The 58,833-nt window shown below is 45.9% G+C and overlaps 1 long non-coding RNA gene across 1 annotated transcript; it reads right to left on the reverse strand.

Annotated features, from left to right (window-relative positions):
• Nucleotides 1-45,874: 45,874 nt before the first annotated feature.
• LOC125552660 lies at nucleotides 45,875-56,731 on the reverse strand. The gene is made up of 2 exons (XR_007303718.1): nucleotides 53,517-56,731; nucleotides 45,875-51,416 (listed from the first exon to the last, which is right to left on the reverse strand). It is a non-coding gene; the product is annotated as an uncharacterized LOC125552660 (long non-coding RNA).
• Nucleotides 56,732-58,833: the final 2,102 nt, after the last annotated feature.

Here is a 58,833-nt window from a genome sequence, read left to right on the forward strand (position 1 = left end):
AAATTCTATCAACGTTCCTATCCAAATCATCAAGTTTAAGCAATTTCTCTTCAAGCAAAGCATTAAAATTCTTTTGTGAATTCATAAACTCTTTAACACTATTCTCAAATTCAGAGGGCATCTTATTATAATTTCCATAAGAGTTGTTGTAGGAATTCCTATAATTATTAGAAGGATTACTAGGATATGACCTAGGATTAAAATTCCCTCTATAAGCGTTGTTACCAAAATTATTCCTACCAACAAAATTCACATCCATAGATTCATTGTTATTCTCAATCAAAGTAGACAAAGGCATATCATTAGGATCAGAAGAAACACTCTTAGTAGCAAATAATTTGATAAGTTCATCCATCTTTCCACTCAAAACATTGATTTCTTCTATCGCATGCACTTTTTTATTAGAAGATCTTTCAGTATGCCATTGAGAATAATTAACCATAATATTATCTAGGAGTTTAGTAGCATCTCCTAAAGTGATTTCCATGTGCCTCCCGCGGCCGAATCTAAAAGATTTCTAGAAGCAAAATTCAATCCGGCATAAAATTTTTGTATAATCATCCACAGATTCAAACAATGAGTAGGGCAATTACGTATCATTAATTTCATTCTCTCCCAAGCTTGTGCAACATGTTCATGATCAAGTTGCTTAAAGTTCATAATATCGTTTCTAAGAGAGATGATCTTAGAGGGAGGGAAATACTTAGAGATAAAAGCATCTTTGCACTTGTTCCAAGAATCAATACTATTTTTAGGAAAAGACGAAAACCAAGCTTTAGCACGATCTCTAAGAGAAAAAGGAAATAGCTTCAATTTAACGACATCATTATCGACATCTTTTTTCTTTTGCATATCACATAAATCAACAAAGCTATTCAGATGAGTAGCGACATCTTCACTAGGAAGGCCGGCGAATTGATCTTTCATAACAAGATTCAACAAAGTAGTATTGATTTCACAAGATTCAGTATTGGCAACAGGAGCAATCAGAGTGCTAAGGAAATCATTATTATTGGTATTGGTGAAGTCACACAATTTGGTAGTATCTTGAGCCATTGCGACAAACAAGCAATCCAACACACGAGCAAACAAAAGGCAAGCGGGCAAAAAGAGGCAAATAGAGAGGGAGGATAGAGAGAGAGAGAGGGCGAATAAAACAGCAAGGGTGAAGTGGGGGAGAGGAAAACGAGAGGCAAATGGCAAATAATGTAATGCGAGAGATAGGGATTGTGATGGGTGCTTGGTATGTTGACTTTTTGCGTAGACTCCCCGGCAACGGCGCCAGAAATTCTTCTTGCTACCTCTTGAGCTTGCGTTGGATTTCTCCGAAGAGGAAAGGATGATGCAGTAGAGTAGCGTAAGTATTTCCCTCAGTTTTTGAGAACCAAGGTATCAATCCAGTAGGAGGCCACGCTCAAGTCCCTCGTACCTGCACAAAACGATAGCTACTCGCAACCAACACGATTAGGGGTTGTCAATCCCTTCACGGTCACTTACGAGAGTGAGATATGATAGATATAATATTTTTGGTATTTTTGGTATAGAGATGCAAAGTGAAAAGTAAAAGGAAAAGTAAAAAGCAAAGCAAGATTAAAGTGATGGAGATTAATATGATGAGAATAGACCCGGGGGCCATAGGTTTCACTAGTGGCTTCTCTCAAGAGCATAAGTATTCTACGGTGGGTGAACAAATTACTGTTGAGCAATTGACAGAATTGAGCATAGTTATGAGAATATCTAGGCATGATCATGTATATAGGCATCACGTCCGTGACAAGTAGACCGAAACGATTCTGCATCTACTACCATTACTCCACTCATCGACCGCTATCCAGCATGCATCTAGAGTATTAAGTTAAAAACAGAGTAACGCTTTAAGCAAGATGGCGTGATGTAGAGAGATAAATTCATGCAATATGAAATAAACCCCATCTTGTTATCCTCGATGGCAACAATGCAATACGTGCCTTGCTGCCCCTTCTGTCACTGGGAAAGGACACCGCAAGATCGAACCCAAAGCTAAGCACTTCTCCCATGGCAAGAACTACCAATCTAGTTGGCCAAACCAAACGGATAATTCGAAGAGACTTGCAAAGATAACCAATCATACATAAAAGAATTTTGAAAAGATTCAAATATTATTCATAGATAGACTTGATCATAAACCCACAATTCATCGGTCTCAACAAACACACCGCAAAAGAAGAAGATTACATCGAATAGATCTCCACAAGAGAGGGGGAGAACTTTGTATTGAGATCCAAAAAGAGAGAAGAAGCCATCTAGCTACTGTTGGAAATATGCCCTAGAGGCAATAATAAATTAGTTATTATTATATTTCATTGTTCATGATAATCGTTTATTATCCATGCTAGAATTGTATTGATAGGAAACTCAGATACATGTGTGGATACATAGACAACACCATGTCCCTAGTAAGCCTCTAGTTGACTAGCTCGTTGATCAATAGATGGTTATGGTTTCCTGACCATGGACATTGGATGTCGTTGATAACGGGATCACGTCATTAGGAGAATGATGTGATGGACAAGACCCAATCCTAAGCCTAGCACAAGATCGTGTAGTTTGATCATGTTCTTGTAATAGGAATCACGACTTGCATGTCGATGAGTATGACAACCGGCAGGAGCCACAGGAGTTGTATTAATTTATTTATGACCTGCATGTCAACTTAAACGTCATGTAATTACTTTACTTTATTGCTAAACCGTTAGCCATAGTAGTAGAAGTAATAGTTGATGAGACGACTTCATGAAGACACGATGATGGAGATCATGGTGTCATGCCGGTGACGATGATGATCATGGCGCCCCGAAGATGGAGATCAAAAGGAGCAAAATGATATTGGCCATATCATGTCACTATTTGACTGCATGTGATGTTTATCGTGTTTTACATCTTATTTGCTTAGAACGACGGTAGCTTAAATAAGATGATCCCTCGCAATAATTTCAAGAAAGTGTTCCCCCTAACTGTGCACCGTTGCGAAGGTTCGTTGTTTTGAAGCACCACGTGATGATCGGGTGTGATAGATTCTAACGTTCGAATACAACGGGTGTAAGCCAGATTTACACACGCAATACACTTAGGTTGACTTGACGAGCCTAGCATGTACAGACATGGCCTCGGAACACGGAAGACCGAAAGGTCGAACATGAGTCGTATAGAAGATACAATCAACATGAAGATGTTCACCGATGATGACTAGTCCGTCTCACGTGATGATCGGACACGGCCTAGTCGACTCGGATCATGTATCACTTAGATGACTAGAGGGATGTCTATCTGAGTGGGAGTTCATTGAATAATTTGATTAGATGAACTTAATTATCATGAACATAGTCTAAATTGTCTTTGCAAATATGTTGTAGATAAATAGCTCACGTTATAGCTCCATGTTTCAATACGTTCCTAGAGAAAGATTAAGTTGAAAGATATTGTAAGCAATGATGCGGACTGGGTCCCTAGTCCGAGGAGTGTCCTCACTGCTACACAGAAGGCTTACGTCCTTGATGCACCGCTCGATGTGCAAACCCCTACAACGTCGTCTGTGGATGTTGTGAACACCTGACAGACATATCCTGATGACTACTTGATAGTTTAGTGCACCATACTTTACGTCTTAGAATCGGGATTCCAATGACGTTTTTAACGCCATAAGACATATGAGATGTTCCAAGAGCTGAAATTGGGATTTCAGGCTCATGCCCGTGTTGAGAGGTATGAGACCTTTGACAAGTTCTTTTGCCAACAAGATGGAGGAGAATAGCTCAGCTAGTGAGCATGTGCTTAGAATGTCTGGGTGCTACAATCACTTAAATCAAGTGGGAGTTAAACTTCCAGATAAGATAGTGATTGATAGAGTTCTCTAGCCACTATCACTAAGCTACTAGATCTTCATGATGAACTATGACATGCAAGGGATGGAGTTGATCCCGGAGCTGTTCGCGGTGCTTAAGACCACAAAAGGTAGAAATCAAGAAGGAGCATCATGTGTTGATGGTTTAACAAGACCACTGGTTTCAAGAAGGGCAAGGGCTAGAAGGGAAACTTCATGGATGGCAAACCAGTTGCCGCTCCAGTGAAGGAACCCAAGGTTGAACCCAAACCTGAGACTAAGTGCTTCTATTGTAAGGGGAACGGTCACTGGTAGCGGAATTACCCCAAATGCATGGTAGATAAGAAGGCTGGCAACTTCAACAAAGTATATACGTGTTATTAATGTGTACCTCACTAGTACTCCTGGTAGCACCTGGGTATTGGATACCGGTTCAGTTGCTATTATTGGTGACTTGAAGCAAAAGCTACGGACTAAATGGAGACTGGCTAAGGGCGAGGTGACGATGTGTGTTGGAAGTGTTTCCAAAGTTGATGAGATCACCATCGCACGCTCCATCTGCCTTCGGGATTAGTATTGAACCTAGATAAATGTTATCAGCTGTCTACGTTGAGCATGAATATGATTAGATCATGTTCACTGCAATACGGTTATTCATTTAAGTTAGAGAATAATGGTTATTCTATTTACATGAATAATACCTTTCATGGTCATGCACCCTATGTGAATGGTTCATTGAATCTCGATCGTGGTAATACGCATGTTCGCGCCAAAAGATGTAGAGTTAATAATGATAGTACCACTTTCTTGTGGCACTGGCGCTTAGGTCATATTGGCGTAAGATGCATGAAGAAACTCCATGTCAATGGATGTTTGGAGTCACTTGAGTTTGAATCGCTTGACGCATGCGAGCCATGCCTCATGGGCAGGATGACTAAGACCCCGTTTTCAGGTACAATGAAACGGGCAAGTGACTTGTTGGAGATCATACATGCTGATGCATGTGATCCAATGAGAATTGAAGCGTGGGGTGGATATCGCTATTTTCTCATCTTCACCGACGATTTGAGTAGATATAGGTATATTTACTTAATGAAGCACAAGTCTGAAATGTTTGAAAAGTTCAAGCGATTTCAGAGTGAAGTTAGGAATCATCATAACAAATAAGATCATGTTCCTACGATCTGATCAAAGGGGGATTTTCTGAGTTATGAGTTTGGCAATCACTTAAGACATTGTGGAATTGTTTCACAGTTGAAGCCACCTGGAACACCACAGCGTAATGGTGTGTCCGAACGTCATACTCGAACCTTATGAGATATGGTGCGATCTATGATGTCTCTTACCGATCTACCGCTATTATTGAGGTTATGCATTAGAGACATCTGCATTCACTTTAGATAGGACACCATATAAGTCCGTTGAGACGATGTCGTATGAACATTGGTTTGGCAAGAAACCAAAGTTGTCGTTTCTTAATGTTTGGGGCTGCGATACTTAAGGCTTCAGCCGGAAAGGCTCGAACCCAAAAGCGGACAAACACATCTTCATAGGATACCCAAAGGTGACAGTTGGGTATACCTTCTATCTCAAATCCGAGGGCAAATTGTTTGTCGCTAAGAACGGGTCCTTTCTCGAGAAGGAGTTTCTCTCGAAAGAATTGAGTGGGAGGAAGATAGAACTTGATGAGGTTGTCGAACCTTTACTTCAACCAGAGAGTGATGCAACACAGAAAGATGTTTTCTGTGGCGCCCACGTCTGTTGAATAGGAAGTTAATGATAGTGATCATGAAGCTTCAGATCAAGTTGCTATCGAACCTTGTAGGTCGACAAGTATATGTACTACTCCTGAGTGGTACGGTAATCCTGTCTTAGATATCATGTTGTTAGACAACAATGAACCTACGAGCTATGGAGAAGCAATGGTGGGCCCGTATTCCGACAAATGGTTAGAAGCCATGAAATCCGAGATAGGATCCATGTATCAGAACAAAGTATGGACTTTGGTGGACTTGCCCAATGATCGGCAAGCCATTAAGATAAATGGATCTTTAAGAAGAAGATGGACGTGGGCGGTAATGTTACCGTCTATGAAGCTTGACTTGTGGGAAAGAGTCTTTTCACAAGTTCAAGGAGTTAACTACGATGAGAATTTCTCACCCGTAGCGATGCTTAAGTCCGTCGGAACCATGTTAGCATTAGTTGTATTTTTCGATTATGAAATCTGACAGATGGATGTCAAAAATAAGTTTTCTTACCAGTTTTCGTAAGAAAGAGTTGTATGTGATACAATCAAAGTTTTGTCGATCCTAAGGATGCTAAAAGGTATGCTGGCTCCAGCGATCCTTCTATGGACTAGAGCAAGCATCTCGGAGTCAGAATATATGCTTTGATGGAGTGATCAAAGCTTTTAGGTTTATACAATGTTTGCTAGAAACTTGTATTTACAAGAAAGTGAGTGGGAGCACTACAACATTTCTGATAAGTATATGTGGATGACATATTGTTGATTTAAAATAATGTAGAATTTCTGGAAAGCATAAACGGTTGTTTGAAGAGTGATCTTCAAAGGAAGACCTGGATAAAGTTGCTTACATATTGGGCATCAAGATCTATAGAGATAGATCAAGACGCCTGATGATACTTTCAAAGAACGCACACCTTGACATGATTTTGAAGGAGTTCAAAATAGATCAATCAAAGAAGGGATTCTTACCTGAGTTGTAAGGTGTGAAGTTGAGTAAGACTCAAAGCTTGACCACGGCAGAAGAAAGAGTAAGGACGAAGGTCGTCCCCTATGCTTTTGTCATATGCTCTATACGGTATGCCATGCTGAGTACCGCACCTGATGTGTGCCTTGCCACAAGTCTGGCAAGAGGGTACAAAGGTGATCTAGGAGCGGATCACCAGATAGCGGTCAAAATTATCCTTAGAGGAATAAGGAAATGTTTCTCGGTTATGGAGGTGATAAAGAGTTCGACGTAAAGAGTTACGTCGATGCAAGCTTAACACCTATCCGGATAGCTCTGAGTAGAGACACCAGATACGTATAATGGAGCAACAATTTGGAATAGCTCCAAGTGGAACGTGGTAGCAGCATCTACGATATGACATAAAGTTTTGCGAAATACATAGGGATCTGAATATTGCAGACCCGTTGACTACAACCTCTCTCACAAGCATAACGTGATCAAACCCAGAACTCATTGAGTGTCAATCACATAGTGATGTGAACTAGATTATTGAGTCTAGTAAACTCTTTGGATGTTGGTCACATGGGGATGTGACCTGTGAGTGTTAATTACATGGCGATGTGAACTAGATTATTGACTCTAGTGCAAGTGGGAGACTGTTGGAAATATGCCCTAGAGGCAATAATAAATTAGTTATTATTATATTTCATTGTTCATGATAATTGTTTATTATCCATGCTAGAATTGTATTGATAGGAAACTCAGATACATGTGTGGATACATAGACAACACCATGTCCCTAGTAAGCCTCTAGTTGAGTAGCTCGTTGATCAATAGATGGTTATGGTTTCCTGACCATGGACATTGGATGTCGTTGATAACGGGATCACATCATTAGGAGAATGATGTGATGGACAAGACCCAATCCTAAGCCTAGCACAAGATCGTGTAGTTCGTATGCTAAAGCTTCTAATGTCAAGTATCATTTCCTTAGACCATGAGATTGTGCAACTCCTGGATACCGTAGGAGTGCTTTGGGTGTGCCAAACGTCACAACGTAACTGGGTGGCTATAAAGGTGCACTACGGGTATCTCCAAAAGTGTCTGTTGGGTTGGCACGAATCGAGACTGGGATTTGTCACTCCGTGTAACGGAGAGGTATCTCTGGGCCCACTCGGTAGGACATCATCATAATGTGCACAATGTGACCAAGGATTTGATCACGGGATGATGTGTTACGGAATGAGTAAAGAGACTTGCCGGTAACGAGATTGAACAAGGTATCGGGATACCGACGATCGAATCTCGGGCAAGTATCGTACCGATAGACAAAGGGAATTGTATACGGGATTGATTGAATCCTTGACATCGTGGTTCATCCGATGAGATCATCGTGGAGCATGTGGGAGCCAACATGGGTATCCAGACCCCACTATTGGTTATTGACCGGAGAGTTGTCTCGGCCATGTCTGCATGACTCCCGAGCCCGCAGGGTCTACACACTTACGGTTCGATGACGCTAGGGTTATAGGGAATAGATGTACGTGGTCACCGAATGTTGTTCGGAGTCCCATATGAGATCCCGGACATCACGAGGAGTTCCGGAATGGTCCGGAGGTAAAGATTTTTATATGGGAAGTCATCATACGGTCACCGGAATAATTCAGGGGGTTACCGGTATTGTACCGGGACCACCGAAGGGGTTCCGGGGGTCCACCGGGAGGGTCCACCTACCCCAGAGGGCCCTATGGGTTGTGTGTGGAGAGGGACCAGCCCCTTAGTGGGCTGGGCGCCTTCCCCCTAGGGCCCATGCGCCTAGGGTTTGGGGGAACCCTAAAGGGGGGCGCCCCCCTTGCCTTGGGGGGCAAGGCAACCCCCCTGGCCGCCGCCCCCTCCTCAGATTGGATCTGAGGGGCCGCCCCCCTCTCCCTTGCCCCTATATATATGTGGGGGGTGGGAGGACAGCCGCACCCAAGTTCTGGCGCAGCCCTCCCCCTCTCCCAAGTCCTCCTCCTCTCCCGCGGTGCTTGGCGAAGCCCTGCAGGATTGCCACGCTCCTCCTTCACCACCACGCCGTCGTGCTGCTGCTGGACGGAGTCTTCCCCAACCTCTCCTTCTCCCCTTGTTGGATCAAGGCGTGGGAGACATCACCGGGCTGCACGTGTGTTGAACGCGGAGGCTCCATTGTTCGGCGCTTAGATCGGAATCAACCGCGATCTGAATTGCTGCGAGTACGACTCCTTCATCCGCGTTCTTGCAACGCTTCCGCTTAGCGATCTACAAGGGTATGTAGATGCACTCCCCTTCCCCTCGTTGCTAGATTACTCCATAGATTGATCTTGGTGATGCGTAGAAAATTTTAAATTTCTGCTACGATCCCCAACAGCTACTAACTATGGACCCGAAGGTCTGAGGTAAACTACTCACACTTCATTGGAGAGGCTATGATGATGTAGAAGCCCTCCGTGATGACGGCCCTCTCCAGCGGAGCTCCGGAACAGGCCCCAAGATGGGATCTCGTGGATACAGAAAGTTGCAGCGGTGGAATTAGGTTTTTGGCTCCTGTTCTGATCATTTGGGGGTACGTAGGTATATATTGTTGGAAATATGCCCTAGAGGCAATAATAAATTGGTTATTATTATATTTCCTTGTTCATGATAATTGTTTATTATCCATGCTAGAATTGTATTGATAGGAAACTCAGTTACATGTGTGGATACATAGACAACACCATGTCCCTAGTAAGCCTCTAGTTGACTAGCTCGTTGATCAATAGATGGTTACGGTTTCCTGACCATGGACATTGGATGTCGTTGATAACGGGATCACATCATTAGGAGAATGATGTGATGGACAAGACCCAATCCTAAGCCTAGCACAAGATCATGTAGTTAGAACTGGAGCAGTGATCAATTTCTCTTTCAAAGTGTTGAAAGCAATATCACACTCCGGAGACCAAACGTACTTGACGTGCTTCTGGAGAAGATTAGAGAGAGGCTTCGCGATCTTAGAAAAGTTTTCAACGAATCTTCGACAATAGCTTGCGAGACCGAGGAAACTGCGGAGTTGCTTCACGTTCTGAGGAGGTTCCCAATTCACAATTGCAGACACCTTCTCAGGATTCACGGCAATGCCCTTGGCAGAGATGATATGACCAAGATAAAGAACCTCATCGAGCCAAAATTCGCACTTGGAGAACTTGGCGTAGAACTGGTGTTCTCTGAGCTTATCGAGCACCAAACGCAAGTGTTTGGCATGATCTTCCTTGTTCTTCGAGAAAACCAGAATGTCGTCGAGATAGACCAAAACGAAGTCATTGGTGTAGGCGTTGAAGATGAAGTTCATCATGCGAGAGAAAGTCGGGGGAGCGTTGACGAGGCCAAAAGACATGACAGTGTATTCATATGAACCATAGCTTGTCCTGAAAGCCGTCTTGGGAATATCTTGCTCACGGATTCGAATCTGATGATAACCCATACGGAGATCAAGCTTGGAGAATACTTGGGCACCTTTGAGTTGTTCGAACAGCTCATTGATGTTGGGAAGTGGGTATTTGTTCTTGATGGTCTTCTTATTCAATGGACGGTAATCAACACAAAGTCGGTCCGTTCCATCCTTCTTCTTCACAAAAAGAACACCACAACCCCACGGAGAAGAACTAGGCCGGAAGAGGCCCATTCTCTCTTGGATATCGAGTTGTTTCTTCAGCTCCTTCAACTCTTCAGGTCCGAGCTTGTAAGGACGCTTGCACACAGGTTCCGTACCAGGCTCAAGATCAATAACGAATTCAACTGGCCGGTGCGGAGGCATTCCTGGAAGCTCTTCTAGAAAGACGTCTTGATATTCGCAAACGACTGGAATTTGTGAGATAGCATCGAGTTCACCCCTCTCATTGAGAGAAAACAGATGGATGGTATCATCACGAGCGGCAAAGACAATTACATCCTCAGACGAATGAGTCAATTGAATCTGCCTGGCTGCACAATCAAGATGTGCCTTGTGCTTAGAAAGCCAATCCATTCCGAGAATAAGATCAATATCCGAGTTACCAAGAACCATTGGGGAAGAAAGGAACTTGTAGTCGCCCAATGTGATAGTAACATCTGGCACCTCCAGACTTGCACTCAAACGTTTGCCAGGAGAAACGATATCCATTTGTTTACCCAAATGAGAAGAAACGAACTCATGCTTGGTAAAAAATGGCTTTGACATGAAACAATGTGATGCACCAGTGTCAAAAAGAACTCTTGCAGGAATATCATTAATAGGAAGGTTACCCATGATGACATCTGATGAATCCTCTGCCTGAGCTGCATTCATCAAGTTGACCTTGGCATGCTTGGGGTTATGCTTGACCACAGCTGTACTTGCCGATCTGACAGGGGGAGGAGGAGGAAGACGCCTCTGGTTGAGACACTTGTTGGCATAGTGACCCTTCAGTTGGCACTTGTTGCACGTGACCTTTGAAAGCGGACGGTGATACGGAGCACTTGATCTTGGAGCTTGATACGAAGTCTTGTTCTGAAAGTCAGGGTTGGGTGGGTGGGAAGAACCACTGCCACCTTTGCTCTTCTGCTGATACGGCTGACGGAACGGAGGAGGAAGCCAATACTTCTGCTGCTTGGCCACTTGAGTAGAGGAAGAAGGCGTAGTGTCTCTGACTTGCTTCTTGGAAGCATCACACCTCAGTTGAGCGGCCTCTTGCTTCAACGCCATGTTGTAGAACTCATCGTACCTCAAGGGCTCAAAGAGAACAAGAGCTAGCTGAATTTCTTCTCCGAGACCACCCCTGAACTGGTATATCATGCTCTTCTCATCTGGCACGTCCTGCTTGGCAAAGCGAGCGAGCTTCTGGAACAACTTGTTGTAGTCATAGACAGACAAAAAACCTTGCTTCAGGTTGCGGAATTCCTCACGCTTACTTTCAACCACGCTCTGAGGGATGTGATGAGCTCGGAAATCTTGACGGAATTCATCCCAAGTGATCACACGTCCACCTCTGGAATCCTTGTACTGCTGGAACCATTCTGCAGCTTGATCTTTGAGTTGGAAGGAAACGAACTTGACGAAATCTTCAGGCTTGACGTTACTGCACTCAAAATGCTTACACAGATCCACAAGCCAATCGTCAGCATCGGTTGCCTCAACACAATTGCTGAAAGTCTTTGGCCCATTAGCAAGGAACTGGTTGAGTGTAGCAAAGTGATTCTGATTGTTGCCTTGGTTCCCTTGGTTGCCTTGATTGCGCTCTTGGAGAATTTGCATGATCAACTGTGTGTTTGCATTGGTTGTGGCCATCACAGCTTGCCATGCCTCCGGAGGAGGTGGAGGTGGTGGCGGATCTTGATTCTGATTCTGACTGGTGCTCTTAGCGGGAGCCATCCTGAAGAGGTTGACCACCGTTAGCACAAAGACAGACAAAATGGAGCTGAATCCAACGGAATGAAAATTGCAACATAAAGTCTTCACATCCGAACAAAATGAACGAATGCATTCCTCTTGAAATGGTCACATATCCATAAATTGAGAAGCCACATAGAATTAAGGTAGAGAAATAAATCAACAAGGTACGGATCAAGAACGAATAATCGGTAAGAAATCCCAATCTCAAACCAATATCCGTGGAAGAAGAACTAGAGCTACGAGAATTCCCACCTATGAAACTCCCGAACCTTTCCGGTTATGCAATCAGGTGTTGGGGATACAGGGGAAGCATAATATCTCACCCAAATCTAGCAAACCCTACATCCAGCTGTATCCATCCTTCAACACATAACCAAGAAACCTTCGGAAACCATCTACCTCAACCTTCGAAAAGCATCCGTTATACAAGTTATGGCGATACTCCCCTCCCGAACTCCCGCCCCAGTACTGGGTGGCGTCGAGGTTATCTCACCAACGAACTGCATCAAAGAGATTTTCGATGTCGGCGTACTAAACTCAGGTATTCCAGAATTGCAACGATAAAATTATGATGACAACACCTCAGAGCTCAACTCCCCGGGACACTTCCACTAAACCCCTGACAGGAGGCACCAAGACAATGTTCTCATCATAAACCCATCGGAACGATTCCAAGATACCCGCGTGATCCTAAATTTTTTTTAGTGAAATTTGAGAAGAGAAGAGTCAAAACTCTACGTCAGGATGCCTTACCAGAGCGATGAGGAGACTGGGAAGTAAAAAGAATTCCTAACTCTCCGATGTATAATTCCTAAATGACTCAAAACATTTTTCTAGACACAACTCGGCTGCTAAAAACGATCAAGCAATGGGGCTCCTAAGGTCGGGGAAGGCTCTGATACCAACTTGTAACACCCTCGATGCGACTATATCTCCCACGTGTCGAGGCACGACTTAGAGGCATAATCGCATTGAAGGCATATGTCGCAAGTCAGGTAATCATCACAAACATCCCATGTAATATAGATAATAAAAGGGATAACATAGTTGGCTTACACTCGCCACGTCAATCAAGTACATAAATAACATACATCATCCAAACACTCATGGCCCGACTACGGCGCCAAAATGAAAGATAACCCAACAAGCGACATGGTCCCGATCACCCCCAACAGGGCACCACTACTGATCATCAGGAAAGGAAACATAGTAACGTTGAGAGTCCTCGTCGAACTCCCACTTGAGCTCGAGCGCGTCACCTGGAGCGGAATCACCTGGACCTGCATCTGGTGTAATAGTAATCTGTGAGCCACAGGGACTCAGCAATCTCGCACCCTCGTGATCAAGACTATTTAAGCTTAATAGGTAGGATAAGATGAATATATGTGGAGCTGCAGCAAGCGACTAGCATATGAGGTGGCTAACCTATTCGCAAAAGAGAGCGAGAAGAGGAGGCAAAGCGCGAGCGAGAAACTAGAGAGTAACCTGCGCAAGCATTACTCCAACACCGTGTCCACTTCCCGGACTCCGCCGAGAAGAGGCCATCACGGTAACACACTCGGTTGATTCATTTTAATTAAGTTAAGGTTCAAGTTATCTACAACCGGACATTAACAAATTCCCATCTGCCCATAACCACGGGCACGGCTTTCGAAAGTTCAAATCCCTGCAGGGGAGTCCCAACTTAGCCCATGACAAGCTCTCACGGTCAACGAAGGAATAGACCTCCTCCCGAGACGTTCCGATCAGACTCGGTACCTCGGTTCTTCAAGACATTTCGACAGGTTAAAACTAATCCAGCAACACCGCCCGAATGTGCCGACAAATCCCGATAGGAGCTGCACATATCTCGTTCTCAGGGCACACTCAGATAGGTCAAGCTACGAGTAAAACCAACCCTCGAGTTTCCCCGAGGTGGCCCCGCAGGCTGCCTGGTTCGGACCAACACTCAGAGGAGCACTGGCCCGGGGGGTTTAAATAAGATGACCCTCGGGCTCCGGAAACCCAAGGGAAAAGAGGCTAGGTGGAAAATGGTAAAACCAAGGTTGGGCATTGCTGGAAAAGCTTTAATCAAGGCGAACTATCAAGGGGTTCCCATTATAACCCAACCGCGTAAGGAACGCAAAATCCGGGAACATAACACCGATATGACGGAAACTAGGGCGACAAGAGTGGAACAAAACACTAGGCGAGAGGCCGAGCCTTCCACCCTTTACCAAGTATATAGATGCATTAAGATAACATGGCAATATAATGATATCCCAACAAGTAAATAAATGTTCCAACAAGGAACGGCCTCCAATCTTCACCTGCAACTAGCAACGCTATAAGAGGGGCTGAGCAAAGCGGTAACATAGCCAATCAACGGTTTGCTAGGACAAGTTGGGTTAGAGGTTTGACTAGGCAATTTTGGGAGGTTGATAAGCAAATGGTAGGCATCGTAGCATTGGCATAGCAAAAGAGCGAGCAAACTAGCATAGCAAAGATAGTAGTGATTTCGAGGGTATGATCATCTTGCCTGCAAAGCTGTCAGAGTTGACTGGATCCTCGAAAGCAAACTCAACGGGCTCCTCGTTAGCGAACTCGTCTCCCGGCTCTACCCAAACAAGACAAACAAGCAACAAGGACACAATCAACCATGTGCAAGGATCAAGCAATATGATGCAATGATGATATGCTATGCGGGATGCGATGCGGGATGCGATGCGGGATGCATATGCAAGATTTGACAGGAAATACATGAAACTGGCCTCAACTTGGGAAACCAAGTGTGCCACTGGAAAGATGAGATGAAATCCCTTGAAAACGATATAAAGAACGCCGGAATCGGAGTTACGGTTTGGAAATGGCAAGCGATTCAAATATGACACCGGTCTGCGATTTACAGCAAGTAGCCATCTAAATGCAATGAGATGAACATGCTACAGCACCCAAACATGACAACAAAATACATGACAGGGATGCATTCAAGATGCTTAACAAAAGTCTAGCATTAAGCCACGGCCAATTCATCCATTAACAGGTTCAAACAAGTATGGGAAAAATGCATATGGCAAACAGATCTCAGACTTAGTGAAATTAACACTTGTCTGAAATTTCAGACCAAGTGGCACTCTTCGGAGCAACAAAACTACATGCTACAGGATCTGAACATGGCAAAGTAAAACATGGCATGGAGCTACTCAAATAGCTTAACAAAAGTCCCTTAGTGACCTTGAGCCAAAAGGGATCAGAAAATATACTAACAAGCATGGCAACATAGCAAAAGCATAATCAGTTTTCAGACTTAGTGAAAACTGGCACATGCTGAAATATAACTCAAGTAGGCATGTTTACGAGCTCGATGCACTCACCACGGTGCAAGTCATGACAAGATAAGCATACATCTATCAAGAACACATAAAATTCAAGCTAGACATGGCAAGAACAATGGCATAGCATGCACGGATCAACTACAACATCATCGGCAAAATTGCAAACAAGTTGACAATCTGCCCAGATTCACAAAGTAGCAAAAGTAGAGCTCGATTGACTCAAGCTAGGGTGCTCCATAATTGCAAACAAAGACATGGATGGATAGAGCACTACAAGATTAATAAAACATCCTTACTGATCATCCTCAAAAGAGGCACGGATCACTCGGAAACAACATGAACATATGACAACATGAGATAAACAGCTCAAGGACTTAGTGGAAATGCTAAGTCCCTGAAAACAGAATTACCAAGTGCCTCACTTTGCAAGCTTGCACTAGTCACCACACACATCACAAAAATACATGGGTTGCACCTCTGGAAAGATGACAAAACCCTTAACAAAACATATGTAGAGCATCAGGGCATATCATGCACACAATAATCATGGCAAAAATGACAAATGTCTAAGATGGAGTAGCAGATCTGACAATTAACTCAAGCAGCCTCTTTCTAACAGCATTTCGGGCATCAAGATGAACTCAAATGAAAATGATGCAATGGAATGAAATTATGTACTCTCAGAGATGAACATTTTTATATGCTATATGCATGAATCGGAGCTACGGATGCAAAGTTACAAGGCCATGAACAGGGGCACTTGGATCTGAGAATTTCGGGACTTAGAAGAAAAACAACCTCTCAGATCTAGGGTTTACTATTCATGGCACGCGAACCGAGGCGGAATCCGGCGAGTACTGTTCACCGGTGACGACGAGGACGGCGGCGGCCGGAGGAGGAGATGGCCGGGGTGGTGGAGACGGCCGGGCGGCGGTAGAGGAGGCGGCGGGGCCGGAGATGGCGAGGCGGCGATGGTGCCGCGGGGCGGCCGGAGAGGTGCCGACGTCGGGCGACGCAAGGAGGCGGCGAGGCGGCGCCCTCACCGGAGATGGCGCGCGGCGGCGGGGCGGCCGGCGACGGGGAAGGCGGCTGGGTGGCGGCGCGCGCGATGGAGAGGAGCGGCGCGGGGCGGGGCGCGGCTGGATGGGCCTCGGGAGGGCCCGGCCTGGGCTCTCCGGGCCGGCGATGTGGGCGCGGGGAGCGGGCGAGTAGGACGGCGACACGTGGCGGCGGTGGGGAGCAGCGGACACGTCCGTCGGTGGCAAATTTTGTCCGGCGGCGCGTGGAGACGAAGAAGACTAGGGTTTCGGGGGAAGGAGAAGGGGAATTTCGGGGTGGTCTATTTATAGACATAGAGGGAGTTAGGAGAGTCCAAATGAGGTGCGGTTTTCGGCCACGTGATCGTGATCGAACGCTCTAGATGATGGAGCAGAGTTAGGTGGATTTTGGGCCAAATTGGAGGGGTGTTGGGCTGCAACACACATGAGGCCTTTTCGGTCCCTCGGTTAACCGTTGGAGTATCAAACGAAGTCCAAATGGTACGAAACTTGACAGGCGGTCTACCGGTAGTAAGCCAAGGCCGCTTGGCAAGTCTCGGTCCAATCCGGAAATGTTTAATCCCCACACACAAAAGAAAGGTAGAAATGACCACCGGAGGAGAACGAAGCACCGGAATGCAAAACGGACAACGGGGAAAATGCTCGAATGCATGAGATGAACACGTATGCAAATGCAATGCACATGATGACATGATATGAGATGCATGACAACGATAACAACACACGGAGACAAAAACCCGAACTCGAGAAAATAAAATAACTTAATGCCGGAAACGGCAAGAGTTGGAATACATATTGGGAAAGTTACATCCGGGGTGTTACAATCCCTCATTAAAATTTCAAGAAAGTGTTCTCCCTAACTATGCACCGTTGCGACAGTTCGTCGTTTCGAAGCACCACGTGATGATCGGGTGTGATAGATTCTAACGTTCATATACAACGGGTGTAAGACAGATTTACACACGCGAAACACTTAGGTTGACTTGACGAGCCTAGCATGTACAGACATGGCCTCGGAACACAAGAGACCGAAATGTTGAGCATGAGTCATATGGTAGATACGATCAACATGAAGATGTTCACCGATGATGACTAGTCCGTCTCACGTGATGATCGGACACGGCCTAGTTGACTCGGATCATGTAATCACTTAGATGACTAGAGGGATGTCTATCTGAGTGGGAGTTCATAAGATGAACTTAATTATCCTGAACATAGTCAAAAGGTCTTCGCAAATTATGTTGTAGCTCGCGCTTCAGTTCTACTGTTTAGATATGTTCCTAGAGAAAATTTAGTTGAGAGATGATAGTAGCAATTATGCGGACTAAGTCCGTAAACTGAGGATTGTCCTTATTGCTTCATAGAAGGCTTATGTCCTTAATGCACCGCTCAGTGTGCTGAACCTCGAACATCGTCTGTGGATGATGCGAACATCTGACATACACGTTTTGATAACTACGTGATAGTTCAGTTAAACGGTTTAGAGTTGAGGCACCGAAGACATTTTGAAACGTCGCGAAACATATGAGATGTTTCGAGGGCTGAAATTGGGATTTCAGGCTCGTGCCCATGTCAAGAGGTATAAGACCTCCGACGATTTTCTTAGCCCGCAAACTAAGGGAGAAAAGCTCAATTGTTGAGCTTGTGCTCAGATTTTCTGAGTACAACAATCATTTGAATCGAGTGGGAGTTGATCTTCCAGATGAGATAGTGATGTTTCTCCGAAGTCATTACCACCAGGCTGCTAGAGCTTCGTGATGAACTATAATATATCAGGGACATATATGATGATCCTTGAGCTATTCGCGTTTGACACCACAAAAGTAGAAATCAAGAAGGAGCATCAATTGTTGATGGTTGGTGAAACCACTAGTTTCAAGAAGGGCAAGGGCAAAAAGGGATACTTCATGAAACGGCAAATCAGCTGCTGCTCTAATAAAGAAACTCAAGGTTGAACCCCAAACCCGAGACTAAGTGCTTCTGTAATAAGGGGAACAGCCACTGAAGCAGAATTACCCTAGATACTTGGTAGATGAGAAGGCTGGCAAGGTCGATAGAAGTATATTGGATATACATTGTGTTAATGTGTACTTTACTAGTACTTCTAGTAGCACCATGGTATTAGATACCGGTTCGGTTGCTAAATGTTAGTAAACTCGAAATAAAAGGCTGCGGAGTAAACGGAGACTAGCTAAAGGTGAGCTGGCAATATGTGTTGGAAGTTTTTCCAAGCTTGATGTAATCAAGCATCGCACACTCCCTCTACCATCGAGATTGGTGTTTGCGTTGAGCATAGACATGATTGGATTATGTCTATCGCAATACGGTTATTCATTTAAGGAGAATAATGGTTACTCTGTTTATTTGAATAATACCTTCAATGGTCTTGCACCTAAAATGAATGGTTTATTGAATCTCGATCGTAGTGATACACATGTTCATGCCAAAAGATATAAGATAGTAATGATAGTACCACCTACTTGTGGCACTACCACATAAGTCATATCGGTATAAAACGCATGAAGAAGCTCCATGTTGATGGATCCTTGGGCTCACTCGTTTTTTGAAAAGTTTGAGACATGCGAACCATGTCTATTGGTGTATATGCATGAAGAAACTCCATGCAAATGGACCGTTTGGACTCACTTGATTTTGAATCACTTGAGACATGCAAATCATACCACATGGGCAAGATGACTGAAAGCCTCGTTTTCAGTAAAATGGAACTAGAAAGCAACTTGTTGGAAGTAATACATTTTGATGTCTGCAGTCCAATAAGTGCTGAGGCGTGTAGTGGATATCGTTGTGTTCTTACTTCACAGATGATTTGAGTAGATGTTGAGTATATTTACTTGATGAATCACGAGTCTGAATTATTGAAAGGTTCAAGTAATTTCAGGGTGAAGTTGAAAGATCGTCGTGACAAGAGGATAAAAGATCTATGATATGATCATAGAGATGAATATCTGAATTACGAGTTTGGCACAGAATTAAGACATTGTGGAAATTGTTTCACAACTAATACAGCCTGAAACACCATAGTGTGATGGTGTGTCCGAACATCATAACTGCACCCTATTGGATATGATGCATACCATGATGTCTCTTATCGAATTACCACGATAGTTTATGGGTTAGGCATTAGAGACAACCACATTCACTTTAAATAGGGCACCACGTAATTCCGATGAGATGACACCGTATGAACTATGGTTTAGAGAAACCTAAGCTGTCATTTCTTAAAAGTTCGGGGCTGCGACGCTTATGTGAAAAAGTTTCAGGCTGATAAGCTCGAACCCAAAGCGGATAAATGCATCTTCATAGGACACCCAAGACAGTTGGGTATACCTCCTGTCTCAGATCCGAAAGCAATAAGGGATTGTTTCTAGAATCGGGTCCTTTCTCGAGGAAAAGTTTCTCTCGAAAGAATTGAGTGGGAGGACGGTGGAGACTTGATGAGGTTATTGAACCGTCTCTTCAACTAGTGTGTGGCAGGGCACAGGGAGTTGTTCCTATGGCACCTACACCAATTGAAGTGGAAACTTATGGTAGAGATCATGAAACTTCAGATCAAGTCACTACCAAACCTTGTGGGATGACAAGGATGCGTACTACTTCAGAGTGGTACGTAATCCTGTCTTGGAAGTCATGTTGCTAGACAACAATGAACCTACGAGCTATGGAGAAGCGATGGTGGGCCTGGATTCCAAAATGGCTCGAGGCCATATAATTCGAGAGAGGATCCATATATGAAAACAAAGTGTAGACTTTGGAAGAACTATTTGATGGTCATAAGGCTGTTAGGTACATATGGATTTTAAAAGGAAGACAGACAATGATGGTAAGTATTACCATTAAGAACGCTCGACTTGTCGTTAAGATGTTTTCCGACAAGTTCAAGGAGTTGACTACCATGAGACTTTCTCACTCGTAGCGATGCTAAGAGTCTGTTGGAATTATATTAGCAATTACTGCATTATTTATGAAATCTTGCAGATAAGATGTCAAAACATTGTTTCCTCGACGAGTTTTTGAGGAAAGGTTGTATGTGATACAACCAGAAGTTTTTGTCAATCCTGAAAGATGCTAATAAGTATGCAAAGCTCCAGCAATCCTTCTAAGGACTGGAGTAAGCATCTCAGAGTTGGAATGTATGCTTTGATGAGATGATCAAAGATTTTGGGTGTATACAAAGTTTATGAGAAACTTGTATTTCCAAAGAAGTGAGTGGGAGCACTATAGAATTTCTGATGAATATATGTTGTTGACATATTGTTGATCAGAAATGACGTAGAATTTCTGGAAAGCATATAGGGTTATTTGGAAAGTGTTTTTCAATGGAAAGCCTGTATTAAGCTACTTGAACATTGAGCATCAAGATCTATAAGGATAGATCAAAACGCTTAGTGGTACTTTCAAATGAGCACATACCTTGACATGATCTTGAAGGTGTTCAAAATGGATCAGTCAAAGAAGGAGTTCTTGCCTGAGTTGTAAGGTATGAAGTTAAGACTTAAAGCTCGACCACGGCAGAAGAAAGAGGAAGGACGAAGGTCGTCCCCTATGCTTTTGTCATAGGCTCTATACGGTGTGCCATGCTGAGTACCACACCTGATGTGTGCCTTGCCACATATCTGGCAAGTGGGTACAAAGGTAATCTAGGAGTAGATCACCAGATAGAGGTCTAAATTATCCTTAGAGGAATAAGGATATGTTTCTCGGTTATGGAGGTGATAAAGAGTTCGACGTAAAGAGTTACGTCGATGCAAGCTTAACACCTATCCGGATAGCTCTGAGTAGAGATACCGGATACGTATAATGGAGCAACAATTTAGAATAGCTCCAAGTAGAACAGTTATTTGAAATGGCTCCAAATGTAGCATAGTAGTTGCATCTACAAGATGACATAGAAATTTGCGAAGTACATACGGATCTGAATGTTGCAGACCCGTTGACTGAAACCTCTCTCACAAGCATAACATGATCAAACCCAGAACCCTTTGGGTGTTAGTCACATGGGGATGTGTCCTGTGAGTGTTAATCACATATCGATGTGAACTGTATTATTGACTAGTGCAAGTGGGAGACTATTGGAAATATGCCCTAGAGGCAATAATAAATTGGTTATTATTATATTTCCTTATTCATGATAATTGTTTATTATCCATGCTAGAATTGTATTGATAGGAAACTCAGATACATGTGTGGATACATAGACAACACCATGTCCCTAGTAAGCCTCTAGTTGACTAGCTCGTTGATCAATAGATGGTTACGGTTTCCTGACCATGGACATTGGATGTCGTTGATAACGGGATCACATCATTAGGAGAATGATGTGATGGACAAGACCCAATCCTAAGCCTAGCACAAGATCATGTAGTTTGTATGCTGAAGCTTTTCTAATGTCAAGTATCATTTCCTTAGACCATGAGATTGTGCAACTCCCGGATATCGTAGGAGTGCTTTGGGTGTGCCAAACGTTACAACGTAACTGGGTGGTTATAAAGGTAGAGAGAATTCCTTATTTAACACTATCTTAAATTTCGTTTTCTTATTTGACACTGAAAAACTTTTTCTTCCCTATCTAACAACGAATCTAAATTTTATGCCTTTTATGACATTTTCGTCCATTTTAAGCCTAAATGATACCTGCAAAGACCCTTTTGTCCCTCATCTGGTATATGTGTGTGGAGGCCAGTGGCACACACACGCAACATTAGTGTGAGGGCAGTAGCACACACACATCAGCACATAAACACGCAGCAACACATGTACGCGCACACACAGCAGCACACACGCATGCAACACTGTTAGGATTAAACCCGACGTCCGGTTACACATTTGTGTACGTGTCCGTGTAGTACTGGAGTCCAGAACCGACTAGGTTTAGCTGTAGGGTAGCTGGATCAAGATATATACGTGCATACCCCCTTTAATTAAACCAGACCAGACCAGATACATCAACGAAAAAGTAATAAAGAAGTATTCAACAGGTGTGACAGGCACATGTGGCCATCAAATTGATTCAGCTTTTTGCGTCGTGAGTTCCCGGCGAGAGAGAGCCAAGTCGCTGTGTTCCGTTGAGATCGATCCGATCCAATCCGAAGAGAAGCTAGCCATCCCAGGGCGTATACATACATGGCCAACGTGCACTGCTGTTCACCAATCAAGCAGCTTGCTTGCTTGCATAGCTTTGTACTTATACGTGCTGCTTTTGGGAGGATACATCTAGCGCACTAAAACCAACAAACACACTCACAGGTAGCAGCACACACTCACGTAGCGCACACACGCAGCAGCACACACAGCAGAATGGACGCACACAGCACATTGGCACGCAACAGCAGACACACACATACGTACATACAAATGCCCTAGCAAACACACACGCAGCAGCACACGCACACGCACACACACAGCAGTAGCACACGGGTACGCGCGCACACACACGTGCAACATCACACACACACACACACAAACATACCACATGAGGGTAAAAGTGTCTTTTCAGGTGTCATTTAGGCTCAAAATAGACAAAAGTGTTATAAAAGGCATAATATTTAGAATTGTTGTTAGATAGGGAAGAAATTATTTGTCGATGTCAAATAGGGCATAATATTTAAACACGGTGTTAAATAAGGAATTCTCTCATAAATGTACACTACAGGTATCTCTGAAAGTGTCTGTTGGGTTGGCACGAATCGAGACTGGAATTTGTCACTTCGTGTAAACGAAGAGGTATCTCTGGGCCCACTCGGTAGGACATCATCATAATGTGCACAATGTGACCAAGGAGTTGATCACGGGATGATGTGTTACGGAACGAGTAAAGAGACTTGCCAGTAACGAGATTGAACAAGGTATCGGGATACCGACGATCAAATCTCGGGCAAGTATCATACCGCTAGACAAAGGGAATTGTATACGGGATTGATTAAGTCCTTGACATCGTGGTTCATTCGATGAGATCATCGTGGAACATATGGGAGCCAACATGGGTATCGATATCCCGTTGTTGGTTATTGACCGGAGAGTTATCTCGGTCATGTCTGCATGGTTCCCGAACCCGTAGGGTCTACACACTTAAGGTTCGATGACGCTAGGGTTATAGGGAATAGATATACATGGTTACCGAATGTTGTTCGGAGTCCCGGATGAGATCCCGGATGTCACACTGAGTTCTGGAATGGTCCAGAGGTAAAGATTTATATATGGAAAGTCCTGTTTTGGTCGCCGGAAAAGTTTCGGGTTTTATCGATAATGTACCGGGACCACCGGGAGGGTCCCGGTGGTCCACCAAGTGGGGCCACCAGCCCCGGAGGGCTGCATGGGCCAAGTGGGAGGGGACCAGCCCCAGGTGGGATGGTGCGCCCCCCCACCAAGGCCCAAGGCGCAAGGGAGAGTGGAAGGGGGCAAACCCTAGGCTCAGATGGGCCTAAGGCCCACCTAGTGGTGTGCCCCCCTCTCTCCCCCTTGGCCGCCCCCTAGATGGGATCTAGGGCTCGCCGCCACCCCTATGGGTGGAAACCTAGATGGGGGCGCAGCCCCTCCCCTCCCCCTATATATACTTGAGATTTTGGGCTGCCAGAGAGACGATTCAATCTCCTTCTTGGCGCAGCCCTACCCCTCTCCCTCCTTGTCACTTGCGGTGCTTGGCGAAGCCCTGCTGGAGTACCACGCTCCTCCACCACCACCACGCCGTCGTGCTGCTGCTGGATGGAGTCTTCCCCAACCTCCCCTTCTCCCCTTGCTGGATCAAGGCGTAGGAGACATCACCGGGCTGTACGTGTGTTGAACACGGAGGTGCCGTCCGTTGGGCACTAGGATCATCGGTGATTTGGATCACGACGAGTACGACTCCATCAACCCCGTTCACTTGAACGCTTCCGCTTAGCGATCTACAAGGGTATGTAGATGCACTCTCCTTCCCCTCGTTGCTAGATTGATCTTGGTTATGCGTAGAAAATTTTGAATTTCTGCTACGTTCCCCAACATATATAGGAGGAAGGAGTACGTCGGTGGAGCACCGAGGGGCCCACGAGGCAGGGGGCGCACCCCCACCCTCGTGACCGCCTCTTTGACTCCTTGGAGTAGGGTCCAAGTCTCCTGGATCACGTTCGGTGAGAAAATCACGTTCCCGAAGGTTTTATTCCGTTTGGACTCCGTTTGATATTCTGTTTCTCCGAAATACTGAAATATGCAAAAAAACAACAATTCTGGGTTGGGCCTCTGGTTAATAGGTTAGTCCCAAAAATAATATAAAAGTGGAAAATAAATCCCAATATAGTCCAAAACAGTAGATAATATAGCATGGAGCAATCAAAAAATATAGATTTGTTGGAGACGTATCACAAGACAGAAAGGCACAAACACGATGGCAAGCACCAACACGAACTAGGTCGGCCCTCTGCATGCATGCCGCTGATCACCATCCTCCACCACACTCCAGATCCATGCAGCCCGCCGGAAGTCCGCCACAACCCTGGATCAACCGCCGCCAACCAAGGCAGCAGCCCGCCCCACTGCCACCCGGGAGGCCCCGAGTCGCGCCACTGCGGCAGGCGCACACTGCTCCATCGGATCCGCGCTGACAACATGCACACACCGCCCCCAAACCCCTGTCCCTACACCCTCTGCCAATCCCATGCCAAATCTGGCCGGGACATGGCCAACCCGCCACCACCGAAGTTGCAGCCACCACACCACACAGACACAAAAACATGAAGGCACCGCTGCCGGACTCCGTCGCCGGTCGCCGCCGTCTCCACCCCACGTGCCCGCTGTTGTGCCATCGATCCCCGCAGCAGCTCGGCGCCCCCAACGACAGGTTAGCGCCCTTCTCGGGCTCGGCTGCGTCTTTTCTCTAAAAAAAGTCATGCTGTTGTGAGAGTTGTTAGAATGGGAAGATGGATGTGTTAGGAGCTAGGGTTCGGGCTCCTCTGGGTCGTAGGTGGTAGGGAAAAGAGGGAGCTGGGCGTGGGCTAGAATGCGGCGGCCGGCGGTGAGGCGCCGTCCTTGCGGCTGGCGACGGCGGCGCAGGAGAGAGAGGGCTAGGGTTTTAGGGTTCCGGCTCCTCTAGGAGCCGGGCAATAGAATAGTCTTATTGCTTAATCCTCAAAATAGTCTTACAACTTGTATATATAACCATAATCTAAAAATAAAATAAGATAACTTGGGCCTTAAGCCTGCCTAGTGGGCCCCCGACGGCCATAGACCTGGTCGGTCATAACATCTCTTCCCGCCTGCGCAAACAGCTCGTCCTCGAGCTGAAAGTCGGGGTAGTGCTGGCGGAACTCCTCGCGTTGCTCCCAAGTAGCGTCCTCCTCTGGTAGTCCAGCCCACCGAATCAACACGTACCAGGAGCCTCGGCGCAGCTGAGCCTTCAGCGCCTTCTCCGGTGCAGGAAGGAGACGCCCGTCCGTGAGCGCCTGCCGGAAGCTGAAGACGGTATGCCACTTTGCCAATGCGTTCCAGGATAGCAAAGGGACCGGCATAGAGAGGACCGAGCTTCTTCCTCGCGCGTGGGTCCAACGACTGCGTAGAGCGGTGAATTAGACGCAGCCAGACCCAATCACCCACCGCGAACTCCGCCTCGCGATGGTGGCAATCATAGTATCGTTTGGCCAACTGCTGGGCCTGGAGGAGTCGTTGCTGGACCTCCGCGAGCATCTCATCACGGCTCCTCAAAAGAGCCCCGGCTGCCTCGGTCCGCGCCGAGGCCGGATCAACCGGCAGAATCGGTGGGGGCGGCCGGCCATACACCACCTCAAAGGGCGTAGCACGGAGGGCGGAGTGGTAAGAGGTGTTGTAGCAGTACTCCGCCCACGAGAGCCAGTCCACCCATGCGCGAGGGCGATCACCTGTAACACAACGCAAATACATGGCAATCACCTTGTTAACGATCTCAGACTGGCCGTCTGTCTGAGGGTGGAAGGCGGTACTCAGGAGGAGTTTCACACCCGCCAGTCGGAAGAGGTCGCGCCATACATGGCCCGTGAACACAGGATCCCGATCACTGACGATCGAAGAAGGGAACCCGTGGAGACGGACAATGCCATCAAAGAAGGCCCGCGCGACAGATGCCGCTGAATATGGATGGCCAAGGGCGATGAAATGAGCATACTTGGAGAAGCGGTCGACCACCGTGAGAATGACGGATTTGCCGCCCACCTTGGGAAGGCCCTCGATGAAGTCCATGGAGATGTCCGCCCAAACCTGAGACGGGACCTCCAAGGGCTGAAGCATACCAGCTGGTCGCAGTGTCTCCGTTTTGTTGCGCTGGCACGTCACACAAGACCGTACCCAGTCACGGACCAGGGCACGATCACCGGGAATGTAGAAGTCGGCGCGGAGGCGATGGAGCGTCTTCTGCACGCCCTCATGGCCCGCCGAATGGGCGAGACGCAGCACCTGTTGACGACGATCGTCGTGTGCCGGAACGAAGACGCGGCGCCCGTGGAGACGCAGGCCGTCGGCTAGACGCCACGGCTCCTCCAGCTCGCCCGCCGCCAGCTGCTGCTGCAGGAGGAGGGCGTCGGCCGCGGCAGCGGTCGCCCGGTGGATGTCGGCGTAGAGGGCGAAAGAGGGCCCGGTGATGATGCAGAAGGCAGCCCCTTCCGCCGCACCGTCGTCCACATCGGCGTCACGCAGAGACAGGGCGTCGGCGACGGTGTTGAGGCGACCCGGCCGGTACTCGACGGTGAAATCAAAGCCAAAGAGTTTACTGATCCACTGGTGCTGGGGAACCGTCGAGAGCCTCCGATCCAGCATGAACTTGAGGCTGTAGTGGTCCGTGCGGATCCGGAAGGAACGGCCCCAAAGATAGGGCTGCCAATGGCGTACTGCCTGCACCAACCCAATGAGCTCACGCTCATACGCCGCCAATTTAAGATGGCGAGCAGCAAAGGGGCGGCTGAAGAAGGCGAGGGGTCCATCGCCCTGGTGCAGGACCGCACCAAACCCCGCATCGGAAGCGTCGCAGTCGACGGTGAAGGAGAGGTCGAAGTCCGGCATCTGCAGTACGGGTCCCGTCGTGAGGGCCCCCTTGAGGGCCTCGAATGCTGAAGTGGCCTCCGCATCCCAAGAGAAGGCGTCACGATGGAGGAGACGCATGAGCGGGGCCGCGATAAGGCCAAACTCCCGGATGAACTTCCGGTAGTACCCAGTAAGACCAAGGAACCCGCGAAGATCCCGCGGAGACTGCGGAATGAGCCAGGCGGCGACGGCCGCCACCTTGTCGGCGTCCATGGCCACACCCTCGGCCGAGATGACGTGGCCAAGGTAAGCGACCGAAGGTGTCCCGAACGAGCACTTCGAGCGCTTAAGATGAAGATGATGTACCCGAAGCTCGTTGAAGACGATGGCCACATGCTGGAGGTGCTCTGCCCAAGAGGCACTGTAGATAAGAATGTCATCAAAGAAAACGAGCACAAACCGACGTAAGTAGGGCCGGAGGACATCTTTTATCAAGGCCTGAAATGTCGCCGGGGCATTGGAGAGGCCAAAGGGCATCACCAAGAACTCGAAGTGGCCGTGATGGGTCCGGAACGTCGTCTTGGCGATGTCGTCGGGATGCATGCGCACCTGATGATACCCCGACCGGAGGTCCAGTTTGGTGAAGAAGCGCGCCCCATGTAGCTCATCCAGGAGTTCATCGACCACCGGAATAGGAAACTTATACTTAAGTGTGAGAGCATTAAGGGCGCGGTAGTTGATGCAGAAGCGCCAAGTGCCGTCCGACTTACGTACGAGGAGGACCGGCGCCGTAAAGGGTGATGTAGAGATACGGATAATGCCCGCAGCAAGCATGATGGCACACTGCCGCTCCAACTCGTCCTTCTGCAACTGAGGGTACCGGTAGGGCCGTACTGCCACTGGAGCCGAGCCCGACAGGAGATGAATACGGTGGTCGTAGACCCGGGCCGGCGGAAGGCCCTGGGGTTCCGCAAAAAGATCACCGTGCTACTGCAGGAGGTGATCCAGCAGCGGATGCTCGGCCTCCGTGGTGGCCGCGGATAGCTGGAGTGGGGGCGACGCCGGGGTGCCGCCAACGCCCTCCCATCGGATGCGGCGGCCGAGGCGCCAGAAGGTCATCGTCAGGGCGTCGAAGTCCCAAAGGATGGGACCGAGAGTCCGCAAAAAGTCAACATCGAGGATGAAGTCGAAGCAGCCCAAGTCGATGCCGGCACACGTGATGGTGAAGTGCTCGTCGCCGATAGTAATGGGAACGTCCCGAGCGAGCCCATGGCATCGGAGGCGGTCGCCATTAGCGACGGTGACCCGCAGCTGCTCCCCTCTCGTCGGCTGTAGTGCAAGGCGCCGCATAGTAGCCTCCGGAAGGAAGTTATGTGTAGAGCCCGTGTCTAAGAGAGCCACCAGAGTCTCACCGTGGATCGTGACCGGGATAAGCATAGTCCGCTCATTGCGGATGCCGGCCAACGCGTGGAGGGAGCCGACAAGGGCCGTAGCCGGCGCGGGTGCCGGCACGACCTCGGCGGCGGCTGGGTCGCCGAGTCCATCGTCGGTGGCATCGTCCTCTGTCTCGTCGACTGTCTCAAAGTAGAAGAGGCGCGGGCAGACATGGCCTGGGGCATAGGGCGCATCACAGTTAAAGCACAGCCCCAGGCGGCGGCGCTCGAGCTGCTCGGCCTGCGAGAGGCGCCGGAAGGGCCGCGTCGCGGCCGGAGTGGCCGTCAGTGAGGCGGCTGAAGAAGCTGGCGTGGCCGGCGGTGGTCGTGGAGGCACTCGGCTCCCCCGAGGTGGTGCGGGCCGTGTTAAGGCCTGGGCGCGCTGCTCGAACGCCCGAGCGTAGTACATGGCCGTCTGCAGGTCCTGGGGTCCCTTCATCTCGACGTCCACGCGGATGTGGTCGGGAAGGCCGCCGACGAAGAGCTCAGCCCGGTGTAGTGCCGTCACCCCTGGTGCGTGACACGCCAGAGCCTGGAAGCGGTCGGTGAAATCCTGGACCGTGGAGGTGAAGGGTAGGCGGCCCAGCTCGGACAAGCGGCTGCCGCGCCGTGGTGGTCCGAAGCGAAGGAGACACAGCTCGTGGAAACGATCCCAGGGGGCATGCCGCCCTCGTCCTGCTCGAGGGCGTAGTACCATGTCTGGGCGGCACCCCGGAGGTGGTATGACGCGAGCCAAGTGCGCTCGGACGCAGGTGTGCGCTGCCCCCGGAAGAACTGATCACACTGGTTTAACCAGTTAAGAGGGTCCTCCGAGCCATCATACGTGGCAAAGTCGATCCGAGCGAAGCGAGGTGGTGTCGGGGTCGATGCGCCAGTGCCCACCGGTTCGTCGATGCGAAGGGCCGAGGACGGCGCGCCAAACTGTAGCGTGGGCACCGCCGGGTCGCCGGCCTCCGTGTAGACCGGCGGTGGCGACGTTCCGGTGAGCCAAGCCGGAATCGGAGAGGGCGACGGTGGAAACCGCACCTGTTGGATCGGAAGCCCCCCAGAAGGGCCCTGACTCAGGCCGGCGCTACGCGGTGGAGACAGCGTGGGGGCCGGTGCAGCCGGCGCGGAGGGGGCCGGGGCAGACCAGACCGCCCACGGGGTTGGGGCGGACGCGGCCGATGCCGCGGGTGCTGGCGCGGGCCAGTGTGGCCAGGCCGACGCTGGAGCGGCCGGCTGCTGTAGCGCCGGGTAGCCGCCGGCGAGCGCGACGGGCACCGAGTACCACGGGAGCGCCGGCGGCCCGGAGGGCGCAGGCGGCGGGGGCGGCTGGGGCGGTCCGTACGGGCTGGCCAGGAAGAGCCGGATGCCCTGGACCGCGACGACCAAGTCGTTGAGGACCCTCGCCATGGCCTCCGGGGTGTAGTGGGCCGGTAGGGTTGATGGCGACGGCGGCGTAGCGGTGATGGGGGCCGGCGGATGGCCGGTTGACGCGCCGGGGATGAGGTCCAGCGGCGCGGACGGGAGGACCAGCGACCCCGTGGCGAGGGGCGCTGACGCGGCGGTGGTGGTCACGGGCAGCGACGACGATGGTGGTGAGGATGACATGGTCGAACCAGAGCTGGCTGATACCAAGGTGTTAGGAACTAGGGTTCGGGCTCCTCTGGGTCGTAGGTGGTAGGGAAAAGAGGGAGTTGGGCGTGGGCTAGAATGCGGCGGCCGGCGGCGAGGCGCCGTCCTTGCGGCTGGCGGCGGCAGCGCAGGAGAGAGAGGGCTAGGGTTTTAGGGTTCCGGCTCCTCTGAGAGCCGGGCAATAGAATAGTCTTATTGCTTAATCCTTAAAATAGTCTTACAACTTGTATATATAACCATAATCTGAAAATAAACTAAGATAACTTGGGCCTTAAGCCTGCCCAATGGCCCCCCGGCGGCCATAGACCTGGCCGGTCATAACAGGATGGATGATGTAGAAGTGGTACGTATGGCCATGCACTTCCGTATGCCATCACTATTGTTATACGCAATGAAACATGATGAGCAATAAGTACAAGTGTTGGTGGACATATAGAGTATTACACATCATAAACATGGACATAGGACTGCTTGACAAGCAAGCAGCACATACAGTTGTCTACCAAAGCTACTAGATATATAGCATTGTTCAAACAACAGGACAAACTTATCCCCAATATCGTAGTTCGGAAGAAGATAATATAAAATTATGCATAGCTGCTCATAATGTTATAACGCAGTCTCAATATCTTCTACGCACAAACGGCCACAAGACTTATCACCTCTTCTTGTTTCCTGCAATATGCTCGATAAGCTTAAAGTCTTGCTCATCAATTTTGGAAACTAAAAACTCTATGAAACTGCAGTCAAAAGATTCTTTAAAAAAACTGGAGTGAAGGCCAAATAATGTAGACTTGTCTATTTAGCTCGGGTGTGGTAATTAATATTTGTTTGTGGCATTGGCAAAAATAATTGTTATCTGTCTGAGGCAGAATTAATAACCATGGGCCAACAACTACGGTACAACACATACATCAACAGTTGTATGTGTTCAGAAAATACCAGGGAATTATTAATATCCATCTTGAGTGTGACCATGTTCAGAAAATACCCAGGGCACAGGCTCCAGCCCTGGCTCATTATCATTGTTCTGTTCAAAGTAAAAATGTAATGCAGCTGTAAGCAGGTTATCATCAAGGAACAAACTGAACCAGTAAACGTTTCTGAAGAATGTAAGCTAGCTAATTGCAGCAATAAAGAAGCATACCGTGGCATCCTGGATTCGAGTAGTATCATTCATGTTCTGGATCGGCATCTCAGCAGCATGAAAATATTGTTCTGGATCAAACTGCAAACAAAGGGAATATGTAAATTTCAATATATATGGCAATTAAAACATGCTAACCGTGGGTTAATTACTGAAGTATGGCTATGATGTACAAACTGTTATTCTTATTTGGCTAGGATAGTAGCAATATCAAGATGCTAGAAGGCTACAAAATTAAGGTTGTATACTTCATTTGGTTCAATTAATCTAGGTCATACTCCCTCCGTTTCTAAATATAAGACCTTTTAGAGATTTCAATAAGGGCTACATACGGATGTATATAGACGTATTTTATAGTATTTTATAGTGTAGATTCACACATTTTGCTCTGTATGTAGTCCGCATTGGAATATCAAAAAAGGCTTATATTTAGGAATGGAGGGAGTATATACAATAGTAACACTTCAAGACTCAATCAATATCAGACAACTATGTCTAGGAAGTCAAATATAGTTAGGACTGTAGGAATTCCAGAACAACTTATATATGAATTAATGCCTAGCTAGGCAGTTTAGGACTGCACCAAGTTGTGAATTGATATTTTCAAAAACGAAGATTGCATCCATTTGCAACCGGAACTAGGCAGGGAGTACTGTACATACCATGTCACTTTCCCAGAACATGCTGCTATCCATGGGGTAAGTGTTGTATGATAAATTCATCTGTTTTTCTGTTTCGGCAAGGGGGTGGTATCCAGAGCTCTGCAAATAAAGGGCAGTGGCCAGGATTACTTCATAAAGTTTCAATATATATGCTCACTACCATACAGTAAGCATAAAAATGAAGGGGGTCAAGCATGACTAGTGGGCATACAGTTACATACTGCACGGCATAAGTTTTCTTTACTGGAAAAGGGCATGCATTGCTGGTTTGGTCCTTGACCTAGCAAGATTTGTAGTGGAGTATTGCTTATGCATGGGGTTGAGGTATATAAATTAACAATATTTTCAGCAATCTTATAACATGGTATGAACATAATGCACAATATCTCATAAAACTGTAGGCTAGTCCTGCGTGCTAATAGCTTAATGCTCCATTCTCACTCGTATTGCATGTTTGTTTACCTCAGTACACCTACAACATCAAAATATTCGATGCCTTAGTTTTCAACATGATTTCTTAATTAAATATCCCCCATCTCTCAACTCCACAAGCCGTAAGCATGTAAGAACCAAAACTGACTTACTAAGACATCTTTATCACTTAATACTAGATAATACAGCTTAGAGTTCTCACATTTAGGCAAAGATAGTGGTTACAAAAGAAATTCAACTCTAGGGGTAACTTGTTCTAGTTTGTGAACGGAAAATTTAATTACCTCACTGTTGGGAGCTAGATTAGTGGTGTAACCAAACTGTGAATTATACATGGATCCAGCAGTGTTGCGAGCTGCAAACAGGGTAATTGAAGTAAATAATTATCCAGTTTAAGACAATATAATTTAATATGCCCAAACACAGGGTATTGAAACTATTATATATAGCACAACTACTGCCAAAATGTATAGCCCAAATTAATTCACGATAGAGCAAAGCAAAAGATACCAATAGTTGTATATCATGACTAACCACCTCTCATGGGTTGATCGCTTAATTATGGTCATTATCATTCTGTAGTGATTAAGCTTGATAATGACATATAAACACATACACACATGCACACATATATATGGATCGATTTTGCTTAGATTCTAATGTCTTTCTATTATCAAGATGTCTGGACTCTTGATCAACTTACTATTGTGTTAACAAATATTATGTTGGATAAATGTGGATAGCAGATAAGTATCAGTTGTGAAGTACCCCCTCCGTATCAAAATATAAGACGTTTTTGTAGGGTAGTTTAGCCTACAAAAACGTCTTATATTTTGGTATAGAGGTAGTATTTTATATTGTGTACAAATGTGAAACGTCCTAGTACAAATAATAGTTATAATAATACAAGAATACAACAACAACAAAGACTTTAGTCCCAAACAGTAAGAGAATCTAAAAGAATTATACGGGATTGGCCTTTTTTTCATATTGCATGATTAGGTAATATAGACCAAATCAGCACTTTTGTGTGCCAGAAAGATTAGTATCTAGAGTTCTAGACTAATGAGTTTTTACCATATTAACTTTATCAAATATTGTATATATCCCAGATAATGTGAGCCATGGGGGTTTTAATTTGTCTGCAGAAATTAACTGTACCAGTACAGAAATACTAAGTACTAAAATCAAATTACAGATCAATCTACCACTTTTTTTCAAATTGGATGAATAAGGTAAAGACATATGTATATAAAATGAGGGATTTCTATGTACCTAGATCGAAGGCATAATTATTCCAATAAACATATAGTTGGTGCCTAATTCAGTGAAACTGTTAATTATGATTTACTGATACCTGGATAAATTGATGGTGCCAAAGGTTGCACCGTCGGCAGGTTTGTTAGGTTAGGAAACCATCCCTGAAAGAAGAGAGTAGATTCAGCATTGACTATGCTTGCAATCTTATTCAGCGGTGTTCCGAATTAAATTAAGAATCATAGTAATGCTGTTCGCCTCATTTCTAGCAAAACAAAGTGGAATCAACTTAGAAGTATAATAAGTAGGTATGTATATATGTAGTCAAACATACAGGTTACCCAATAAACTGAACTATGGTCAGGGGCAACTTGTACTGGCATGAAAGGACCATTACCTCACTGTTAAAAGCTAGAGTTGAATTAGCATTTGCATCATTCATCACCCCGGCAGCATTGTAGGGATCTGCAAACAAAGTTATAAAGCATGTAAATTTTGTGCCAGTGCAAGACCATGCAATTTAATATGCCACAATGCAAAGAGATAGAGCTACCTTATGACTGATAAACTGTTTAGTTCAAGGTTTAAAAAAACTGTTTAGTTCAATATCATTCTGCAGTGAACGACTTACATTCAATCATGTATTAAGATAGTAAATGTCTCTACTATACCTTATTAAATTTATCAAATATTATATATATTGTGGATAATATCAGCCATGTGGTTTAAAATTTGTCTGCAGCAATTAAATGTAACAGTACAGAAATACTAGATATATAAAAGCAGGGATTTCTATGTACCTAGATCGAAGATCATTATATTCCAATATGCATACAATTGGTGCCTATTTCAGTAAACTATCAATTCTAATTTATGGATACCTGGACAAATTGATGGCCACAAAGGTTGCACCGTCGGAAGGTTTGTTTGGTTTCCTTCCAGAAACCACCCCTGAAAGAAGAGAGTAGATTCGACGTTGACTATGCATGCAGTTTTATTCAGCGGTGTTTTGTACTACCTCTGTGTATAATCCTCCCTCCATTTTTATATACAAGGCCACAAACTCAAATTAGAGGTATCAATGTAAAATTTAATGTCTTCTTTGCAATTCAGCTTTTCTTTTCGTATAATGGGGTCATTAATACCCCACATGCATGCAAAAAAACTGAGTGGAGAAGTAGCTGACTGTCATTATGACTGCATGCATGCAACTATTAAACAGGTTGCTAGTACGAGAAAATATCATTAATTTTGCCTCGATTACTGTTGGTGGCCTTGTATAGATACAAAACGTATATTTCATAGTGGCCTTGTATATAAAAATGGAGGGAGTCTTACAAGTTACACATGAAAAAGAACTATAGGCAGAAGTAACTTCCACTAGTGTCAGTGTGGAAGGACCAGTTACCTCACTGTTAGAAGCTGGATTAGTGGTGGAATAAGGATGTAGATCATTCATCAACCCAGCAACATTGTAGGGACCTGCAAACAAGGTTATAAACCATGTAAATGTTTTGCCAGTGTTAGACCATACAATTTAATATGCCACAATGCAGAGAACTGGAGATATGTATATAGACCAGATCAGATTAAATTCCACGATGCAGGAGGCGGATAGATAAAAAAAATATGGCTATCTTATGACTGATAAAGCGCTTAGTTCAAGATCATTCTGCAGTCAACGATTTATGTTCAATCATGTACTCCCTCCGTTCCTAAATATAAGTCTTCTTAGAGATTCCAATATGGACTGCACATGGATGTATATAGAATTATAGACATAGTTTAGAGTGTAGATTTATTCATTTTGCTCTGTATGTAGTTCATATTGAAATCTCTAAAAAGACTTATATTTAGGAATGGAGGGAGTATTAAGATAGTAATGTCTCTACTATAACTTATTAACTTTATCAAATATTATATATATTGTGGATAGTGTCAATCATGGGATTTTAAATTTGTCTGCAGCAATTAAGTATACCAGTACAGAAATACTAGTAGATATATAAAGTCAGGACTTTCTATGTACCTAGATCGAAGATCATTACTTATAAACATACAGTTAGTGCCTATTTCAGTTAAACTGTCAAATACAGTATGATTTAATACCTGTATGTGGTGGTAGCAAAGGTTGCACCATCTGCAGGTTTGCTTGATTTCCTGCTAGAGGCCATCCCTGAAAGAAGAGTGTACATTCAACACTGACTATGCATGCAATCTCATTTCAGCAGTGTTTTGAATTAAATTATGAATCATAGTAATGTTGTTAAGCTCAGTTCTAGCAAACAAAACAGAGTGGAATTAATTGAGTTTTTCTTTTTGAAAAGTAGAGAAGATACGTACCTCACGAACATACTCCCTCAGATCGTGAATAACATGCTTATGGTTTGCTGGATGTAGCACGCAGATAGCAACCCGAGGCTGATAAAACAAACACGAAAGCATTAGTGGATTTTAGTGGATTGGCGTAAAAAGAAAGCCGCATTGCTGAATTAGTTTTATGAAAATTAAGTTTACACAATTTGAATGAAAATTGGCCAAAAGACACAGTGTTTTGAGCAGATTTATAACAGGGGACAGGCATGTGGAGAAAATTAATAACTGCGTCAGAAACAAAGTCCGCGCGGAGGCGAATTTTGCCAAAGGGTCGCATCTTCCGGAGTCTGAAAACCGCCGCATTTCGCTGTATCCACAGGTGCCAGAAGCAGCGCAGCAGGAGGGTAGGAGCCGTGGCGACGGGAAGCTGCGGGGGCGGCTTGACAAGGTGAAGATCAGCCAACCGCCGACCAGAACGAGCGGGCGACGGGAGGACAACCGAAGATGAGTAGGTGATTCGCCGGCGCCGGCGTCTCGACGGGCAGGACGTCGCACGTCAGGATCCGCGACTTGCGCATCAGTCAGCAGAAGAACCGCACGACCGAAGGCGCAGCATTCGGCCGGCGATGAGGGGTTTGGGGGTGGTTGGTGGAAGATTTTTTTTATTTCTTATTTTCTGAGGGGGCGGTGGAAAATTTTGGTGGCGGCGGTGACAACGACCCTGCCGCGAGGCGTGGACTGGTTGGGCCTGGGTTCTGATGGCTGGGCTATGGTGCGCACTTTGAGCGCATGAACTTTAAGCAGTGGTAGTGGCAGTCCGAAAACAGTTTTTCTCAACAACAACAAAAATAGTAGCATAGGAGTATGAAAGCACAAAGCAGAGAGGATAGTGAAATTTGATCTTCGTCAAAGTAGAGAGGATAGTGAAATTTGACGTGAACAGTGGAGCAGGCGAGTTACCTGGAGCTCCCTTTTGAGGCGGAACTCCAAGGCCGTGAATCCGCCGCTGGAGCCGTCCTTTTTGAGGTAGACTTTGCTGAGGACTACACCATCTCCTATGGTTTTTCTAGCACCAGTGCTCCTCCACCAACCACCCCCCAAAGCCCCACGTCTAATGGTGTCGCCCTCCTGCGTGGCGACGAGCGTGAAGAACACCCGGGCTCCCTCCGTCGCAGCATGTGCATGCCTGTGCCACGGCTCGTTCAGAAGACCGCCTGCATGCATAGCCCGCCCAAGAGATATGCATGCATGCATGCATGTGAGATGAGAGCGACCCGCAAATCAGGCGTTATATAGAGTTTATAAGTTTTCTTACTTCGCTCTTGCCAGGCGGGGAGTTCGTGGTACATGCGCGCCCAGGGGATCACTCCTCGGCCGAGGAAGCAGTCCAGGAAGTCTGCGAGCGCTCCGACGAGCGTGTCGTGGACAGCGCGGCCGCCGCGCGGGAACCCAGTGATGGACGCTGCCACCCTCTCTATCTCAGCAAACACGGCCGGCAAGGGGTCGATGTCGACGGCGGTGTCGTGGTGCCTCGCCATCTCAACCTCTCTCAGCTCCCGCAGAGTCTACGTAGCCGGCTAGCTCATGGGCGGGCATATATAGGCATGGAGGGTCGGAGCCTCGGAGGTGACCGGAGAGGCGCATGCATGCGTATGAGACAAGGCGTCCGACGCCGGGGCGGAGGAGGAGGCTGTACTGTACGTAAAGACAGAGAGGCAGCACGAGGGAGGAGGGGAGAGCGAGGAAACAGTACAAGACTTGAATCCATCGAGCTCGATCGATCGTCTTGCAACTGATCAATGGATATGGGCATGTGAGGACAAGGACGACGGAGAGAGAAAGTGGGACCTGGCGGGGGCGGACTGACACATCATCGGAGATCATTTTTCTGCCCCGTGTGTTGTTGATCGCGGGTATGCCTCTCCTCTCTCCGTCGTCTTCTATGCATGGCAGGGAACGGTGCAAAGGTGGCATGCTGACTTCACTTGCCCGCCCGCGAACTTCAGGATCCCCTTCCGACCGGGAAAATCTGCCGGACAGGATGCAATGCATGGCACCGCTCGCACCCAGAAGCCAGTATACGGCCGGCCGTTGCGTATGTGCAATGACTGACTACGTACGTGTGTGTTCCGGTATGCATGAGAGCATGACGTATGGCATGGCCGCGCATGTGTTTGCATGCAACGTGCGCGTGGTGACCAGCATGCATCCATCTTCAAGTGATGTCCATCAGTTCATCACGTCACCTTGCATGCATGGTCTGGTGGCGAGATTGCGTACGATTCAGCATCAGGCTAGCTATGTCGGTCTTCCGGGCCGGTCCACCCCCTAGCTCTTCTCTCATGGGGCTGGGACTGGGAGTATGAATACCGTAGGCAGCTAGGAGTATCTCATCTCATTCTCATGGTGCATGTCTGCAACACCTCAGCTAGAATGTGTGTGTGTGTGCGCGCGCGCGTGTGCGTGTGCCGGTGTGCGTGCCCTCATGTCCGGCTCGCTGCCGCACCAATTTCAGTCAGAAAAGGCACTACTCCTGCCATGCCCGAGGGTGTGCGTGGCCGAGAAGAGAGTAGTATACAAGACGGTGCATGCATGCATCATGCATGTGTCTTTTTCTGACTAATGAAAGGCATAATTGCTCCCAGCAACCTGATGTAAATACACTTGTTGCATCTCATGCCACAAGCAAGTACGCTCGTCTTAACAAGAGTCATCAGGCTGGAATTTCATTCAAAATATTGTCATGTGATTAGCACTCAAATGGTACATATGTTTTTAATGTGATTTGGTGGAGTCTTATGGACAACCTCTGTATGTGATGGTATCTATAACTTTAGTAATGGGTGTGGCTAGGTCTCAGTCCACTAAGATTTAACCAAATCTCAGCCAAGTGACATAACATGTACTTCCTTCGTAAAAAAATATAAGAGCGTTTAGATCATTACTTTAGTGATCGAAACACTCTTATATTATTTATTTTTTACAAAGGAAGTAAGAAATAAAAAAAATACACGGATCCAGTGTAAGATCTCACGATGAGATTTAGCAAGACTGTTTAGTAGTTCGTTTTCATCCATTGTGAAAACGAGTTTCATTCTTAGCTAGTTAAGCACCTTCAACCTGTATTGAAGCTTATAGGTGCTACTAAAACAATTAGCTAAATAGGGCTCGGACAATAGTTACCTTACCAATTACTTCCTTAGGCCCTGTACAATGCAAGGTGCTTGGGGTAGGTGTTTAAAAAAATAAACCAGTTTTTCTTTAAGCACCGACATTTATTTGTAGAGCATAGACGGTTAATTAAACGTCCGTCCTGTAGAAATAAGCACCGATGCTTAAGAAGAACTCGGTTTATTTTACAAAGCGTCTCTCTAAGCACCTTTCATTGTACAAGGCCTTAAGGTCTGAAGTAAGAATCCCGCAAAAAAAAAGGTCTGAAGTAAGAGCTAGCTCCTTGTAAAAGGACATAACTTCTCCTGCCAGTTTGCAAACGACAGCAACAGTACTACTCACTCATGTATGTGCTGATGCTAGCGCTTGCCGGTCCAGTCAGTTTTGACACACACATAACATCATTTTGAAACCACTTATGAGTCGTGAGCACACAATTTTGAAGATGGTAGACAGACTTTTTTATGTTGCAGAACACACACTTTATACTGTACTACTCCCTCCGCTCAATAATGTAACACACTTTTTGACACAAGTAGATAGCAAGGCTTGACATTGCTCCCTCTGAAAGATACTACTAAGCATAAATTATCTGAAGTCTCGTTCTTCACTTACCAAGAGATTGGTTGGTGGCAGTACGAACAAATCTGCAGTAGGATTTTGACAAGAGAAAGAAAATATAACTGCATAAGAGACCGAGAGTGCCCATTAATTACACGTGAACTTAACCTGCCTGCATTTCCAGTTCGCTGGCAATGTGCAGAACGTGTAGTGGCCCGTGAACAAAGCGGGAGACTACGGTAGCAATGGGAGAGGAGGTGCACCGGGTGGGCAGTAGGAGCTGCACCCACTGCGACGCGCTAGAAATAGGAGTCCTACACCGAGCTTCCGAGAAACCCAGAGTTCTTTTTTTTTAAGGTTTTTTTAGCTGATTGCACTGAGAGTAATATCATGGGCCCACACACAAAGCCTTGAGAAACGACAAAAGATGACGCCGTTAACTGCGCCGGCAGGACGACGAAGGTCACACGGTAAAAAATCATGCGGTTGCGGTTGCGGTTGCGAATCGTTCATAACGCCGACCAAAACGCAGCGGATCCACACCCAATGATTTGCTGAAGTGACACGATTTTCGCTCCTGTGTGAAGTGTGATGCTCTGAACATAGACCGTATGCCAATATCACTGTATGTCATGTCGCGCCGAAGGTTCAGTCTTCATGCTTTTGTGAAACTGAATTTTGTAGTACTGTCGCGCCGAAGGTTCGGTCTTCATGCTTTTGTGAAACTGAATTTTGTAGTACTGTCGTGCCAAAGGTTCAGTCTACAAGACGGATCAATAACAATAGTTAGAGATTGGAGTACATGATACATCCGCATCCGCAAATCCGTCATTTGTTTGACACGCCCGCGGACACCTCGATTAACATACTTCAAATCCATACAAATTCATGCAACTATGTAAACGACGCATTACACATATCGTCCGGCTACTACATCAAGACATTACCATCGGACTACCAAAAAATGCATGTTTAACCTACATGCTAGCTATGAAGAAGCTCATCCACGGCTGCCCTTGCCCTTCCCGGCTTCCTTGCCGTCCCGCTCGCGGAAGTAGCGGCCAAAGACGCGGTATTGATCGAGCCAGATCTGCTCATCGCCGGAGCTATCCGACCTGCCGTTGTCCTCCTTCTTCTTTTGGGGGGCAGTCCGGCCATGGCACGAATCACCCAATTCCGCTCTCGGACAAGGGCACGCGCGTTCCTCCGTTGCCGCTTTTTTAGAATGTGTGCGCGGATGGCTTCCTCCTCTACGGCAGCTCGCGCCGCCGCATCAGTCGCCGCCACATCAGCCGCCTCCGCCGCCACCATCTCGGCAACTAGTCCGGCCTCGGCGACCCTCATCCTATCCTTCCCATGGCAGGCACACCGGTCCTAGTAGGACTCATACTCCGGCGGACCGGTGATGGGGAAGGGATATTGGAAGGCTCCCGAGAGGACCGCGATGATCCAGCTTCAGAGGATCCGAGCGCCCGATGCGTCGATGCAATGGACTTGCGCTGGACAGATCCCGCCTCGGTCGGTTGATGTCCTCCTAGGAGCACTGGAGTGCAATGCAGACGACAATTGCCTCCTCCAGACCACACAGACGACCCCCCACCCCCCCCACCCCCAGTCGACGATCTGTACTGGTCGTCAGGATCCACTCCCCACCATGCAGGAAAGGCCGGAGATCATCGGAAGGGAGCTTGGGTGGCGGAGGGGAGTGGAGTGAAGTGGCTAGGTTTTCGTCCGGGGAGCGGATCAAAAGGAACCGGGTGGGCCAGTGTGGGGCGGGTCCGATATGGTGGACGCGCTCTGGTCTCCCCGTATCCGTCTCATATTTGGGCTAAATATGAGGGTTGTCGATCAGCCCGAGCGTTTGAGGCGCGCGGTTGAATGTGGTTTTTTTTACTGGTTACTGACCGGGCCGTCCGCCCGGGCGTATGTGAGGGGTTTGAGGCACGGACTGTAGATGTTCTGACTCCCTGCAAATGAAGTAAAGCATCAACGTATATACCACCCCTCTTTTAGGCATAGTTTCTTCTTCATCGTTTTCTTTTCTTTTAGGAGTAAGACACGCATTACATTTGCATTGTCACACCTTCCTTACAAGCAATATTCCATAATTGGCTAGGCACATTTCCGAGTGTGATATGATTTCCAAACATTCTTGGATGTGCTACTAGTGTCTCACTGGACTACCAGTTTTAAAAAGGTGACCAAAAGCTATAACTTTTCTTCTAATTTTGTTCAAAGAAAACTACCGAAAACGATTGATGACCGCTTTAGACGATGTAAACACGCTTATGACAAGTAGGACCCACCCATCAGGGCTGACGTGGCAAGAAAGTCAATGCTCGTTTATTTTGACCGCTAAATTGATCGTTATTATAGGTAGGTCTCACACGTCAGCATCAACCTTCTTCCTTCTCCCCTATATATCTATTTGGCATTTCAACAAACACCTCATGTGCATCAATGAGCACCACTGCATCGCCACCGGTGATGAGCTCTCCGTCCACCAAGAACACCAAGGAGTTGGGCCTGTTGGCCATGGCTGACCATGAGCTGCTCCGAGAGCTCATCCAGAACGTCATGAACAAGAAGGTCCACCTCGTCTTCCCGCCCAACAAGAACGAGCACTTCGGTGCCAGCGCGAGTATCGAGAAGGAGGACCCTCGCTTGTTGATGCCGCCGCAGTCCAGGGGCTTCTCACTGACCTACAGAGGTCGGCGTCGTCGTCAGCACGGCGACCATGGAGCGACCGACCACCACCATCAGTAGTCGGGTCTTGGCTGGAACAGGAGCGTCGCGGCCACGTTAGCGGGGAACCAGTGGCAGCTGGGTTTTGGCTGGAGTTGGAACAGCGGCAGCCTCACCGGGGGTTGGAGGGACGGGTTCTTGTCGGATCCTGGTTGTCGTCGCCTCACTGGCCGAATCGAGCGACAGTGCGGTGTCAGGAGGAGAGGCAGAGATGTAGAGGGGCGGCAGTTGACTTCGTCAGATTGATTTTTTAACTGAAATCCACTGCCCGCCATGCTGGAGAAGGCCGAAGATCGCCGGACAAAGCTTGGGTGGCGGATGGGAGTGAATTGAAGTGGCTAGGGTTTGGTCTGGGGAGCGGATGAAGAGGAATATATGTGGGGTCCGGTAGGCCAGTGTGTGCTGGGTCCAACATGGCGGACACGTCCGGACGCGCCCAGGCGCCCCATATCCATCCCAAATTTAGGCTGGATATGAGGGGTGCCGGTCAGTCTGGACGTTTGAGACCCGTTTGAGGCACATGTCTGAGTCGGTTTTTTTATGACCGGCCACAGACCGAGTCGTATGAAGCAGGTTTGGAGCGCCCGGATATAGATGCTCTAATAGCTTTGATATGCTAAGCCCTTTGTCTTTTACCAACGTTGCACAGACGGTCTCAACCATCACCCGACCCGTTCCACATTCTTTTAGGCATAGTTTTTCGTGCGGGGAAGGGGTAGTGCATATGGAATTATATAGACTTTAAATTGTATTTTTGAGAATAAATTGTAAAAATAAATCATCATATTTTGGAGACCCTAATTCAGAAAACCTCCACCTTCTGTTCTTTTTCAAAAATCACCACCATTATACTAAGAGTTGTTTTTAGAAAACTCTTTTTTTTCTAGGGTACCCCAATGGCATGCCATATTTTTATAGAAGAGAGTATAATTACAAGAAGTCAAGCCGGGATGTGTGCATCCCGAATGACATTACCCCACACCAACACCAACTAAACTAAAAAGGTCACTCTCACAGAAAGATCTAAACCTCCAACACCCAAGCCAGCAAGCCTCCAATCTCTGACCTCCGAAAGCACCTGCTCCGCAGCTAGTGGTGGGGATCTCTGATCATGCACTTTGTTGAACACCCTTGCATTCCTTTGCTTCCACAATGACCAAGCTGTCCGGTCACAAGAGAATCAAAACAACGTCGGGTTCTACCCGAGAAGCTTCTTCTTGAAGCAAACCACCAGTTTGTGAACGTGTCCGTCAGGGCGAGAGGCTGGATGTTAATCCGAAGGGCCTCGAAGCAATGGTGCCAAACCTCTCTCGTGTAGGTGCATTGGGTGAGGGTGTGTTCAACGCTATCTTCATCCTGCAAACAAGTATAGCAATGCGAGTGTTCATCTTGCAACTCATACCTCACACACCTGTCTGAGGTCCACCGTCTGTATTAAGCACTGAGCCAAGCAAAGATTTTGCATCTCAGAGGCGCCCAGCTCCTTCAAATGCACCTATACGTCGGTGATCTGGTCAAACCCAAGCAAAGCCATGAATAGATTGATTTCGCCGTGTAGCTCCCGGTCACATCCGCTGGCCATAGAAACTGATCATGTTGATGTGCGTTTCTTTCCACCGTCGCGAGCGCCTGACAAAGGCTGCCCACTTGTATGTGTGCCACAAAGGAGATGTGCCCCAGACCCCAGCACATCCTGAGACCACGCGTTGTCGATGAGGGCTTGCTAGACTGTCCTGGTGTTGCGTGCACACGTGTTGACGAGCTCCATGATGGTCGGAGCGATCTCGCCCACAGTGAAGCCGTGGATCCATCTATCTTTCCAAAAGAACACCCTCTTTCCGGTGCCAACCTTGATCTTGACCATGCTATTGAATACCATCTTAGCCTCTTTATCCTCCATCATCGGGATTCCTTGCCATGGCCTGTTTGGGTCTGCCCTCCGAAGCCATTCCCATCTGACGTGGAGAGCCAATGCTTGGAGCCAGAGGTTCGGCATCCCAAGGTCTCCGAAACAAGTAGGGCGGGCAACCGTATCCCACGCGACCAAGCACTGACCACCATTGGTCTTTTCCTTCCCTGCCAAAAGAATGAGCGGACCCACTTCTCAATCTCTTCAAAGACCCAAACCGGTGTATTGAGAACCATGAGTTGGTGAATTGGTCTAGTCGTAATCACCGATTTAGCAAGGATCAATCTGCCCGACCTCTGAATAAGACCTCTTTGCCAAGCGGGGATGGGTTTCCTCGCATGGTCCACCAAGGTTGCCAATCCATTCGACCGAGCTTTTTGATGGTCAATAGGATACCAAGATAGTGACAAGGAAACGCTGCAGTCAGGCACTGCAAGATATTCAAGACCCTATGTCTCTCTTCATCCGAGCCACCAATGGGTATTGCTGCCGATTTTGCATGATTGATCCTCAACCCCGAAGCCACTCCAAACACATGTAGCACCTCTCTGACACATAGTAGATCTTGCTCTGAAGGCTTGATGAACATGATAAGGTCGTCTACGTAGATGGACAGTCGTTGCATCGAAGATGCCGTGGAATGAGCTTAGAACGCCTTCCTCTTCCACTGGAAATCAGAGTCGTAAGAGAGACCGGATCCCCTACCTAACTATCCACAATGGGAGTAACATAGGTAGTAACATCACACATATCTAGGCTAAATAGATGATGTGGCATGCAATAAATGAAGAAAAAGATAAAAGTGGTAACATAGCTAGTTACTACTAGTATGAGTAACATCACACATGTCAAGACAAGATGTGTCTATAGCCTAATAAATGAAGTGCTCCATGTTACCACACATATGTTACTCCCCACTATAGAGGTAGTAACATAGACTAGTAACATGCTCATGTTACTAGTCTATGTTACTACCCATTGCGGCTAGTCTAAGGCTAGTCATAGTGGGAGTAACTTAGCAAGTAACATAGCGCACTTCGAGAAATTTTTGCTTATGTGGCATGTAGTTAATGAAAAGTGGTAACATAATATGTTACTGTAACATAGCGCTTTCCAAGACAAGATGAGTCTACGAGCTAATTAATGAAATCACTACTATTATGTTACTTTGCACTATGAAGGTAGTAACTTAGACTAGTGTCATATGCATGACACTAGTATAAGTTACTCCCACTATGACCAGCCTAAACCCTTTTGCGTGGAAGATTGGCCGCCCAGGCACTCCATTAATAATAACTTTGGTACCAGCCGTTCAAGGATGAAAGCAATCCATTTTAGCCACTGGTTCCGATTCCTCTTGCCGTCAACACTTCGAACAGAGAAGACGCGTGTTAACACCATATATCTGACAGATGGGGCCTGCTGTAAGTGCTGATGGGGCAAAACAACTTGACCTGACCTATAATAACAAAAAAAAGAAGAAGCAGGGGGGCCACCGGCCCACCGTATGCGTCTCACACAGCCGGGGTCTCCGTTGACGACGCCAATGCTGCCGCCACACAGCTCTGGTTCGTCGTTTCTGCACTCCGGCTACTTCTTCGTCCCCGTGAATCTATCGAGGACAGGTTCGAGGGTCGGATCCCCTTCCCGCGCACGGAGCGCGTTGTGGCGCCAGACCCGGCGGCGATGCACACCGCGCGGCGCGTCCGGTTTGCCGCCCGACGACGGATCCAAGCGCCGCTGGGCCCCCGCGCAGCCCCGACGACGGATCCGAGAGCGACCATTGTGACGACCATTCACTATTCGATTAGGCCAGTAAGTACTGTAATTTCTACTCACTTCATTCACTGTTACTCAATTTCAAATATTTGGAGGCCATGCAAGTTCAGAGTTCCCTCCACATTTTCTCATCCGGGCTTGGGACCCGCAAAGGCAGTGTTAAACTACAAAACTACAGAACACAAAAATTAGCAAACACTATAACCAATTATTTCAGCTATGCATAGGCAATAAATATCTGCACAAGATCATAAGACAGACATAGGGGCACAAACAAACAAAGCTGTAAATTACAGGACCTGAATGAGAGTAATTAATTTATATAGTGGTAGTGGGTGATCCAAACCTTTAATCTTGACAATAAGAATATATACCAACATCTAGAGGATGATTATCTTTTGCAGTTTTATCCCATTATAGGGTCAGAGGAGATACTTTTGTATCTTAAAAATCCAGGATAATGTATTGACTATGAAATATAATGTGTGGCATATGTATAGCTGGAGTTAAGAGTATGCAATTCACAGGAATCGTCAAATTAGTATTTTTGCTAGTTGCCAAGCAAATTGAAATTAGGGAGTTCCCAGAAAACCGAGATTATGTAATTAAAGATTTGAGAATATGTAGTTGAAGATCCCATAAACCAGATCAAATTAGCCATTAGAAGACGGTAAGATGTGTGAACGCTTTTTCTCTTTAATCCAGGAATATGAGCTACTTGAGTTGAAAGTACACAATCAGGAGGAATCATCAAATTGGCAGGACTGTTTTGCTAGTTGTCAAACTACAACTAGGAAGTTCCCTAGCAAACCGAGAAGATGCATAGTGGAAGATATGTAATGCAGGTCTCACTGGAGAAGCACCAATGAGAAGAACATCATTTTCTGAAAATCAATTCCATACCACCAAACCGGAATCATAATTAGTTGAGATGACATCAGGAGTAGAGTTTCAAGCTTCCAGTTCAGAACCTTCAACTCTCCATTGTTTTAGTATATGGCAATAATTCCTTAGCCTCTTTCTGCATATCAAGTCATCAACATTACCTAACTACAAGTCAGGAGGCCACTACTGTTAAACCAACTAAAGTGCGAGAGCCGCAAACTAGGTGGGATCTTCTTTATCACCGAAGTTAAAAATCTGTGCACACCAAAAATTCTTTGTCTGTCATAAGATGATCATAAAGAATTCACCAGGAAAATAGTTAAATAAACAAACCAAGTGTGGACAAGAATATGTAGAACAGTAGACCGACAAATCTTTTACTGCAGTCAGAGCTCATGTACATGTATTAGGTGATAAATTTGCAAGCTAAAGATACTAGAGATAAAATTATAGATACAAGCAACCTAATATTAAAACCCAACTTCTGGAAACAGTATGACAACCAAGTAATAATACAGCCAAATCAAAATTTGATAATCTGCTATAGAAACTTTGAGTATGAACTGATGTTTGAGACTAATAAAGGAACTTCCTAGGACATCATTAATATTAAACTTCCTAGAACCATTGTTTTACTTCTAGTATTTTGTTGATTCGGAGCAAAACATGCGATCCGTCCAAACCACATGCAAGTTGAAGCAGAAACCAAGTAAGATCCTTCAGGATGGTTGAAAAAAATCAGATGTGCACACTACTAACTCCAAACTACCACTGAATGCAAGTTCAAACTGAAAGCTGTCACTCAGAGAGAAGTTTGACAAGATCGAATCATGAAGAATCTCCTAGAGTTCTGCACCATTCAAATGCTGGAGAACAACCAAAAATCCAAATAATACTCAGAACAGAGACCAAACTGTTCACATGGAGAAATCAAATAGGAGGAGAGTATATCCGAACAGTCCAGTCACGCCTCATGACACTTATGAATCCTCAACCATGCAGGCATGACCAACAATTCTTATCTCAAACTTAAGATATCATCCGAAGAGCTAAAGAACAACCATGAATCACTCTCTACCCTTCAATACGATCTCCAACAAAGGTGCATACATAAACGAGATAAAATTCACCTTGTATTACGTGATAGACAGAATCGTTGATTAGCCATTGGAGATTGGAGGAGGAACAAAGCTAATTATTGCATTGAGAGCAGACCAGACACTGAGATGACTCTACAGGGAACACACAACAATTCCAACATATACTGCAAAGAACAAGCCCACCAGGCCAACAGAATCACATGGATGGGGAGTACAGATATAACAAAGTAAACCACAGAGAGGATCAGAAACCAAAAAGGTAACATATTTTGAATCGCTACCAGCATGGCTTGATCTGCAACCACAGGAAAGCAGGAGGAAAAACCACAATCAATCCTACAAGCGAAAGGCAACCAAGACAACAGAAGTTTCTTCAGGAGATAACTCAGCATAAGATAATTTTTTGGTTGTTGAGAGCACTGAATTTTTTCGGTTGTAGGATGTCCAATCTAGACTGAAGCCCCGGAGCAACCTTCAAATCTTATACATCCACCAAATCAATCTGAATGTTCATGAATTGGAAAGTTGTAGGGTTTAGAAGATCTTCAAACAGATAACTCCACATCAGGTTGGACCTAAATAGTCAATTAGGACCTGCAACGACCAAGAGACCTTCCCATGAATTTTCGCTGTGGGGAGACAAAGCTACTTGAAACAGCTAAATAATGCATTATAACCATGTCAATATCAGTTAGGCAACAACACCAGTTCCAGATAGCAAACTAAATTCTCTCATCCATGTCAATATCTGCAAGGACACGTTACCAAGGGCAGAGAAAACCATAGGAGTACAATGTTCAAAGCAAATCAGGAAAGATTGAAGTCAACAGAAGAAACCGTCTATAACATGGTGAAACAAAACAGGGCACCTTCCAGAAAGTCCCCATAAGTCCAATAGCTGGAGAACAATCCATATCGGAGATGTTGTAAGCTAAATTTGACTGTGCAAAACAAAGACACTAAATCGAGGAGGATCGATTATAAACACTGTTTGAAAATTCTCTGATCCCCATCCCATGGTTAACTATCCAATCCACAGCTTCAATCCAAAACGAAAACTTCAGCACACAAGATCCTAGCTTATAACCATCCATTGAGCCAATCAAAATAACCACGGACAGTAAAGCAAACCTTGATCCTTTGATTCATCACTCCACAACATCCTGTATCTCAAGGAGCACAAACACATACCACAAGCAAGATCAGCTGTTACAACGAGAACCAACGAGAATCCACCTCATATCTAGGGACAACGATACTGATGAGCCATTAGACGAAGACAAATCGAAGAACTTAAGGTAGCCACTCAAATCTTTCGTCGCCGAGCACAGATGAGGGATCCAGTAAACCAATGTGACCAAACATGGGAAACTGACCTGCCTCAAAACCCCTTCACCATACTGTTATACACCATAGGGAGCTACATGTCCAGACCAGATTCAGATCCAGATCCAGATCCAGTCCTGCAAGCCAACTCATGGAGGCGGCGATAGCAAATGAAACAGACCATCTACAAGACACTGAACTGACTCCATGTACAAAGCAAAGGTTTGGGTACAAACTCCTAACTATTATATCCTGCAACCCGCACTTGCAGAAGACCAATAGAACACAAGGATCAAGAGTTAAGATAACAAATCGAACAACGGAGCGCTAGATCGCAAACCAAAATATTTAACAGATTCCACGTCATTACCCACATGGCCTGGGCTAAAGAAAAATCTGCAAGCACAGGAAGGGCAGGAGCAAAAACCTATATCAAAGACATGGCCAAGTAGCTAAATGAAATTTAAAAAAAGGGATGGCAAGAGTCTTTTTCGGTTGTAGGATGTGCCATTAGTCGAAAGCTTCGGATTATCCTTAGATTCATGCACCTCTGCATATGAATCTGTATTACAAAATATTGCCTAGTAAAATAATGTGTAGGTCATGTAAGTAACAATGAATTGAAACAATACTAGATTTAGAAGATCTGCAAACAGATTCATCATCAGGTTGGGCTTGAGTTCGTCAACTACAACCTGTAACGAGCAAGAGACCTTTCTATAAATTTTCAGTTAGGGGAAAATGTTACTTATAAATAGCTAAAGTATGGATCAAATGATGGGTGGGAACAAGTAAGCCTGTTTCAGATAGGAAGTTCAGCTATGGTTGACGGACGATAACAACACCAGTTCCAAACTGCAGGATATCCTTTCCAAGTCAATATCTGCAAGAGCTGAGAATTACCCACTAAGGCAGAGAAAACCTAATGCCATGAGATTTAAGTAAGGAAGGTTGAAAAAGTTTTGAGCCACAGAAGGAACCGCCATGTTGAGGAAAAATAGGACCGCCTTCTAAGCCATATTATTCCAATTTCTGTAAGCCACGAAGAAGTAGTTTAAATCAGAATTTTGGGGCACCAAAACAAAACGGTGGAGAGACTAAAACAAAGGGAGATAACTTTAAAGGTTATCTAACTTATGATGAGTTAAAAAAATGGTAGATTTAGAAGAACTGCAGCCCAGCACCAGATTGGACTTGAATTCATCAACTATGACCTGCACCGAGGAAGATACCTTTCTACAAGTTAGGAAAAACTCGGCTCAGCTAAAGCATGCATCAAACAATGAGGATGTAAAGATTAACTAAGCATGTCTCGGTTGGGGGTAGGGATGACGGGTTACCACACCGGTTCCAAACTGCAATTATCGAAGCCAGTATCTGCAAGAACTGAGAATTACCGACTAAGAGCAGAGAAAATACAAATGTCTGGAGAGTTCAATTATATTGAATAAGAAAGGTCAGGAAAGTCGACGAACAGAAAAAGAACCGCCATGCCGAGGCAAAATAGGACCACCCGCTAGCGAAAAAACGTTGCAGAGGCCGGTCTGCAGGCAGCACGGAATCCACCCCACCCAACTAGCATTGGGATATGTGTTGTCAGTCGTATTGCAATTTCCAGCAATCCGTATATCACCGTATTCCACTGTTCGCCAACAGTTGAAGGGACAGGTACAAGTTATTAGATGGGCCATCACTCCTTTTCGCAGGTCGCCACTGTTGAGAAAATTGATGATGGTTTGACTTGTCAGGGTGGGAGGGCGCCGGAGAATTACTGCATGATCCAGCAGATTAGCACAATAATGATAGCCCACGTTGAATATAGTTTTGTTCAATATGAGAGATTAGCAATGTGAAAATGGAGGAACAGTAAGACGCGGATTTTTGTTTGCTTGTTAGTATAGTAAATATATGATTTTGGTATGTATTAAAAAGTTGTAGGGCTGAAACAGTTAACAAAAAATAATTTAAGGTCCTTAACCATAACTTAACACTAATCGTGGGATTTTAATCATAACGAAAAGAGGCAAGCAGACTGCACAGGTTAAAACGAGCAGGTGGAGTAAGCCCGTGGCTGTTACATTCTAACAGATAGCGACGTGTGCGACGTCAGGCAGATTAGAATATTGATACTACTTTGATGCAGTAGCCAATTGCACACTAGTTTGAGGATTAGTTTGTAGAAACAGAGAAATCCACGATGAACATGTGTTATTAGCACCCGAATGCACAACATTTTTTAAAGAAAAGAGACACATTTAGCTAAATATTTGATCAAAAAATAGTAGATAATTGCACAATAATTTGAGAATAAATTTTATGGAAATAGAGAAATTAGCGATGAACATGTGTTATTAGCACCCGAACGGCGGCATAACATTTTTTAGAGAAATTTCAAGGTGGTCCAAAGCAATATAGACCGTTAAATTTTAATTATCTAATGGCTGATATAACTATTACCCCCTCCGATTTTATTTACTCCGTATATTAAATTTGTCTAACGCCAAACCTTATAAACGTTCAACAAGTTTGTACAAAAATATAATAACATGTACACCACCGAATTAACACCATTGTATTCATAATTGAATATATTCTCACATCATGTAGATTTGTTACTGTAAATGTTCTTATTATTTAGACAACAGTCAAAACTAATATGCAGAGTACATAAAAATGGGGGGAGTACCTCTTAGCAGGTAATATGAGGTAATATACCATTAATGACGGTGTGGGGTTTAGTATGGACATTGTTGCGGTATAGTTAAGAAAGGAAATCATTATAATTTATTCCTTTCCATTTAAACTGGGAGTATGTAAGAAAATAAAATAAATAGAGCTAATTAATTCCATATTTTGTTTCCAACTTTGTTTTGCTTAACGTACCTTATCATCATGTCTAACAAATGAAATAAGAAGTTTGTCATGTCCTGTCATATATATCTATGCTTGTATTATGTTGTCGGTTGGGAAATTAAAAAGAAAATGCACTGCATTTGTTTTTAGAAAACACCATAAATGAATACTGCTTGATCAAACCATAGCAAAAAAACAGTCAAAATACCATCAGAATTTTTCTGTAACAAAGCAACCATGTGTACCAGTGTTATTGCACATCTTTTTTGAGGGGTAACACATTTTTTGTTAGAGCAGATAATGTATAATGGAGAACATTTTGAATATTTCTTACACAGGAATGAGTCACACGGTCCTAGCATGTGTGTACATTTATTTTTCTTTATTGGCTCTCTCAGAATGATGCGAATATACATACTGAAATGTCTTTTGTAGTGTGTATCACATGGATATTTATCATATTATACAACATGATAATTACTCATCTTCATATGGTAGATACAACACATATGTACGGGGGTCAAATGTGAACTATTATTATATTAAAAGGAGATGTGGGAAATGTTTTAAACATTAGTTTTGTCAAGTAATTGCCATATTACAATTTGTGTGGTCAAATATATCCTTGATGAATGAACAAAGCAAATATTTCTCTTGCCTCTTAAGAGGTAACAGGGACCATCTTAAGAGAGCTCTTTAAAAAAAATTAAGAAGAAGCACACAGTTAGTTAATTGTCTGCTAAAAAACAATAACTAATTGCACACTAATTTGAAGATTAGTTTATAAAAAAAAGAGAAATGCTCGGATGGTACATATACAAAAAATAGCTGAATAGAAAATAAATACTTTTTGTTGGGCCAGTGCAACAATAATTCTGCTGCAACTCTGCAGACAGGGCAGGCTTATCCTGTGCTATTTCAAAAACCCGCGTTCGTTTAACCCGTGCGAGCAGGGCCTGACAATGTGCCACTTCCATACGGTTGCACTATGCATGCATGTGTGTATTAGCCCGTATACCTCGGAAACGCCTGACAAGAAGGAATCGCGAAGTCCTTTCCCACGAAGGGGATACCGAGCTACCTGACACTCGGCCTCTGCAACGCCGCTCTCCACCCGCTAGGCCCTGTAATTCCAATTTCTGGACAACCATCAACAGATCACAATCAGAATTGTTGGGAGACTAATTGAACTCTGGAGAAGAAAAAATTAAACTAAGAAGGTAATAATCATCCAACGCAGATCACCAAGATGATAGGTGCTCCCTCTAAGCCGTATAACCCTAAATTCTGAAGAACCAACAAATGCAAATCAGAATTGTCGTAGACAGAAGGTGAGCTGTGGAGAGAAATGAATGAAATGGAGGAAGTAATGATTCATCCAAAGCAAATCAGAAAGAAGACGACAAGTCACCCCCGATGCTAAGCCAAATCCAAATTTCTGGAGATCCACAAATAATAATCCAAATCAGAACCTCTGGAGAGTAAATTATTGTACTTTGAAAATGAATAAGTTAAAAGTCAGAGGAATCGAGAATTTGATCATCCAAACACGGATCACAAGTTCTAGGTTGATGAGCGATCCAAAACTTCAGTTGAACACCAAAACATTGTCCTCCGGGAAGATCTGACCATTTGTTCATCTAAAGGAAACCAAACCTCCACCCTTTGACTCATCTCTGCACACTCTTGCTTCTGCTGCATCTAAAGGAGCACAAACACACACCAAAAGCGAGATGAGCTGCTACAATAAGAATCCTCCAGGACCTTGGATCCACCTCATATTAGCTGATGATGTTGGAACTCGTGATGAGAACCAGAAGACCACACGAGCGATAACCATTCAAATCTGACCTGCCTCAAATCTCTTAGACATAAAACACCCCAAGGATCTCCACATACCAGATCCAGTCCTGCAACCAACCCATGGAAGCCAACACAAATGAACCAACAGTCAAGACACTGACCTGACACCGTGACACGTATACAAAGCACAAGTTTGCATGTAGAACCAAACTTCCTATAAATATATCAGATAGCAATGGGCAGGAAGACCAACGCAGGGATCCAGACAAAGAGATAGATGGCAAACCAGACGATTTTTACAGGTTCAGACTCACTACCAGCATTGTTTTGGGCCAAAACAAATCTGCAACGACATGGAAGGCAGAAGCAAAAAACCAAAATCAAAGATATGAACATGTAGCTGAATTAAATAAAAATAAGAGGATAAGAGGTTAAGTTTTTTCCGGTTGTACGATGTGCCACTTGTTCGAAGCTTCATTCTTGCACCTTTGCAGCTAAATCTGAATTCGAAATATTGCCTAGTAAGAAATCTTCGTATTATATTTTCTAAGTTAAGGAGAAGATAGATTTAGAAGAACTGCAAACTCAGCATCAGGTTGGTGGCCTTGAGTTCCTGAAGGAGCAAGATACCTTTCGATAAATAAATGTTTCAGTTAGGAAGAAAACTAGATTAAACGATGAGTTGAAGATAAAATAAAGTAAGCCTGTCTCGACTGGGAAGGTCAGGTAGACAACACAGTTCCGATTATATCTCTTGCAAGACACTATCTGAATGACTAAGGCAGGGGAAACTACTGTCAGATGAGTTATTATAATCAACAAGAAAGGTTCAGAAAGTTGAACCCCATAAGAAGGAAGAAACGCCATGCCGAGCCAAAATAGTACCGCCCGCTCTGGAGAGCCAGCAACAAATGACAATCAGAGTTGTTGGGAGACTAATTGAATTGTGGAGAAGAACAAATTAAACAGAGAGTGACCATCCAAACACGCCCAGGTCAGCAAGAAGATGAGTGGCTCCCATCAGGCCCTGTCATCCCACTTTCTGGACAACTAGCAAAATGTCCAAATCAGAATTGTACATAGGAGGGATTGGAGATATTCCAGCCTAGTTGGTAAGAGATTGAAAGCTTGATCATCCGAGAAGATCTAACCATATCAGAATAACCGTTGGACTGTAACCAATCAATCAAAACAACCATGAATAGAAATCAAACCTCCACCCCCTTCATCTATTATCATCTCTTCGGAACTAGCGCTCGCCCTCTTGGTTCTGCATCTAGGATGAGAGCACATGCATGCACCAAAAGCAAGCTAGATCAGCCGGTACAGCAAGAATCCACGAGGGCCTCGAATCCACCTCGTGTTAAATTCAATCAATCAATTCAAATCTCAAAATCACCGACGGAGGCAGGCAGGTGGCGGAACCAGGAACCGATCTGACCGAGCACGAGAAACTGGAATCCACCATCGATCGTTAAACCAAACGAATCGAGATTTGATGGACAAGGGGACGGAAACAGTCGCGGAGACGCGAGGAGGCGATCGAGGGCGGAGGCGCGGCAGGAACGAAGGCTCCAAAGAGAGAGAGGGGGGAGGCCGGAGCGCGGGGTGGAGGGGGCGCACCTGGGCGCCTTTTGTAGGCGGTTGGGGAGGGGGAGCCGGCCTCGGCCAGGCACCAACCGGCTCCTAGCCGGATACGGCTTCGCCGCGCTGGCGTGGCCGCGTGTTTGGCAAGGCATGATTATGCTTTGCGGGGACGGGTGGGCGGCGAGAATCAAAAGCGAGTGGAGGTGGCCGGTGATCGGGCTGGATCCGGTTTAGTTTAGGATATGTTGATAAGATCATAAGATAGTTTTATTTTAAGTCATGTAATTTAGAAATGATAAAAAAATTGCCGATCATTTTTTAGTCTTATTTTTAATAACTAGCTATTTCTAAAAACATGGTGATACATATTGTGCTAAGAAATCGTCTTTTGTCTTCTCTTAAATAAGAGAAGACAAGTCTTTTTTTATGAGTTCTCTCTTCTCCATCTCATTATTTATTTTACGTGACACTTCTAAGATAGCATCATTATACATGTCCTTAGCGCAGATTCACTGAAATCCCAAAGGGAAGTGTTTGTGTACCGTGCGCCGGCCGATACTTCGGCTGGTCCCGCACGAGCCACGCGATCGAGATGTATCGCACGCCTCGCGTACCTCCGTGCCCTCACTTTTTTTCTTTTTTCCCTGTCTTCTTCCCTATCCCCTTCTATCTCTCCCGGCCGCATCGACGCACGGGGATGGCCATGCTTCTCGTCTTCCTGCTTCAGATCCCGCCGCCGACTAATCCCAATCCGGCGCAGGTCCATACCTCCACCCCCCTCGGCGCCCACACCCACTTCTTGCACTGCCCCCCGGCTACAGGTTCCTTCCGCCCCAGCGAGCCGACATTGGAAGCCGCGATGGATATGCCATTGGCGAGCTGCTGCTCGTAGTTTTCCTGTGCTGGAACCGTCCACCGGATATGCTACAACCACGGCAGCGCAATCTCCTCCCCCGCCGCTGCAACCATCTTCTCCCAAACGAACATTGAAAGCATTTTTGCTCCTCCACTGATGTTGGAACCGACGACCAAAAAAGCTACAACCGTTCGATTTGAAAGCTTCAACCAGTGGTATATAAAAGCTTCAACTAGACACCATGCACTGACAAAAAGCTACAAGCGTTCATACAGAAGCTTCAACCATAGTTTGAAAAAGCTTCAATGGCCCACCACACAACTGAAAAAAGCTTCAATAGTTCATGTGAAAGCTTCAAATGGTATTTGAAAAAGCTTCAAACGGGGCAATAGAGAAGTTTCATCCGACCACTATGAAATAAAAAAGAATCTACAACCATCAAATTTGAAAAAGCTTCAACCGTTGAATTGAAAAGCTTCAACCAATTTTATAGAAAGCTTCAACCAGCTTTATAGAAAACTTCAACCCGCGATTACACAACGAAAAAGTTGCAATCGTCTCAGAGTTTTGCTACTACAGGAGATGTCATTTGCTACTATCAGAGTTTTTTCTGTACCAGCGATTTTTTGCTACAACCATAGCTTCATTTTGCTGGAACCAGGTTTTCAAAATGATTCAACAGGGTGCTGCGACACAGAGCTGTTTTTTTGACAACTTTTTTTGTTGCGAGTGTCGACGGCGAGCATCGGCAGCGAGCACGGCACAGTGGCGAGCATGACGCGGAGCTGCAACCACGACGACATATGTCAGGGCTGGCTACTATCAGTACCAAAAAAGCTGCAACCGTTGTCGCTTTTGCTACTGCCGGCATCGTTGTTTGCTACATACTTCACGGCTTAGCTGCGACGTGCAACGACGGCGGCGATCAACAAGCTATATGTTTTTGCTGGAACGAAGACTATGTGTGCTACAACCGGCTTTGGCAGAGCTACCATGGGTGAATTTTTTTGCTACAACCATGTACAGATTAGGTGTGACCTCGGTAGGGAGCTGCAACAGTTGATGTTTTTTGCTACTACCGACATCATTGTTTGCTACATGCTTCACGACTTAGCTGTGACATTCGACGATGGCGGCGACGTTTTTGCTACAACCGCCGCTGGATTTTGCTTCATCCGTTCGTGGATTAGCTGCAACCCGCGACGGCCGCAACGGTGATTCGCTGCAACTGTGCTTCTGTTTTGCTACCACCGGCAAATATTTTTGCTACATCCATGCATATTTTGCTATGACGGCGCTTCAAACACGGTGATGAGCAAATCTTCTTGCTGGAGACGACAAAGGCCGGTTCCAGCAAAATGTGAGTACGGTTCCAGCAAATCTTCTTGCTGGTTCCAACATTCCTCGACCATTTTTTTGCTGGAGAGAACAGGAGGCCATGTTTTTGCTGGAACTGGTGATATGGTCGCCACCGGAGCACGGTCGTCGTGCACTGGGGCACACGCTGATGCATCCACATAGGCGAGAAAACGCATGAGGTGATCGACCCCGGTGAGGGCGGTGGGCGGCGGCGATGAGCAGGATGCCGGTGAGGGCGGCGGCGACGAGCAGGACGCCAGTGAGGGCGGGCGGCAGGCGGCGGAGTGCTGCGACCGGAGGCGGCGGCGTGCAATCGAGGACATGCACGAGATGCGGGACCAGTGAGAGGAAGGAGAAGCTTGGGGCAAACCGTTTTTTTGCCCAATCCAATGGCCCACCTGGATCGCATCCGACGGATCACGCTCGACCGGAAGAAACCGTTGGGCCGGTGCGCCGACGCGTATTAGTGGCCAATTCCAAACGGTAGAAAACCAGTTTCGGGGAGTCGGGTTTTTTTTGCGGGATGAGTTTAACGAGTTACAAATTCATCAGGCAGAACATATATGCAAAATGGTACTGAATAATTCGAAAAATCATCCCACCCGAGAATTTGATCAGTGACATAAAAAACGCTTCACAAACGAACAACAAACAGATACTTCTACTTTTGACCCCCTATTCTTCTCCTATTTTTAAACTTAATTCACATGGCGAGTGGGAATATTTTCAA

The sequence above is a fragment of the Triticum urartu genome, chromosome 4, assembly GCF_003073215.2.
Source record: "Triticum urartu cultivar G1812 chromosome 4, Tu2.1, whole genome shotgun sequence".
NCBI lineage: Eukaryota > Viridiplantae > Streptophyta > Magnoliopsida > Poales > Poaceae > Triticum > Triticum urartu.